Source organism: Anopheles gambiae, chromosome X (assembly GCF_943734735.2).
Source record: "Anopheles gambiae chromosome X, idAnoGambNW_F1_1, whole genome shotgun sequence".
Lineage (NCBI taxonomy): Eukaryota > Metazoa > Arthropoda > Insecta > Diptera > Culicidae > Anopheles > Anopheles gambiae.
Window position 1 is genome coordinate 18,107,730 of NC_064600.1, and position 72,089 is coordinate 18,179,818.

At 44.4% G+C, this 72,089-nt stretch overlaps 2 protein-coding genes across 5 annotated transcripts; both read left to right on the forward strand.

Moving 5' to 3' along the window:
- The first annotated feature begins 27,129 nt into the window (after positions 1-27,129).
- On the forward strand, positions 27,130-58,506 carry LOC4576094 (uncharacterized). 4 transcript variants are annotated; one of them, XM_061647109.1, is made up of 7 exons: positions 27,130-27,382; positions 29,619-30,220; positions 36,110-36,263; positions 36,370-36,584; positions 52,887-53,035; positions 53,137-53,395; positions 53,582-54,047. In XM_061647109.1, exons 2-7 carry the CDS (start codon positions 30,145-30,147, stop codon positions 53,665-53,667), a joined length of 939 nt encoding a protein of 312 aa, XP_061503093.1. In that variant the 5' UTR covers positions 27,130-27,382; positions 29,619-30,144; the 3' UTR covers positions 53,668-54,047. The 4 variants fall into 4 exon arrangements, with proteins under 4 accessions (XP_061503093.1, XP_061503098.1, XP_061503107.1 ...); XM_061647114.1 differs by having other exon boundaries at positions 27,130-27,299; XM_061647123.1 differs by lacking the exon at positions 53,582-54,047 and adding an exon at positions 54,070-58,506 and having other exon boundaries at positions 27,131-27,382.
- Positions 40,442-46,058, forward strand: LOC133391648 (uncharacterized). Its single transcript, XM_061647103.1, has one exon. The coding sequence runs from the start codon at positions 44,988-44,990 to the stop codon at positions 46,053-46,055; it is 1,068 nt and encodes a 355-aa protein (XP_061503087.1). The 5' UTR covers positions 40,442-44,987; the 3' UTR covers positions 46,056-46,058.
- Positions 58,507-72,089: the final 13,583 nt, after the last annotated feature.

A 72,089-nucleotide genomic window follows, 5' to 3' on the forward strand; every position in this document is an offset into this window, starting at 1 on the left:
GTAATGATGTTAGTAAGATTATAATCGAACTCAATCGGTATTGCATTTAGTGAAATGCAGCAAGAAAGGGCCGATCAGAATACATATTTAGGAGTTGTAAAATTTAAAAAAACTTACATATGATGACTATATCGATATTATTACGGCAAGAGAAAAAAAAGTAGTGTCAGAAGTATGATATTTACATTTATTTTTTTAATAAAATACAAAAAAGGTTTATGGATTTGTTTTACTGAGTTAAGTTTAGCTAATGAGGAACAAAAAAAATCATAAAATTTTGTGGATAATTTTTGGATTGAAACATTATACTCCTTCTCACATGATGTTTGAATTGTTTTAGTTTGCAGGTGGTGAAACAGCGTAATGTTTCCTAAACATTGTTTTTTATGCTTGGTTTGTGCATAGTATTCTGCCTCTAAATTTGGGAATTTTTAAGGAAGTTGATATTCGTAACAATAAAAGACAAAGGAATGTTTATTGACGATATCTGTGCACCGTTCAGAATCGTTTGTGATGTATACATAAATGCCAATCTTTAATGGTGCTAGTTATTGCTATGTTAACACTATGATCGTTATTTTTTGGGAAGCATTATTTTGGAATGAAGTGTGTATTAAGAACCGCTTCCTGGATTAGCATCATCTTCCCAGAACTCTTGCTGATGGCTTTACGGAGCGGCATCGGAATGCTGCGCGGTGTTTGTTAGCACTCCAGAGCAGCCATTTTGCTTTGGAGAGCCGTTACTGAAACCCTCAAGGCTCAAGGGTTATTAAGGTAAATTCATCTTCTGAGGTGGAAGAGGCAGATAGGATGTGTATTTCAACTGAGGTTATGACTGTATTTATTAGGTTTATGACGGAAGAAGAACCAGATGCACAATGTCTTTACCGCTGTACGTTTGTGGCCAACATGTTTATTGACGTCTATATCTGTTGCCATTGTGCAGAAGTGTGAAGTGTATGTGCAAAAAAAATACGTATATTCTCTTCGATTCGTTTTGTTCATAATTTACGGTGAAGATGTTATAGTATCGTACCTATAGCCAACTTTCCACACAGTTGCTCACCCCTGGCAAGCGTTTGAACGCTTAGTAATTGTATATGTGTGTTGGTGTGTATAGGTGCACGAGATCTGGTATGTACCCAGTTGAATCGTTTCACGCCGCCTGGTGTTCAAATAATGGGCAACAAACACATCCTACCCACAGCTGCACATGATATTCGCTGCGCGGCTTGCACCAAGCATGCACCGGCCGGAGTGTGCAATGGGTGATCGCGTGGGTGGTGAAGTGCTTGCCTAGTAAAAAGCGTGGAGCATTTTCCACCGGTCTCATCTCCTTTCGCTTTCGGCACTGGATCGGCATTGGCAGCAGCAAAAGCTCGAGAGATGAAGAGCAGTTTGGAATGGTCTCTTAAAATATGTATTACATGCTTTCGATAGTGCAGGCGGACGGCCAGAAGGGATCATTCTCGGAGAAGGGAAAGAGCGATGTATGTGTTGGCAGGCGAATTAAAAAAAAGCGAGGCAGATTTGGCACCACTTTCCAAAAGCAGTAGTAACACTGCATCAGCGTCGTCCATGCGTTCCCTACATCTTTCCTTTCTTCAAGATGACGCTCACATTGATGGCTGCTTTGGTGCTGCTTTGCACTTTTTGCGCTACGCCAGAATGTAATAGTTGTTCTGTTTTTTTTTGAAGGAAGGAAATGCTTCGAAACAGATTCCTTCGTGGCTGTATGCATGCTAGTGCTATTGCCAGGGATCCAATCTCGGTGGCCCGGTGCCAACTTGAGGGGGTGAGTATGGGTAATATTTCCTTACACGACAACTTCCGCGCGTGTATTATGCCAGCATTGGAGGGGGTGGAAGAAGGGTGGATACTGCCAGTACATGCTTTGTGGTTCTTTACTCACCCACCCCACCCTCTTAACTTGGGATCTTTGCTTGTTTTCATTTGAGGGAAGCTGAACCCGTAGCTAGGAGCTACCGAATTGGCTCCAACATACATGTACTCGTGAAGTCGGTCGATCAAGGAAATGTGTATGGTTGGCAGGCTGCTCGCCTGGCAGTCATTAAAATGATATAAATGAGGTTCATGAGCAGCAGGCATAAAGCATTATTATTGCATTAGCAAAAAAAGCCAAATTCCGAAGTGTCACCGACACACTCACACACATAGTAATTTCACCCACGTTCGGTGGCGTAGTAAAAATAGTTGACCATGAGGTGGAGCGCTCACCCATTTAGCGACCCGGCGGTCACGGTAATAAACGTAAAATGTGCAGCTTTGATTGCACCACACTGCTGTTGCCCGCTGCCAATTGTGGCATTTCAATGTCGTCACCAAACATTCCAGCAACGGCTAGTTTTACTGGTAGTTTAATCGGTTAAGGCAACGGCTTACCTTTGAAGTCCGTCAACCGGTCACTGTTGCGCTTTGGTGGTGATGAGCGATGAAGCCACAACCACGCGACATTTCGGTCGCGCTAATCAAAAGCGTGATCGAAGGAAGAAGTTAACCACATACACACATACACACACATACGCACACAGCTGTGACATATATTATTTCAGTTTAATTAAGTTGATACCGGTAGCGTGCGATCTGAGGGGTTTCGGAGCTTGCAATTAGCCGCCCAGCCTAAGCGCGCCGCCGTACGCCAAAATGCATTTGCATTCGCCAACGATTACGAATGAATGGTCCCATGAATGTTTAATTACGTTTGCGATGCACGAACAATGTTTGAGGCTAATAATAACGCCCACACCGCTCCCTCCTTTTCATTCCGGATGAGGATCTGTCCGTCGCTACGTGACGCACTTGGCCGAGCATGAAGCCTGACTTTCAATGTCTCCTGCTTGATGCGCTATGGCGATTAATCGTCAAGAAAAATTGCCAAAAGTGCCGAACAAATGAGTGGAAAATGCTACCTCCAACCTACCACCTGCTTCCTATACACACCACTCATTACATTCGCGCACGAGCGCTCGTTAGATTGGAATTTTAATCGTTTCACTTTTCCACTTTTACTTACGCTCGTTAGTTTTTTTGCCGATCGTGTGAGAGAGAAAGAGAAAGAAGAGGGAGAGAAAGAGATAGAGAGAGCGAGAGAGAGAGAGAGAGAGAGAGAGAGAGAAAGCGAGAACTTATTAGATAGTTCCTGGTTTGCGTATGAGATTTTTTGTTTTTGCTCACCATTTCGTCTTCTTCTCCAATTTCAATTTAATCCCTTTTTGTGCCAGGAAAAAAAACGGTCTGAAATACAGGATCGGCTACATTCCATTTGCCACGGGTTTTCTAATTTATTTCCACTCCCATCCAGTAATCAAGTAGCCCCGTGGTGTGTGAGCGTACCGGCGGAAAGGGAATCCACAACGGCACCGCCTCACTGTCCCGCCAAACAAGCGTAACCGAATTTTCCAACAAATGAAAATACCCCATTTCGCGCGATGCGACAGTTCCGGTTCCGTTTATCTTTTTTTGTGTGCAGCGACTGTGTGTGTGTGTGTGTGTGTGTGTGTGTGTGTGTGTGTGTGTGTGTGTGTGTGTGTGTGTGTGTGTGTGTGTGTGTGTGAATAGTAGAGGCTTCTCTCGTACCACTTTGATCGGTAATCGGTTCAAATCAATAGCCGATTCCGCCCAGGCATCGGTAGCCATCGGAAGCCTCATGGACGGCGCAAGGTTTTGGGATGCGATGCAGCGCATTCCTGGGGAGTGCTGGCAGAGGTGTATGACAACCACAGTCATTTACGGGACCGCGACTGAGAAATTGGCGGCCAAGGGGCGGACATAGCCGTTTGAAATCACTTTACCCCGGCCCATCCGCGTCATCGTCACCATCATTTGGTGAAGCAATCACAACCCTAGCGCGAGTGTGTGTGTGACGTGTGTGAGAGTAAGGACAGGCAGGGGAGCATCCAAACTTCAAACTCGGGAGCCAACGCAGCGCCAGCATCCGCTCCGCCATCCCCCCTCCCCAAACACCCACCAACCAACTGGTGTTTGGTTACTTTCGTGCGGTTTCGATTGGGTGTGGAAATTGACCGTAGGATGAATAAAACATCGACTCCACCTTTTCCGGATCTTGGCTAGCGCATCGGGAATTTCCAATCATCTGTCGGTTTTGGGTCAAACTGCTCGGTAGGTAGGTAAGGGGAGGGGGGGGGGGTTGGCAGGAGATCCGGGGAGGATGAGTGTTAGCGTCCGGCTTCTCATCATTTCCCTGTTCGGTTAGCTCTTTCCTACGCCGGAAACAGGCCAGGGTGGTTTGGGGCTCCCGTTCGCTTCTTTATCTCAATTTATGTTCCCATCTACCGACCAATTCGAACGCAGTGGGGTAATCTGTTTTATCTTCTCCCTCACCCCCTCTCGGTCTCGCTGTTGTTTCAATGTCGAAGTCGGTAAATTTGGAGGAAAAAAGGATTCCGAAACGCAGCACCACACGCCGTACCGGGAGGCGTAATGGAGGCGCGCGTTGATGAACTGAACGTAGTCTACAAGTCAATCGGTCTTTGTAAATGTGGTCGATCCTCGGCGTCTTTACGACACTATGCTACACACATTCACAGACACATGACACAGCACGTGTTTACCAGTCACAAAAGTGGAAGTCTTTAAAGGAGCCTAACAAATGCAGTGCCAAAAAGGAAGTTCGACACGAAGAGAGCTCATAGGTTCGTGTTCTAGCTTTACCTCGTGCAAGTTAACAGCAGCTTTCCGAATCAGGAGACTTAACTAATGATCCAATCCAGCGGCCCGGCGATAAGGAAGCGAACAAGAAAGGGCTTAAACCTTGGCTCCACGTTTCCCCCCGTCAACGCATGGAGTAGTCCTGGTCAGCAACGTTTCCACGTACCAAACTGTCGTCCGAATCGAGCTCGAGCCTTTCAGAATGGTGAAGTGTGCCAAACTTGTAAGGTGAGAGCAAAGGTTACTGTAGTTGCTAGAATGCTTGCCAAATTTTATACTTCCAATGCTTCGTTCACCATGGTCCACAGCCTGTTTGAGTCTGGTATGCTGGTGCCTAATGGGCAATACAATTCATTCTACCTACAGAACTTTCAAACCCACCCCATCCTCGTGGTGCAACCGAAAGTTCATTCATTTGTTCTCTCTTTTTCTGTCTCTCTCTCTCTCTCTCTCTCTCTTTCTCTGTCTCTCCATTTTTTCGTCCCGTCAAATCATCGCATTGGTTTTGCGCTCTTCTCGTTGATTTAAGCTGAAGTTTGTTCCCTCCCAGTACGGTGCACTCCTGGGTGCATTCCCGGCCCGTTGCGGGAAGTTATGTGGCCAATGCCGTGGAGACCCCTGTGTCTGTCTGCCTATCAATGGCGCTCTGTCTCTCTCTCTCTCTCTCTCTCTCTCTCTCTCGCGCGCCTGCCAAGCTCCCAATCTTACAACGGAGTTAGCAGATCATCGACTAGGTTTTTGGGAGGTTTTTTTATTGGAGTTGCTGCTGCCGCTGTTGGGTTGAGGTTTTTGCGCGCCCCGAAAATTTATATGTATGAATTGCATAACGCTTTGACCCGTTAATAATTTCAAATAAATTGCATTTCCCTTGCATGCCCCCCCCTGCGACCCTGCTTTCCCTAGATGGCGTCGTGCTGGTGTCGTGTTTTTCCCTTTTCCCGTGGGTTGCTGCCACTCCTGTTTTGAGGTCGCTTTTGCTGAGGTTGTTTTTTTGTATGTGTGGCTTTTACCGATATTTGCTTGCACTCTTGTGCTGCTGCTGCTTTTCCACCAACACTTTTGGGGGGGTTTTGTTGGTTGGTTTGGTCGTGTGTTCTGTGCTGACTTTGGTCCTTCTAGCCTGCAGTCGTGTGACTTTGAAATTCATTCACTCGAAGTTTTTGCAAGGTTTTATCGATGAGTAGAGGACTTAAGTGTCGTACAGTTGCACTCACCCACCCAGCCTCCACGGTGTGGTGCCGTACTGCAGCTATAGAATAGTTTTTTTGTTTTGCATTTGAATTCTACTTTTGTTTAGAAACGTTTCAATCCATGCTCGTCACGCTTAGCAAGGGAATTGATAGGTTTTAATAAAGGCATAGGAATGCTCGTTCTGTTCGATTGTGTTCTTTTGGCAAGCCTGCTTTGTGTCAATGGCCCATAAGGTCACTAAGGGGATACAAAAAAAACCGCAAAGTAATCCTCCTTTATTGGCGACGATCGTTTCCGGCAATTGTAGCACCGGAAACTAAAAGATCTTTTTTTGTCCCGTGTGCGTTGCAATGAACCGCTTTGTGTATGCGATTTGGTCGGAAGTAAAATATTTCGCCACCCCTCCCTCTCGGTCTTATTTATTTCTCCTTTCTCTCTCAATAATAAAAACGAGCAATGAACACAAATAAGCACCCGCCGGAATTGCCCTGCGATGAAAGCAGCTCTTAATCGTTTTATAAATAATTTCAGACTCTAATCGAACGCTTGCCGTCCAAGGTGTGTATGTGTGGTTCAACAATTGGATGGTTTGAGGAGAGAGAGCGAAAACATCAACGACCTGCCAGACTTTGGTGTAGCAATCCAGCGACTTTGTAGCTGTTTTGGACGATGGGATAAAAACATTACACAAAATTGCTTCAGCACCAAACCCAAAACCCCGATTGGAGGGTTTGCAAAACAAAATGGACCGAATAAAAAAAATCTTTTTTTTGGAGTTTATGTGAGATGTAATTCGAGATTCTAGAACATACATTGACACATACGCATACATACACACATAGCCACACACACATAACAGATTCTTGAATGATTCAAGCACCGAAACCAAGCAATAACGATAATCTATTAAATGAAATTGTTTCATTTGTTTCGGCGGAGGGCGGCGGAGAAGTGGTGTTTGTATGCAGGGGAGCGATCAAATGTTTCACACTTTCTCGTGTGGTTTTTTGGTTTAGTGTCACGGTCTATTTCTCTCTCTCTCTCTCTCTCTCTCTCTCTCTCTCTCTCTCTCTACCTCTCTATCTCTACCTCTTTTTTCTCTATCTATCGCTCTCTGCAGACAACGAATGTTCGTGACACGCCCGGCAAAGGGAACGCTAGTGCCTTCCGTCATATTCGGGTTCGGTTCGCTGACCTACGCGAATTCATAAAATCTGCAGATGCAAGAGTGGTGTCTTTCGCTCACAAAATGCTCAGAAAATATCCGTCCACCCGAGTCTCGATGAATAATAAACACCGGTTCAAGCGTCAAACGATACTGCCGTATTGCATCAGTTTCGTGTTGAGAATGGTGGTGGTGGTTTTGTCGTTCGGTCGTTGCTATACGTTGGACTCGATCGACACAACTGAACCTAGAGATGATTCGACCGGATATCGGTTTGAGCTGTTGTTTTGAGACCGACAGTTTGGGCTCTGACAAACGGGAACAAGTTTTGTCGGAAAAATTAAAATCATATTATAAGGAATAATGCTTTGTGATCGCCACGAAGAATGTCCTTCAGATAAAATAAACTAAATTCTGGGAGGAAAACGATCTTATTGCTCCAGTCACCCTGGTCACTGCTATAATATTCAATGCTGACTCTTCCTCCAGACCACTCTTTATCTCTCCCCCTTCCTACTAAAGGGTACGTGCCTGGACACAGGTGATGCTTCAGTCCGTGCAAGCATGTAATCCCATCATCATCCCCGTGGCCATCTTGCGAACCGCAGCAGCCTTCAGGCTATCGACCCGCTAACAAGCGTTCTGTCACACACACATACACATAATCCATCCCGGCCTATATGCGCCAACCGCAGAACGGTGTTCGGGTGCCGGCCCAACCCGGTATATATTTGATTTTATTACCGCTATAAAATTGACTGCATTTGCACAATGATTTTTATGCGCGCGCGAGAAAAAAAGGGAAAACGGCAGAAGAGGGAAAAAAATGGAACGCCTTTACGTGCAAACGTGCGTCCCTCGTGTTACAGGGCAACACGGTCCGAGAGCCGATTGCGTTCCTTTCCCTTGCCGGGCATCCCTTTGGAAATAGGTGACAATGATGAAAATCGAGCGGAAATTGACGGGTAGTAACAATTTTTCGGAAATTACACTGTCAAATGGCGATAAAAGCTTCCTCGAGGAGGGGTCTTCGTATTCACTCCTCTCTTTCTCTATCCTTCCCGGCTGGTAGTAAAATGTGCCGTTTTTTTCTTCCTTTGTCTTGTGACGGAAAGGACGAGATGGTTGTGATTTGATGGTAAAAGCGGAGAGAGGGGAAAAACACACTCACTTCGGCTCATTCGCAAGCAAGAAAATGCAAATAAAAATTTGATGAAAGAATGAAAATGACACACACACCTGGCGAGAAGGGTCTAGCAAGGGTACTGCGGCTCGGCACAAAATGTACAAAACGCTGATCGCTTATTGCTTTTAGTGGACGGAACAATAGGCGAAAATTTGACGATGATTTCGGTGCGATAATGTGTTCACTTGCGTCGGTTTTTGGGCAGATGGAAAGGCTTTTTTGTGAGGTTTCGATTGAAACTGTCGTTGCGCTGGAAGTACGCTATAAAATACATCACATTTTGATTGTTAACGTAAACCAAAGGATGACATCACTTGTATTAATGAGCATTTTCAGAGCTCTTTTGAAGATTTGTCACTTATAAATAGTGTGGATATTTTTTTACTTGAAAGGAATAAGAGGTCCCAAGCGGTCCGTTTAGTTTGCATAGTGATTGATGCGCGTTTAGCTGGAAGCAATCCCGCGTATATTACAAAGTTTCGAGTCATATAATAGAATAGTTGGATCGGTTGAGAGAGTGTATCAAACCGGTAGTGGAATCGTGCAAGCATTCTGTGGATATTTGCAATAATATAATGGAATGTTGAAACCGAATTGCGGAATTTTGCAAGCATACTGTGGAGCAGCTGTCAGACTATGGGTGCCATTTTGTAACGAAGTTTTGCCAAAGAAAAAGAGGACGAAAAAGCTTTTTCATCATCTGATGTTAGTTCTAATTCGCTAATGATGTCAGCGTAAGCAAAAATTCAAAATGATCGGATTTGTTCCGCTCCGCTTCAGCTATTCGTTTCAAGCAGTTTCTCCCACAAGCACTATTACTCTATAATTACCATTAGTGTTGGGTCAAGTAGCTCTTTTGCAAGAGCGGAGCGCACCGCTCTCGCTCTCTAAAGTGTGCGGTGCGCTTGAGGTAGCTCCGCACAGAGCGCTGCACACAGGAGCGATTGTGGATGCGCTCCCAGGAGCGAAGTTTCGCACCTCACGGAGTGCTGCACGCAGTAGCGATTGTGCGATGCGCCCGAGCGAAGGTTCGCAATTCACGGTTCGCGCTTTCAAGCGCACATCTTCTAGCTCATTGTTTTAACTAGTGTTGGGTAAAATAGCACAATTAAGTGTGCTGTTCGTACACGTACGCACATCTCAGTGTGTGGTGCACATTTCGCACTGTGCGCGCTCTCCGCACTGCGCGCGCACTCCGCACTGTGCGCGCACTTCGCACAGTGCGCGCACTTCGCACAGTGCGCGCACTTCGCACAGTGCGCGCACTTCGCACTTTTCGCACAGTGCGAGCACACTCCGCACGGTGCGTGCACTTTTCGCACAGTGCGTGCGCACTCCGCACTTTAAGGCCGGGCTACATTGACCGTACTCGCAGGTGTAATTTCGATTTTCACTAGCGCATCTGGCGGCGGCTGACCGAAGCATTTTGTCAAACAATTTGGGGATGCTCCAGAAAATACGTTATTTTTCCTTGTTTTTTACTTTAACTGGACTGGGAAAGCTTTGTAATTGATAGATAAATATGTTGTGCAAGTATTTCAGCCGTTTTCGCATCGAAAAACGGCGAAAAAACTAATTAATTTTGAGATCCGGCACGACCATTCCTCCGACGACCAAAAAAAGCTTCCACCAGCCGCCACCAGATGCGCTAGTGAAAATCGAAATTACACCTGCGAGTACGGTCAATGTAGCCCGGCCTTAAAGTGCGGAGTGCGCACGCACTGTGCGAAAAGTGCACGCACCGTGCGGAGTGTACACTGTGTGCCTTTACGCACACTTCGCACAGTGCGAGCACACTTCGCACAGTGCAAGCATATTTCGCAATTTTCGTGCAGTGCTTCACTTTGTACTGTGCGAGCACACTTCGTACCATGTTGTAGGAAGTCAGGTGGTGCAGCATATCTGCTATACAAAACTTATTATAATACACACTATCAGCTACAGTATCGGACATTAAGATAGGACCCTTTTTTTTCAATGCACCGTGCACTTGTTTTGCCACGTTACTTGTGTTTGTGTGTGTGTATGTGTGTATGTGTGTGTATGTGTGTGTGTGAGTGTGTGTGTGTGTATGTGTGTGTGTGCATGTGTGTGTGTGTAGTAGTAGAAAGAGAGTGTGCTTTTTAATGTGTATTTGCAAGTGCGCGGGTTTGTGTCTGAAAAACATAGCTTGCCATGATGTCATATTGCATTGAAATTATTCTTATTATGTGTGTTATCATGTGAAACATTGTGCGTTTACACTTGGATGAAAACTAAAGTTTGCATCGACAGCAGCGCTTGTTCCTCGGACGAAAACGCAGGTGTGCTGTTTCATGAATGTGAATGCGACACCGATGCGAAATGGACACGCGCACAATAGCAATGAACTCGGCATTCCCTCACAGGTGTTTCTCCAGTGCACGCCATAGAAATGCCTGCGTGCATCTCTGCGTTGCACGTTGTGTGCGAATGGTAAACTTTGTGCGTGCATTGAGCTGGCGCGCAGTTATTCTTTTCAATGGGCGTTTTGTTTCATGAGCGCGGCAGTATTCTTTTCTCGATTTTGAAGGGAAGACGCTTACTCGCGTACTCGTTGATAGTTTTATCCATGCGATGTTTTCGCTGCTCAAAAACGATGTAATTCATCGCGTATAGAAGTAGAACGCAGGCAGAGCACGGGATCAGCCGTGTCCAAGTTTTTAACCAGCGCGTTCTTGACGGTCCAAGCAAGCAATGTTAGTAACAATGGGTCGAGGTAAACGTTGTACCGATTATCAGCGCCATATGTAAAAGCGAATGGCTGCTGCTGGCATTAAGCGCAAAAAGATCGAGTTCGTAATGGAACGATCGCGCACTTTTGTGGCAAACGCGCTTCGGACAACCGAAACGTGCTTGGACAACTGAAACGCGCTTGGACAACCGAAACGCGCAAGTTAACCGGACGTCCTCAGAAGACCACGGCGAAAGAAGACCGTAACATTGTTAATATATCGAAAACACACTGATCGCGAGGGCGGTGGTCCTGCTTATCACACCAAAAACCTAACCCAAAACACAAAAAAAAACTACTTACAAATCTATCCGAAACGACCTACTTGTGAAACAAACACACACATCAATACACATTCAAACATTCATCCACACACACACACACACACACACACACACATGCACACACACATACACAAACACACACACACATACACACACATACACACACACACACACACACACACAAACACAAACACATACAAACCACACATAAACTTGGCCCAACGGGTGCACGGTGCGTTAAAAAACCAATGCCCTATCTTTCTGTCCGATACTGTATAGACACATTGTAACACACTTTGGAAAGCCAAAAAACACCATTGTAACACATTCATTATAACACATTCAGTAGATCAGATCATACCATAGCACCGCAACCGGAAGAGTTCAGGCCGTCCATTCAAACAAATAACAAGAACAGTATGTAACCCAAAGCAGGAACAGTATATGCATTAAATCCAAAACAGGAACTTAGTGACAAGAACCATCGTTCTTGTCAACAAAAGACAAACGTAACTTGCTGAGTAAAAACAATAACTTTCCAACATAAAACCCGGAACCAAATGTGCGAAACCCTTAACTTCATTTGAGTATAAATAAACCCAATTCCAACCATGGCAAGTCAGATTCGTTCGGACTGTCAAGATAGGACATTACGCTGCCCAAAAATCTTCGCCTTCCAACTTATTTCAAGAGTTTAGTTATGTCCCCCTTCCCAAGGTAAGGCTTCTAAACTCCAACGTTTCCAGTAAGGGAAACCTCCTAAAGGTTTCTATGATCGCCTGGACGATCAAGTGTCGAAAAGTCCGCTCGAACGAAGTTTTATTCCACCTCGACTCATGTCAGCGAAACACTGACCTACCGCGACGATACCCGAAGTACAGTTGTACGATCATCGCATTACATGGCGACCGTGACTATCGTCCGAACACATTACATGAGCATATTTTGACAAACCGCCTTTTAGCATTAGCATCAGTTAGCATTAGCATCAGTTAGCATTAGCGACTCCGATCCGTTGGTGCAACGAGTTCAAGTCGAGGCGAATCAAAGGTCCATAAATTGCTTGCACATATTCATACCACACACATGCCCATCGTCCCCCCCCTCTCGCCCTGTTCCCTTCTCTTTAGTTAATTACAAAATTTGACTAGGGCTCTGAGTGGAAATTATATTTTTTGCATTAAAACATGCCCTGCTATCGCAAGCCTGCGACGCGAATAGCAGTTTTCGCGTGAAACCAGCTGTCTGTTTTATTGCACAATCGCAAAGCAGTGGCTCCGAGTACAACACAGACACGTTTCATCTCAGCCAAATTCAAGAGAAACCTCAACCCACTGGAGCGTCGTTTACCTACGACCTTCACAGTTCATAGCTGTTTTAAAGAAACGCGTGCGTGATGATCAGCTGATTTTTCCTGATAATTTCTCCGGCTATGGACCGCTGTGTTGATATTGTGTTTCGGGGCCTTTAAATTTTTGTCTGGATGTGTTATATGCTTGTGGTTGTGTAACGGGTTTTCGATGATGGTCAAGCGCAGCGTTCTGTGCATTCGATTCTCGCAGAAAATGTCTCCGCACAGTTTCGGTGTGCTCGTGCACCGGCCATCCACACTGGCAAAGAATTATGTTACTTGCTCTACCCACTGCCTTGGACCAACGATGAGTAAATTGTATTGATTTCAGCTGTGCGCGTGTGTTTCAGCGTTCTGCGCTTTCGCCAAGCGTAAAAGGGTGGAAAAGAAGAGCGAGGAATGAAGTGCAGTCTCTCTCTCTCTCTCCCTCTCTATGTCTCTCTCTCTCTCTCTCTCTTTCCTTCCCTCTCTCTCGCTCTCTCTCCCTCTCTCTCTATCTATCTATCTCTCTCTCCCTCTCTCTCTCTCTCTCCCTCCCTCTCTCTTTCTCTCGAATGTTCTGTCATTGGTTGCTTTGTGTACGTTCGACATACATTTGACAACCTTGTATTGGGATTTTACGATTTGGAAATGAAGCTTACAGTTGAAGCTTTAGTTAGTTAGAGAAACCCCGTATTTTACAACCTGGTTTGAGCAAGTGTAGAGTGTGCTCGCACTGTGCGGAGTGTACCAAAAGTGCGCGCACCGTGTGGATTGTGCTCGCGCTGTGCGAAAAGTGCGGAGGGCGCGCACAGTGCGGAGTGCGCGCGCAGTGCGGAGAGCGCGCACAGTGCGAATTGTGCACCGCACACTGAGATGTGCGTGCGTGTACGCACAGCACACTTAATTGTGCTACTTTACCCAACACTAGCTTGCATAAATCATAAGAAAATATTTTCTTTCAAACAGGTGAGTAAAAATAATTGGCGCATTCCGCTCACATTCCGCAAGTTAAAGCCTGGATTTATGCAAGCCATCATTTTCTGTGCGAAGCTTTCAAGCGCACATCTTCTAGCTCCTGCGTGCAGCGCTCCGTGAGGTACGAAACTTCGCTCTTGGGAGCGTATCGCACAATCGCTCCTACGTGCAGCGCTCAGTAAAGTGCGAAATTTCGCTCCTGGGAGTGCATCGCACAATCGTTCCTGGGAGCGCATCGCACAATCGCTCCTGTGTGCATCGCTCCGTGCGGAGCTACCTGTTTTTCCTGTGGGCAGTGCGGGAGCGCGCACAATAAGAAGAGCGGAGCGATTGAGGTACCTCTTTCGCTCTTGACCCAACACTAATTACCATAGCCAGTAGGATGTAAGGATTTGTAATTAGGTAAATTCTTGCGATAAAATATCTTTATAGGTCTAACAGTAATACCTTCTGCATTGGTATGGTCCATCATACAGTCTAACTCAGTTATTTTTTCCCAATACTATGACATGTGGATGGGGGTATAAATCATACAAAAAAGATCATACAAAAAGATCTCTAAAATAGCATTATACCTATTACAATCACAACAATTAGAATACTTGATACGGTTTTTTCTTATTGGTTTGCAAACATACAGTGGCCGGCAAAATAAAGTGCCCATTACTTACTGATTTACATTTTTTACATTTTTTCCGTGAAAAATGAAGTTATTGTACTGCTTTATTTTTTGAATCATTGTTCGTGATATGCTTAAGAATGTGTAGTACCATAGCATGACAAAAATGAGAAGTTTGCTTCAAGAAAAAAATATGTTTTCCAAAATTGATCAAAATCACTGTGCCAAAATAAAGTGCCCACTTTATTCATTCTACAGAAAATATTTTTCTGAATAACTATAACACCAAATTTATAATTTATATAAAATCCTCTGTCATTCTTTGCATGTTCGAGGATTCGAGAATAGTGGGAGGCATGAATGAAAGTCGTCATATTTTACGACGATTAAAAAATACGAATACTGCTCGATTGGATCGATTAACAATCGCAGTATAAGAATAGAAACCCCAGTTGAATCGGGGTGTGTCTAGTGTGTAATTGTGAATTTATGAATACGTGTACATGTATTTGCATCTTTAAAACGAAATGAGCATGCCATAGGTTCAAGCCCCGAATGGACCGTGCTTCCATACGTAGTCCTATCCCCATACGGACTATCTTGATAAGGCTAAGAAATATGTCACTGAAAGACGAGCCAACTAGTGGTAGAGGCAGGGCTTGACCGACAACGATTGTTGTTCAAAGAAGAAGAAGAAGAAAAAAAAGAAAAACAAGAAAGAAAGAAAAAAAGAAGAAACGATTTTTGAATGAATCAAAGTTGTAACCGTTACGCAGTCACTTATCTGTAGCCTATGTGCCCGCTCCCTTCATCTGACGTGACAACTACTGTACGGTCTTGACTTGTTGCAGGAATGTTCAAAACTTGCAGAGACTCTACAGAAGTCGATGACTCGAGAATTAAGGCTAAATAAGGAATTTACTTATTATGATCCTACGCGATCCCTTAGTCTTGATCCGCCACACATCTCCGGGATTTTCTGCCAGCGACTTGGAGTCATTTGAATCGATCCGAAAAGCTCTGTAGGTGTAATAACGCATTAGCAACTCCGAAGTCAGGTCCAGCCAAAGTAAGTTCAAGGCTCGACCTGAACTCGTTATTCCAACAGGTCGAAATCACTTATGCTTTATTGCACCAACATAGCTAGCCCACCTGGTGAGCTTGATACGCTGCACGACAGTAAGGTCGCCATATATCTCGTATAGCCCGTCGTAATAGCGACTCCTATATTGTCCTTGCACACATACGGGGCCATGAGTCTATGTTTCAAAGGCGTATATGAGTACCGGTACTATATCGGTGCTATATAGTCCCAGCTTCGTCCGTCGCGGCAGGTTCTTTGAGGTGGACTGATTTTTCAGGCTGTACAATGACCGGTTGGCAGCCAGCATCTTTACGCGCAACTCAGCATTCTATTGTCGTTGCTGACCTCTAACCCAAGATAGGTGAATTGTGGTACGACTTCAAAAGTATGTTCATCTCTCTGTACATCATGCCTACGTAGGTTTGGATGTGTTGTTAGTAGCGGCGCTGATGTTGCCACCATCAGTTTGGTCTTTGCCTCGATTATCTGCTAACCGAGGTTTTCTGTTACCTGTTCGATCCCTTGGTAGGCTATTGCTATATAGGAGCGCCAAGTTGAATAGGAGACCGGAAAGCCCGTCTCCCTGGCGTAGACCTTTGGTGGTAGCAAAAGGTCCTGAGAGTTTTTCATCTACCTTCACCTGGCAAGTGTCGTTGGTCATAGTCATTCTAACTAACCTTATCAGTTTGGCCGGGATTCCAAAAGAGCTCATAGCGTTATACAGTTTTACCCTGGCTATGCTATCATATGTGGCTTTGAAGTATATGAAGAGATGGTATGTGTCGTGTCTGTATTCGGCCATCTTCTCCAAGATCTGCCGCATGGTGAAGATCTGATCAGTGGTTGATTTTTCGTTTCGGAATCCTTTTTGATAGTTTCCGACTATCTCTTCAACGTGCGGGACATGACAATCCTGAAGGTTCAGGGAGGTATCGGGACTAAATAAAATATATCTGGCGTTGAAAAGCAACACTGCTGTAACTCGCGGATCCCCACTATCAGTAATGTAAACCTATAAATGAAATGAATCATGAGAAGAAAACCAAGACCAGTATTATCCGTCTGAACTGATAGGGTCTAGAACTGATATAGGGTCTGCCCATGAGTATAGTTCTTCAAAAATATGAGTTATTTATATCGTTGTTGTATTTATTGAAACTGAATTGAAATTGGAAAACTAATTGTAACAAACAAATTCTTACAGAAAAGGGCACACATAAGGCCAAATCAAACATAAAAAAAAACACAACAAGATATAACGTCATGGGTTGAGAAGACAGGCATTTAAAGTAATCGTAACAAGCAAATTGAAATAATTTCGTTAATGAAATGATCCTTTGCTAATCCAGATGAACACAATCAATTCCTCAATTTCTGTTTCTCATATACACATTCAGTGATTCACCGTACCCAAAACGACCAACCAATCTTCATGGCAACGCAATGGAATTCCAAAGCCAGGAGCAGCTCAAGAGTTAGAGGGAGTTTTTGCACAGCAAAAACGTGCTCTGATGGTTTTGATTATTCCAATAAACTGCAATGATTGATATCTTTCAGAAATTAAATTGAGGGCAATAAATTAAATTATTTACCAAACATGCACAATCACGGAATGTTTCCCTTTGTTGAGTTTTCGCTCGGTATGGCTAGTACGGTATTGTACATATGTTCGGAAGCTGAACGTTGGATCGCTTCTTGCTGTGCGATCCATTGCACCCTGGGCAGAAGATAATTGATTTGTATTAATTCAAGCATTTGAAAGTGCGGGAGAAGGGGTCACCCAGCAACCGTACATTGTGGATTTGAACCTTCCGCTGGGACGTTTCGTTTCGAACCTTAGCGTTAATCATAAGCATGGTAGGAAGATGGCATAATACTAGGAATGATGTAACTTTTGACGTAAAGAGTGCGCTGTTTTCTCGTTTGAAGTTGCATTCGGTAGACATACAAGCAGCTTGTACGCAATTGGTTGACATACTTAATTGTGGTTATTTGTCGAGAAATGATTGCTAGATCGAACATCCACATTTGTGATTGGGAGGTGGAAATGGCATGGAAACAATATATTGCACCGTATCTCATCGATGGAAATGTGAAGATAGCGTCTTCTATTATTGAAGCCGCTTACCTGCGTAAAACCGCTAGCATGTTGCATGAATCCCAACTACGGGAAGGAGAGTTTTTTTGAGGGTGTGTGTGAGGGAGTAGGACCTCCCAGAACCATACGATTAAATTGTGGCCAACGTGGAGGCCATCGAACTGTGTGTATCCCATATTTCACACAAGCAAACAAAAATTGCCTGCTTGATTTGCACAAAACTTTCAGCACGAACGATTCATTACGCATACACGTGCAGCGGGCGAGTAATTTGATTTGTTGATAACAAATAAAAAACACAATCATACACGCAACCATCGATACAGGGTGGTGCAGTGACGCGTGCATGTGTACCGTCGGTTGCGGCTGTCCTACATTGCGAATTGGCTGGCATGGTAATGTAATTTTTGGCGATGGCGTGCATACGGCTCGCTTGGGTGGGCCAACGGAACGACGACGAAAACAGTCGGTGCATAATCTAATCGACACTTTTAGGTGGGAGAGGGGGATGTTGGTTGGTTAAATGAATTTGATTTCTTTTGTACAAATTGGTAAAGCGAAACGTTTTTCTTTGCATAGTAACAGAGCTACCAGCTCGAGCTGTTGGAAAGCGTACAACCCTAAACAAGATTGGATGTGAGCGTGTGTGAGAGAAAGAGATACAGGGAGAGAGAGAGAGACAGAGAGAGAGAGAGAGAGGGAGAGAGAGAGAGTAAAAAAGGGAGAGAAAGATGGCTAATGTTCGGTTTGCATGAATTCAATTCAATTAATGGATGATGGAGCTCGGTACCCGATTCAGTGAGCATTATTTCGTGATACGGTGAAGTGTTTCTCGAAATGTGTGAAGCTTTATGACACAAATCGGAAATGGAAAATACTTCCCTTAAAAACAAAACAGTACGGAAACAGTTTTGGAACCATCGCCTTCCCGCTGGGGTCCCAAGCGCATGCACAATGATGCCCAAGCCTCCATCTGTTGCACGGCATAGTAACGAAATCGCTTCGATGTGGTTCAAAATATTGAAATGTTTGTGAGTGTGTATGTGTCTACCACACAACTCCCTACCCACCGCTCAACTGTGAAACTTTTGTTTTTGGTTACTATTTGCTGTGCCATTTTACAGACGCATACTGCCAGGCGGGTTTCCCAAAATCTGTTGTGGAATGCACGGTGCACGAAGTGTCGAATCATAAAGCCGATTAATTTAAAGTTGGTACACTGTTAAATCATCCCCATTGGTCACCGAGATGTGGTAGGGGGAAAGAGGGCACTGGGCCAGGATAGTGCGTTTTTCTCAGCTTTTCAGCGCTGCTGCTGTCAACGGGCCAACTGCAATCGATCGTCCGTCCACGCAAAGGTTCCACCAGTGAACCAACCCGAAAATGTATCCCTGTGTCCGTGAGTGTGTATGTATCTAAACCCGGAATGAGACGGGCAGTGGCAGCCAAGCAGCAAATCCCATGCTGCCGCTCAACGAAACGTAAGAATTTAATAACGCATGAAAACCACAACCTGAAAGCATTGGCACCGGTGCAACGACAGGGAGGGAAGTGGGGGGAAATTTAAAAATATGGTACACAAACAATTTTCTCCCCCCCCCCCCACACACACACACATACTATCGCCCTTCTGATCGGGTGCCCAGTACTTCGGATGCAGCAGTTCGTGTGTATTTATGTTCCCTCTTGCCGTGTCTATTTCCCTTTTTGAGCTAGCCGTTACAGTATTTTATCTGTGAGCGCCTTCCCAAGACATTGTGCATCGCTTTGTGTATGTTTGTGTGTATGTGTGTGTGCAACTGATGCAAAGAACCGCGCCAAGAAGCGATTTTCCTCCCCGCCACCCTAATGAATGTCTTTTGCCCGGGAAAGCTAGGAAGCGGGGTGGAATATAAAGTTGGCTAGTTTATGAAGTTGTGCGGTGGTGCACGCTGCGGCGTAAATTGTTGCGTCTACGGGGACTGTGCAGCGGAAAGAGGAGCTGAGAAAGCAACAAGAGAAAGAGCGAGAGATTAAGGAAAAAATCTACAATGAGAGAAATGGAGCGGGAGGGAAATATGTTCTTTATAATGTGACGCGTTGTGTCTGGAACAATTGACCTTAATCGATGGCGTACTTTCCGACACAATCGTGAAACCACCCAACTGCTTTTTGAGGATGGTTAAAAATTTAAATCAATTTACCTCTCACATATCTTAGGGTGGAGGGTTCCAAACTCCAAATATCGCAGGAATAATTGACAAGCACCACTACCGAACAAGGCTGCTGCTCCTGAACATGCAGCTTTACCTCTGCTTGGGAAATCTAATGCTGTAATGCTGCTGCAAGACGTTTCGATCAAAGTGGAATAGTTGTTGGGCCCATTTTCTATCATTGGATTGAACTAGGACGAGAAAGAGAGAGAGAGAGAGAGAGAGAGAGAGAGAGAGAGAGAGAGATAAAGAGAGCAAAAAGAAAGAAAGAAAGAAGTGGGTCTCCTGTAGGCAATTTGCAGAAAACCCCATTTTATGTTCCAAATTGGTCGAAGCAGTGCTCACCGTCTTTGTATCTTTTTGTGCTAACTGCCATGGTTCCTGATAACAGGCATACTCATTCTCTGTCTCTCTATCCCTCTCTCTCTCTTTTTCACTCTATCACACACACACACATAGAGGCTCCAGGACGGTCATATTGTTAGCACTGCCAACGCATTCATGCACCGAGTGCCACCGGGACGATGGCTGCAGTGCCAGTGCCTAGGACGCTGGACATGAAGATTGCAAGTGCCCCCTGGAGGATGAGAGTAGCAAGAAAGGACAACAGTGAAAAAAAGCTTTCAAGTATCATCAGTTGATCAACGGTGCTGGATTTTTGCACCGTTCGGGGAGAGATTTTTTTTGCTTTGCCTTCCTTTTGGCTTTCCAACCGCTTGTGGGTGAAGTTAACCACCGCCCCAAGCCGGGCAACTTTGATGTCCTGCACACTGTCCCAGCGGATGCGATGGCTACGATGGTTTTCGGTATTTTGCTAGTGACTCTTTCCTGCAAGTGTTCCCTCTTCCCTCCTCAGGGTCGATTCGGTTTGGACGGTGAAAGTACCGAAGTACCGAGGGGCAAATACTTTCACTCGAGATCGAATGGGTGCCGCTTTGAAGCGTTTCCGTGGGATTGCTGGCTCGCAGGTCCGAGAACGAGCGCTATTTTTATTGAGCTGCGCTCGCTGTTAAAATTATTTTGCTTGGAACGGGAAACGGGTTTTGTGCCGCCTTTGGAGAGAAATATTTTGTTTTACAAGCGAGAAGTTTTCTTTCGAACGCTGAACTCGTTTGCATTACTTGAGTCACTAATAGAGATCATTCCGAGTGGACACTTTACTTGGGAACTCTAATTGATACACCTCTGACTGGACACGAAACGCATGGAGTCTCTATAAAAAAATAGGATCGATAGTACACACATGGGTTTGGTGTTTAAAATGCGCAGAAATAGTGATGATAGGTACTGCGCTCTTGGTACGGGAGCTGCAGAACACCTCCATCACCACCATTGTGCGATGCGGGCGACCCTGCGGAACGTGCTTTCGGTGTGATTTTGCTCTGGCGGCAGTGGTAGGAAGGAAGTTCGATAAGAAAATAACATAAATTTTCAATGCCAGTTGAGTTGTCTAATGCATTACGACATCCATACCTATTTTTTGAGCGAGCGAGCAGTCGGGGGCGTTTGTCTGCACCCGCGCGCTCCTCAGTTTTTGCTCCATTTCGGTTTGCCATTACTTCACCATCAACTACCCACTCCTTCCAGAAACATGGAGGTTTTACCTACCGATTTTGTAATCGGTTGGCAAATGCTTCAACCCGCGCCGTCCGTCGGTTGAAATTCAGCGGTTGTGGATTTTTTTTTTCGTCGCCGACAATGCGTCTTGGACCGGGGTGGGAGATGAGACACTTGCTTATCGTCTCCCCTGCCGTGCACGCTCACCTACATACATACGCAAACGTACTTAAAGTCATGTGTTAGCGCTGGTAGGAGGCGGGAAAAGGCTTCTTGTGCACGCTAAATACGAGCATCCGGGCACTGTCAGCATGTCTGGCGAACACTTATCAACGCAACATGTGCAGTGTGCCGGAGAGCGGGCTTTAGAATGGGGAGCGGTAGACAACTAGAACTCTACACGCCACGCTCAGTGTGTGTTGCATTCGGGCTTTGAGCAATATGAGCTGAGGCGGCCGCGTGACGGCTGTATCCGCTCAAAAAACCGAAGGAGAGCGAGAATGAGATTCTGCTGGTCCATTGCACTGGCGTAAAATTTATTGGCCGCAGGAAACGATCCGGAACAATTCACGCTGGACCCGGGTTCGGTATTCCGTGTCCATTTGCAACATATTAAAAAAAAAAAATGCTCTGCCACCTTGTCCGCTCTATCACCGCTCAGTTTGCACTAAAGCGTTGCATTAAAGTGTGTCCATGCGTGCTGCAGATAAGGAAATGGATGCCTGATAGAGGTTGGAACAAGGAGTGGTGGCGGAGGGCGGAGAGAGTAAGTTGCATCCGATGGCATTTCGAGGAATGTCTTTATCGGTTGGGAAGTATTTTTCTATCTCCAATTTTTCATGTTTAATGGTTGTTACAGCATTATCGCAGTGATGCATTTAGCAAGAAAAAGCACGCTAGTATTGTCTGCTTTTGTGCGAAAATAACGATGGGTATCGCGGAACCACCGAACGGTCCTGTTGATAAGTACACGGACGCAGGGAAATCCCGGACTGGCACAGAACCGCGAACAAATCCCCCCGAGGTGTTTTGAAAACTGATGCTTTATTAGAATTGCAGCTGGGTATCTCGTGCGTTGAGTTAGTAGGAAATATAAAAGATTGCAGTAAATCTTCGAGCCAGGAGGAAAACCAAGAAAAAGAAAAGGCTATATGCTCGTCTGAGTTTGCACGTGCCTCTGCATTCAGTAAATGCCGTTTTTGTTCTAGGTGTTCCTGTTGTTTTCTACTCAGGTTTTTTTTAAACTCCCTACCGTCAATAGTCTCTAGTTAGGTTGAAAGAGAAAAAAAAGTATGTGATCTCTGACCTTCCTTTCGCTTCCACCGTGCTTCCGCTCTTCATCATGAACCAGCCATCCGAGCTCAATTATTCGCTCGTAAAACGATGAGGAACCATCTTTTTTTCCTTCCCTCATAACACCGCCAAAAACATATTTATCTACATGCTGTTCACTACCCCTCTTACTCCTCTATTCAAACACCCTCCCACTCCCCTCTTCTACATACCTCAATCCATCGCAGCCACGAAGTGGGAAAACAAATGGGCCATCATAAATCCTGTTGAAAAATATTTAATTGGATGATGAAGTGGTACCAGCGCAACCTGAGGCAATGGCGTTAGGGTATGTGTGTGAGTGTGTGTGTGGGTGTGTGTTTATGTCAGCGGCACATTCCAACCCTATGCCCGGCGAAATATAGTGAACGTTTTGAGAGTGCTGCTGAGGTGTGGGTGGGTTTTTTCTTTTTGAAAGCTCACAAGGATGGCGCAAAGAGTGACAAAACAAAACAATGGTAGAATGGTGTTTTAAAGGTGTGCAGATCAACGTACCAGGCAGTGCTGTGAGGACACGAGTTTGTCCTTCAATTATTTGAATACGGGGTGCAGTGAAAAAAAAAAAAAACTATGGACCTATGTTCCATCTCCACGCGATTTGCTTTTTATCGAGTTAATCATTAGTTTAGCTTAGCCAGGTATCCATATTAGAATTGCTTAACCGTAATTAAAACCGAACGTCTCAATAGCACCACGAAATTCGCCTTGTATGTTCGTATTCACGACTACGTGCCGCCTGCTCCGTGTGTATCAATCATAAAGGGCCCTAAAGTGTAAAGTTTTACCATTACGTTGCGCTGCTTCCTGCTATCCGACTCAGAAAAAGTGACGGATGAATGGCTGATAGTGGGGCGATCCCTTTTTCTGACATTTGAAGGTCTGGTATCGGTAACGTGGGGCTCTACACTCCCTTACACCCCTAGCCATTCCTGGTGCGGGCTAATCGGATCTGCGTATCGATCTGCTGCGTTCGCACTCGACAATCGGCATCCGCGCGAGATGGTTCGGTACATTTCTTGCCCCCACCGCCATCGCGTTGTCTTCAGTGTCATCTGAAAAGAATGACGAACGACGAAAAGAAAAAAAAGCAACTAAAAATGCGTGGGACATTAAAAGTTTGCGCAAAATGCGCGATGAATAGGCCGACAGTGCCGGGGCAGGGCGCGGGCTGCGTTTTTGTCGCCTTAATTAAAATTGACTTATGACAAGGGTCAGGGTAATTAATTTTCCTCCACTTTAGGGCTTTTACCGGCACATCACACGCCGTCCCGGCTCGTGCTATCCTCTACCGTCCACCGTTGGGTAGTTCGTCCCGGGAGGCCGCACTGGACCCTCCCGGCGTTGATCATGTTCTGTCAAGTAGTTGTCGGTGTTGTGCAACTTTCTATTCTCACGCCCCGCGCCGTTTCCTCGCTGTCTCGCAGTATTTCGCTATCTCTCGTCCCCATGATTGGGAAGCAGAAAGCGCTCGTGCATGGGCATGTCTTTTATGTGCCATCCCTGGCATTGGTTCCAGTGCATGAGCGCTAGCTGCGACGGTGTGGGGTGAAAAGGAGAGCCTAGTTATTAATGTGCGTCGTTTCAGTTTAGTAGTTGCAAACCATTTTGCTTGATCGTGTGAGTGTTTGTGTGTGCTTGTGTAAGTTAGAGAGGTTGAAAGTTTGTCGCGGCTAGGGCTTAAGTTGCGGCGCGAATACTGCAGCGATCGAAGGAACTGAACCGTGTCAGCCACTCGCTAGACAAACTAGGTAAAAACCACCCCATGTTCCAAAGATATTTCCACTATGGCCATGGACTAACGCGAACTATATGTGTGACTATGAGTTTGTGTGCGTGTGTGTAGCGAGAGGATCATTATTACGATTATCAACTTTCACACCTCGCTGCACTTGGCAAGGGATTTGCTGGGCAATGGTGAACTTCTGTTTGTCGCTGCCACATATCTTAGACTGGGTGCTTGGCCCTTGTGTGTGTCTGTATGTGTGAATGTGTGTGTGCAGCGGGCGTCTGTTGCTGACGCCAAGGATCGAGCCTCGGCTGTGTGCATTATACCAGCCTGCCCTGGTCGAAAGGCATAGGCGGTGGCAGAAGATTTAGTCCGAGATTTCCGCGTTTCCGCGCCGATGGCCAACCGTGTCGGTAGTACTATCAGGCTAGCACTGGCAGGGGCCGTTTTTTCAATCTCTGCTTGGCTGCTGCTTGGCCCGGTAGCCCTGGAAGCGTTCCAAATGTGTGGATTCGTTCTGCGCCCCACCTTTCCCGGGTACACAACATCACTATCGGGAGTTGCGGGGGGGAAGGGGAAGCCTAGCCTGCCAGCCAAAAATGCGCCGAACCGGTCAACCGTGACGAATGGAGAAATTTACGATGCAAATAAATCGCATCGGGTTGGGCCGAAGCACGGTAAGCAACGGATGTTACGGACGGTGCGGGTTTAGGTCGCGCCGCGAATGGAAGAGCGCCCAGGATCGCCTTCAATAAAAAGCAGCCCTTTCCCTTCAACCGCTCAACCACTTCAGCCTGCTAAAGTAAGAAAAACAGGCAACTTGAAGCAAAAGTCGTAATCTTCACGGCTCTCCCGATGGCAACGCGCTCTTGCCCTCGCTTATTTACGATCCATTCCGAGCGAAAGGTGCAGACAAAACCAGGGCCAAGCATTTAATTGCAACCCGTCAATCGTCTTCAATGTGTGGAGGGAAGGCGGAGCTAGCAGATCGTCCCGAGCACGAGTGTGCAACCGTCAATCTCGGCTGCCATGAGAGGGGAAAAAAACAAACGCGGACTATTATATTTAAACTACTGTCCCGAGTCTAGGCAAAGAAAACGTGGCGAAAAGTTGATGTCCCGGTTTGTTTGTTTGTTCCGGGGCCAGTCCTTCAGGCAGGAGCTTACGAGCCCAGTTGGCTTTCTCCAGTCAAGCGCTCTCCAAACCTTCGACGACACTTTCAATTTACGACGCTGCCAGCGTACTTCTGTTTATTTCTCGACTGAATTAAAATGCAGTAAAACTTTTAGATAGTGATGGTGGAGGGCTCCGGGCGGGGGAAAGACTGATTTCATGAATTGACAAAGGAAGAAGGCAGGAGGAGAAGCGGGGAGGTGGGAGATCAAGCAATCCTTCATGCTGCGCTCTTTTACATGCCAATGGATTCCTCATCCATGGAGATAATGCCCAAGAAATGTGGCGTTCTTGGAGAAACGGTGATGGGCTATAAATTTATACCCTTTTGGGACTTGCTGCCTATCAACGGGGACGGGCATGTGGACGAATTATGCATTGCCGAAAGATGGCACAGGGTGCCAGAATTTTTGTCTTTAATTCAATGCATTTTAGGAGCTCCGTGGTACTTTGTAATCGGATTACAATTTCATTTCTTTTGGAAATGAAGGTGACACAATGGTCATCTCTTACTCAGAGCTTTTTCTAGTGCAAAGTTTTGACAGTCTGATATTTATCAGGAGTGATACATACCTGTTTTTAAGTTCTGGAAGTCCTTAGGTTCGCCTGGAAACCAATTCTTTCCCGTGCAAAAACTAAAATCGTACGTATTCGAATGGAAAAGTATAACATTGGAAAGTTTGTGCAAAATCATGCCTTTGTCCGGCTGTGAAGGGTTTCATCCACGGTCGCTTGACTCGGACTTCTAACACCATTCAGACACTTTGTCTGCTAGGGTGTGGTAGAACTGCAGGAGTTTGTTTTACCGGTACGTTTACTTCAACCTATCCCATGGCAGCGAGTGTTTAATGAAGCTATAATATTTATCAGCTCAACATAATAAATTTATAAGTGAAAACCTAAAGGACACACGATGGGAAGCTGCTCAACCGCTCTTTCTTGTCGGGATTAGTCTTACGTGATAGTGCAATTGTCGGCGCAACGAGCGGAAAGTGTACGCCGGAGTAGAGAAGTTCCGCCATTTCCAAAGAAACTGTTCCGGTACCGTTTGGTTTGATTCCAATTCCTCAGCACACTGCTAGCTAGGAGGGTGACATGGAGGGTTTGCGTTTTACAGAGCTGTCTGGGATGTTTACTATTAGCCCTGCTTTTGCATTATTTATCCCAACCTGTGCTCGGTTTCTCGTCTCGTTCGCTTGTAAAATCATTAGACACTGTATATGTGGTTACCCCTTCTGCCGGCCGGAAAGCAGTGTGCAGATTGATTCCGACGAAAGAGTGACACTGCAGTAACTTACTGCTCCGTGCCAGTCGGGGATGTACCGGTGGCGGGGTTTGAACGGTTGTACGCGACTTCTGGACAGACCGCTCCATGCCGCAGTTTCGTTAGCTTTTTTTACCCCGTACGTCGTTACGGTTACGGCTGGTCTGTTGTTGTTGGTAGTGTCGCAGAAACGCTAGCTTGTACCGATAGCGCTAACCTGCATCGAGGGAAGGAAGCGTACGCTCGTCATCGAAGTCACTCCCTTTTGTTCGATGACGGTTTTCGTTCGATGACGGTTGCTCCGTGAGCGAAATTGGCCGACCGAGTATTTTTCCGGCAAGGGCATCAGCATAGATGCGCTCTCCCGCTTTTCGGGCTTCGGGTTCGGCAAACCGTTCGGATGCTGTGCTTCGGGTTGCGTGCGCGCTCGGACAAACCGTTCGGGTCCCAACCCGTTTGGGTGTTGGAAGCTGCGGCCTGCGTGAAATCCCGAGCCCGTGTGTACCGCTGACGATGACTCGGTGTGGTCCGGCTTCAGTTTGCACCGAAGCCCGACCGCGTACGGACACACGCTGCACGCGTTGCGCGCTTTGCGTTTCATCCACAACGTTTTTCGTGGCGACCGTAGTCACAAGACGACGACAACGGTTACGTGGTTATTTGGGAGTGTGTCCAGCGAGTAAGAAATAAAAACTGGGTGGAGGCAGTTAGAAAAGGGAGTTTGGGCAGTACAGAAAGATTGTGTGGTGGAGGAGTGTTAAGGTGATTATTGTGGAGGGAGTGGCGAAGGTGAAAATGGTAGTCAGGAAAAGGATCACAGCCCATCCTTGGGCACCCTTCCATGGTGCAAAAGAGCATGGGAAGTCGTTCTGTTCATTACAGCGCTAGATCAAATCAATTAAAAAGACTCAACCCAAAACAAGCTAATGGATCTTGTTACAAAGTTTAAGGAAGGCACATCGCTTAACCTAAAGGCCCTCGAATTTTACGACAGATTCGTTTGAACACCATTGAGGAGTGTCGCAAATGTCACTATTCGCTGTTGTGCATAAAATAATTTCATTTGGTGGCAATCGTTTACCCATCTCAAACCGCTCCCAATAGCGGAACACATTAATATGTGCTGAAGCCCACTGGTCTCGCCTTAACGACCTCATCGTTCGTGTTAAAAAAGTATAAAAAAAGGAAAATGAATATCAAAAAAACCGACGCCGGAACCCGGAACCATTCCGCAAATAGCTACCGAGCGGTTTCAGGCATTAATGCTTCAATTTGTGCGGCTTTTTGTGTGCTGGTGGCTGGTTGGCGAGAAAGCACAACAGGAACGCAAACAAAAGCACAAACCATTATGTGTGAGCTGCAATTGTGGCGGTTAGCAGACACCGCCAGCTGCGTCCACGGGATGCAGATGATGAGACATTAAATAACAAAGCGGTAAAAAATTTAAAAAGAAAAATACAAAGCTGAAAACAGCAGGAAAAGGGCAGACCGGCTATAAAACAAATGAGCACAGTGTCCATGCTACTGGGTGGAGAGAAAGAGAAGAGAAAAAAAAGAAGAAGAAAAAACAACCCGCCGCACATAAAACCAACAACGCAATGAATGTCGTTGTCAGTGGCAGGATGACATTTTGTGAGCAAAAAAAAAAAAAACAAAACACATACATACATACAACCAAAAGTACACACAAGTTGAAAAGGAAACATTAAGCCGGAATTGTTTGGTCTCTGCAAGCGCTCTGTCTCTGTTTGTGTCTGCGTGTGTACGGTGGTGCTGAGCGTTTCAAAAACGCGTGCCAAAAGTGTCCTGGGCCTGAGGTGTGGCAAAACGATACATCAGAAAACAACACGGTTTGTGCAGCTTTCACCTTCCGAGCGGCACAGTATCAGGCACAAACACACAAAAACAAAGCCCAAAGAGCACTGTTTCTCATTTACCCCGTTTATCCGTGTGTGGGGCGTCGGAAATCGCCCTTGTTGCGGAAAAGTGGACCGAAGTTATCGGAAACATGTTGGACGTAGGTGAAGCCTCTGCAGTGCGATATCTGTCCCGGTTACAGCAGTCGCTGGTGGCACAACAAAACGGTGAGCGGTGGTGATAGCATGCAAAGCAGCCTATGGGTCGTTTGAGTGCAGATAGTAGAAAGGGGAGAGTGAACGCAACTACGGGGGACACTACAATCAACTGCGGAGTTGAAGTTGCTCCGTTTGGGAGCTTCCTGCGCTGAACGTACAAGCCTTTCCGGAAAAGCCGAGGGCTCGAAAGGTCGAGATTCCGGGACGGGCTGTCCAAATCTGGATGGGTAGCAGAGCCTTCCGGTGCTACCTGGAACAGGAGCAACTTGAGTCAACAGCAGTAGCAAATGTGACACGGGAAGCTGCTCTGGCCGTATCCGTGCTTCTTACGGCAACGCTATCGTCCATCAACCTCATGTGCTTCTTTTTAGCCTGGGAAAGGGTGCTTTGCAAGAATGTGGATCTTTAACGACAGCTAGAGTTCGGACCACCACCAGTTTTGGGTGATTCAAAATTGCTGGCAAGGCTAATTAGCAGAACAATGGAATCAAGTTTCCATAATTTCATAACTTCGAATGATGGTTTCGGGTTGCTTGCTGAGTACATCCTGCGTAGTGCATTTTGGGGAAGAAATTTTTCTAAAACACTACTTGTCACCAGCATCAAGTGGCCCAAATGATGAATGTTTCCGGTAGTAAAAGAACTTCCTGCTCTCAAACCAGATCTCCAGGTTTTATTATTTATTATTGTCGATTATGTATGGATGTGAAGTATGCACATCCTGGACATATGTGGAGAGTATATCTTGTCTAAGCTCTATTCCTTTTGCACCTGCTAGTTATTCGATCCCACAGACCGCACAGCACAAGACCGATGATTATATATGCCATGCAGTTAAAGTTATTCTCTCGACCATATTAAGCTGACAAAAATTGTGTCTAATCTTACACCTTCTCATACACCGTCTTGGTTTTTTTTTGCAGTATTCCTAATGCTAGCTACTTCCATTTGCCGTCCCATTCCCTAACACAAGCGGTTATTCTGTAGAAAGACAGCACTCGGGTGTAAGGTCAAGTGGCGGAAAAGTGAAGTTGAAGTTACCCATCGAATATCACCACCAGAACTCCACTAGGTCGTGGACGTCGAAGTACTAGGAGTGTGCTGATGTGCTGATTATGGTTTAATGTAGTGATACGGCTCGAGTGATACTTAGCAGAGACTTCTCGGCGAATACGAAAACCTTTAAGCCGTGTGTCTGTGTCTATGTGAATGTGTGTCTTTTTTGTGTACAAAAATGAGCAACCGGAGCAGGATTGTAGTAGCATCTAGTGGTACGCACTAGTGCTAGTGTGCGTGTAGGATAGTATTACCGAGAAATTGAGTGTGTGTGTGTGTGCTTAGTGCTCGCTGCTTAACCTTTTGCGCCCTGCTGAAACGACAAACCCTACCATTCCCCGTCGGGCGGTCAAGTGGCGTTACAGAAACACATACACACACGCTGAGGTACACATGAGCAGCTTTGCCGCGTTAGGCCGCACGATGCGCCTAAATGGTAGGCTAACCGCAGCCGTCCTATTACTGCAGGGTAAGCGCACCACCATATACACCGTATACCTTTCTTCCCTGCCACCTGCAATACCAAAACTGCTGCGTCCCTCTTCCTCATGTTCGTACTATCACTCCGCAAGGTGATTGATTGGAAATAAGCGATTTGATTGATATTGACGTTCCACTTGAGCAGGCTGGCGCGAACGCGCATGGTGAGAGATGCTGATTGTGCAAGCATTCAATTTAAGCTCGGCAAACAAACGGCCCATCCCATTGGCAATAATTGCATTTTGGTGCTTCCCACAGTGCTTGGGAGAATTGGGGGGGGGGGGGGGGGAGTGAATTAGGCCGGATTTTAGCTTAAGCTTACTGTAGCCATGGCGTCCAGGATGCATATGGTGAACAGGTGTTATAAATCCGGATGATTTTCTGTTCCATTAGAAGAACGCTCAAGTTCAAGCGTGTTTGGAGCCTGATTCGATTTTGTTCGACTCCCGATTGGGTCGTATGTCAAAAGCTAACCCATTTTACCTGTTAATGTCATACACTTTTCGCAAATTTTCTAGCTGTTCGCGTACTTCAACCGTCTACCGTTTAACTCCCGCGAACCGTACGATCTGCCCTAGTCCGTTGTAGGTAGTGCTTTCCAGCTGCGATAAGGCAGAATCATCCTTTACCAACATTGTGCGTACAGAAACATACCGAAGACAAATTTCACCTCTGCTGGTTATCGAAACGGCAACGGGACATTTAATATCCACGGCCAGCTCAGTGATGATACTCGCCGCTCGATCGCACCAAATGTTCTTAGCCCGCTTCCAACAACGTGGTGCGAAAGTTTTTAGTTCCCTCTCTCCACTTGTCGGGCTAAAGCTTGCGTGTTAGAAAGGTGGGAGGCAAATTACACTTTTACACGCCCGTTTCGGAAACTTCCACCACAGTTGGACTTCGCTACCGAAGCGAAAGCCTGAGAGTAAAGTGAAAAGATAACAGATCTTTCAGTCACAGTCTCGTACCTCAGGGCTCTGCTCGCGCTATTTACAACGGCCTGCGGCTCATTGCCGTCTTCCTTGCCTGCCTTCCAACGTTCTGTTTATTTATCTTTTTTTCTACTTCACTCTTCCCTCTCTCTCTCTCTCTCTCTCTCTCTCTCTCTCTCTCTCTCTCTCTCTTTCATCGTTATTTTGCTATCCAAATATGAGATGAGAAGACTACTTAGCTAGAAGGAATAATTTCCAGGCCCAACGTCTCCCCAGAGTCATCCTCTTGCGCCTTCGCGACCATTAGCGGTCGTTTTTTGTTTGTATCTTTATATGTGTTTGTGTGTTTAATTTATAAGGACTGACGGGAAAAGCAGGGTAGTGTACAGCATTGCTTTGCCTGTCTGCTTGAGTTTGCTTTTCTCATTGGTGGTATGATTTTTTCACGAGTAAGCAGACTCCCTGTGTTTCCTGTCTGCCATTTTTTCTGCTGTATTGTTGTGTGTGTGCGCGCGCTTATTCGTAGAATTTTAGTTTCACACCATTCTATTTTTTTTCTCACACACACGAGAATGCACACACAGTTGTACATATATTTAGGCATTCACACACAAACATACTCATGACTGTGTTGTTACCCTTGCCTCAAGGCAAGGTCGGGCTGTATTTTAGTCCCCGCTTGTGTGTTCCGCGTGCCGTGAAGCGACGCATCCGACATGCCATAAATCATGCTGACAAATTACTGAGTGACAGTTTTATTTTCTTGTCGCAATTAGTAAAAATATCTTGTGAGAGAGATCGGGAAAAAAGGTGACAGGAGCTGGAATGGTACGGGTAGCCAGGCTGCAGTAGCTTCCCGCTGTATGGCGAAGTGGGCTGTAATGTAGCGCGCCTTCCCGGGCAGCGCGTGCCCCTGCGGGAGTAAGTGATTTATCTTGACGGCACATGTGGAGTCGGTTTGGTGATTCCTTGGTTTGCTTTTTTTCTTTTTCGATGCATTCTTTTTCACCATAACCTATTGTCGTTTGAAATGATAATGATCGCAAGCAGAGCAGTGCTAGGAAATCTATAGCACATTATGTTTTGCAACCGTTTTCGAGCCCAAGGAAAGAATGTTAAACGCCTTTTGAACATACATAATTCAACTGTAAGTTCACATTTGACGTCCATCTGAAGTGTGGGTGCCCATCTGAACTTCGTTTAATTGCAGCTATACTATTTGCTTTCTCCAAAATTAACGTGCGTAGATATTAGTGCCTTACAACCTTTCGGTCGCTTTACCAACCATGTATATATGTAGGACTGATAGATTTTCACTAAACAGTCTAGCCTAGGAGCAGTCCATGACTTTTGTTTATTCAGTTTTACAAATTATAAGATTGACTATTTGGTTTTTTATACGCAGCATTGTTTCAGCTTCTTATTAAGTCTTAATTGTCTAATCACAGCTCTTAATATGTAACCCTCTACTTAACAACACCGCCTTTAATAACTCTAAAACATTATTATCATGACCAAACACAAAGATAATGAGTAAAACATTATCTTTTGTTGCCACCAATCAAAATGCCGCTTCGTGTGTCAACACTTCGCTGCCTTTCATTTTAAAATAAATAATTTGAACATTTTAGGGTTAGTAGGAGTATTTCGATTCTTCGAACGAGCACCACATGTCGTTTTGGATGCCTAATGCATTGCCATAAGTTGGTTTTAAGTGGTGTCTTTAGTTGGCAAAGCCGTTTCCACAAGATAATGCAAGGAATTGCTAATCAGAACGCACAACTTCAAGCATGTTTTTCTTAAGGACTGGAGATGCTGTAAATCATTTTGCAGGTTGATGAGCTTATTCTGGATGTAATAGGGAATTTTTGTACCGCAAGTTATAGATTCAAAAATCTTTTACAAAGTTCAGGTTCAGTAATGGATTAAGGAACCAATACCAGTACTGTTCAGCTTCGGTGGTACTTTTATTTTTAAGATAAGAATAATATAGTTATAACCCAATGCATTTTGCGTTATTGTGATAAAAAATCCCTCCCAAAATGTCAAATCATCAATTTGAGAAACTAAATAAATCCTGTCGCGGAGTCATAATTAAACACGAAAAATAAGTAAAATAAATGAAAATGTTTTAGGATGTTCGCAGCGGCACTCACAGTCTGATGAAAGCTCCACAGTATGCTTGCAAAATTCCACTAGTTGGTTACAACATTCCCTTTTATGATTGCAAATTTCCACAGTATGGTTGCAACATTTTCCAACCGATTTGCAACATTCTCCTAAGTGATTGAACTATTTTCCTATATGATTTGAAACTCCGTAATGAATATAGTGTTTATTTAAGAATCGATTTTTAAGGATTTACCAAAAAACTCTGATTAATATTGTTCGTGAAATTTACGATTGAAATTCTGATATACTTCAACAATGGAACAATGTTCAAAAGCAGCTTCTTCTTCTTCTTTGGCTCAACAACCGTTGCCGGTCAAGGCCTGCCTGTACCACATGTGGGCCTGGCTTTCAGTGACTAATTGATTTCCCCCCCTAGCAGGATAGTCAATCCTACGTATGGCGGCACGGTCTATTTGGGGATTGAACCCATGATGGGCATGTTGTTAAGTCGTACGAGTTGACGACTGTACTACGAGACCGGCTTAAGGCTTAAGCTCAAAAGCAGCTTAACATTGTTTAATTGGGCTTGAAAACGTTGTAGTATTAATCTGTTCAGGAAAGACAAGGTCGAATCATTTTTATTTGGATAAAGGAAGAAGATAAAAATTAATGACGCTTTGTGGTGTAAGCTATGAATAAAATAAAATTGCGTGATCTTAGCATGCCTATGAACTGATTGCGGACGCAACAACGTGGTTCCTAATTATGAATCACTTTATCGTTGCTTAAAATCATGGCGCAACCTTGTTTTATATATTGCTTTTAATTTTTTAAGAACATTTTAAAGCAACGAAAACAAAGCACCGTAGGTCGTGAGAATTAATTAAATTTTTCTTATCTTGCCCCACCCACGTACCCGTTCCTCGTTTCGCTGCCTTTCCTGCGCGGTTGTGAAAATGCGAACCACGCCATCGAAGCGAGTCAAACCCGAGAGAGGCGTCACACTTTTGCACCAACCAATCGTTTTCCATTTCCAACTTCGTTTGCTTCAAATTGCTTTCTATGAGCGTATGGAGTGTGCTTCAGCTTTTGACTTTTTTTTCGTTTTTGGTGCCTTCTCCAATTCTATCTAACACTATTTTATGCTAAATAAAAAAAGACAAAACAAAAAAGGCTAGAAAGCACTCCCGGGAGCACGAACTAGACAAAATGATCACCATCACGCGGGAATGTGTCGATGATTGATGGTTGGTTTTGGCGTGCAGTGGTGAGTGTTAGCAAAGTCGCGGTATGGTGGACACAAAGGCGGAAACGGGATGCGATGAGCGATCGGGACGCGAAGAGGGACGGAGAGGGGAAAAATAGGGTGAAAAAGCTATCAGCCCGCGCCTGGTGAGAACTTTTATGCTTCAAATCCTTTTAGCTGCTCCAGTTTGTGTGTAGTGAATGGGTGTGTTTTTGCTTTGTTTTTGGTTCACTCAATTTTCGGGTCAAGTTTGAAAATGGCAAACCCGGCATGGAGACGCCTGGTGGCTGTTAAACAAAACTATCACCCGATCGCACACCCGCCCGGGCCGGGCCGGTTGTATTTTCCCGACAAGCCGATTACCAGTAGGGCGGGTGCAGAAAATGTGCGACCGTTTTGTTTACCCATTTTAGCTCGGTGTCACGATTGCAATTCAAATTGCAAATTCTGTTGCTCGCAAAATCGAATGTTGATGGCCGATGTGGTGGCAAGAGATATAAAAAAAGAAACTAAGTAAACTTAAATTATTTTGGAAACTATATCAGAATAAGAATTTGAAGAAGAAGAAAAACTTGTTAGTGAATTAAAAAAAAAGTCAATGCAACCTTATGGTCAATGGGAAACATGACTTTTACCTTACAAGTATCGAATAAAATGTATACTTATACGATAAAGTATCAAAACAAACGACAAAACACCCACAATTGTACTGGTTCCTAGAGATGCTAGCAAACGCAGACAGAAAACATCACTCACACTGTCCAGCAACAATCTCAGCTCCATAAATACACATACACACACCTATGAAGGGTAGTATGTACAAGTTCAGCAGACTCATACCGATGCGGAGCAAATTGGATTAATATGTTTTCCAGTCTGTTGCACGCGCAAGCGAGAGGTTGTTGTTCGATTTCGATTTCTGTCTAGGATTATGTTGTATCACGAACGTTTTGGTGTATGGCTGCAATGCCGAGGGAAAGCGCTGCACAAACATACACAAAATCGCGAAGCGTGTCTTTTTTTGTTTGTTTTTCAGGTAAAGTTGGGCCACGCTGCATGCACGTGCTTCATGCTTTGGCCTTGGAGGTCTTGTTTAGTGTTACGGGTTTGGGGGTTTTGAGGATTCATACTATCTCCCGCCGAGGGAAAATTCCGCGACGGTGTTAAATTCAGAGCTTTCTATGCAAGTTGCACAGGTGTTGGAGCTTTATCGGCTGTTTGCCTGCAAAGATGAGTTTGTTTGCGTGATGCTTTCATGCGGTGGAGCAATTTGAGAGTGTTAAAATAGAAAGTGTTGTTGTATGCAAACCGGACAAGCTGCGTGGTGCAACTGATAGCGTGTGGGTTGATGAACACCAATACTGTGAGGTGTATCAAATCTGGAAGTCGATCAATCAAAAATCTCTTTTCTTCGCGATGATTTTATAAAACCCTGTTTGTGCTTTGTATTCACCAAATTTCCACCATCATTATATTCTAACTTCTGTGTGTGTGTGTGTGTGTGTGTGTGTGTGTGTGTGTGTGTGTGTGTGCTTATGTGTAAGATATAACCTCATTTTCATTACTCAATCCCCATCCTTCACGCTAGCGTTAACGCTTGCCAGATGTCTGCAGCTGACGGAAATTACTGTGCCGGATGTGGTGGATGTCCGGGAGACAGTTACACTCTCCTGCAGTTACGACATGGGCACGCATAAGCTGAACTCCGTCAAATGGTACAAAGACGAACGAGAGTTCTTCAGGTAAGCTATGTTTCCTTCGTCCGGAGTGTCTGCTGGAGCGAAACGAAGGCCCAAACGCTAGAGGAGAATGTGAATATTTTCAATACTCTTCCCGTTGCTACTCCAGGTACTCACCGCTAATGCCGAAGAGCTTGATGCTGTTCGATGTGGAGGGCGTGACGGTGCTGCAGAACTCGACTGGCCAGATCTGCAACCAGTTCATGTGTAGCATTCAGCTGCACCGGCTCAACATACGGTCGAGTGGATCGTACCGGTGCGAAATATCTGGCGACGCGCCAGAGTTCAAGCTGGCGCACGGTGTCGGCAACATGACGGTGGCCGGTAAGTGATTTTTGTAGTGGCCCGTTAATCTAAGTAACATTTTATTTCAGTATTTAAAACACCATACACAAAATCAGGGAACTCGAAAGCGTCATGCTTGGAGTATCGCGTTAGTATCTCTCTCCCCCTTTATCTCCTCCTTTCTCTCTCTATCTCTCTCTCTCTCTTCTCTCTCTCTCTCTCTCTCAAACACACAAAAATACACACACACATACTCACTAAACTCTGGTGTTATTACCGATATTACCGAGCAGTGTGGATTACAGGCTAAACAGTTTGTGATCGTTATGGGAAAATTTTTATTTGGGATACAAAAGGGGCATACGCGATGGTAAGGCCCTCGAGGGACCCCTGCTCAATCTCTCGCAAATCCCAGTAAAGCAATAGATTATCGCCTCAATGACATGTGTTGAGCCGCCGTTTTTCATGTGCCTCGCGGGAAAGAGCGTACGGCATTGCGTTGTGCTCGATATGTACACACTCACACACACAAACATGCTATTTACGAATGTTCAGGGACGCGTTGGGATTGGAAGCAAATCCCCAGTAGCGGAGATGCAGTATCCGGTTTTGGAAGCCGATGGAAAACTTTTTGGGAAAAGAATGCACGAAGAGCCCGTGCATTAGTTGTTTGGGCGTATGAGGGTAAGCAAATTATACGCAAGCAAATGCGGCACAACAGAATGCATACTCTGTTGAAGCGCTCAAGTTTAGATGAAGTGATGAGACTGATCAGTGGTTTACCACTTTGACCGCCGGCCTGACATCGCAGTGTTTAGGGGTGAACAAGAGAGCGATGAGAACGAAAATTTCTCGAGGGGCTGTTATCACTTTTTTGTTTCAATGCAATAAACGGCGTTCTCGTTCTTGCTTTCCTACCTCATTCGTTCGAAAAAGAATCGCTGAACCTTAGATACAAAACCGCTACTTAAGATTTTTCGGTTGTTTCTCGAATTTTTTAAATGCTTTCTTAATTTTTTTATCGTTTCCACGATTTATTGAGCATTTCACAGTATTTTTGGGTCTTTTGTATTGATTTGCTATGGTATGATACCAATAAATCGTAAGAACAATCCAAAAATCCCCGAGATACGGTTACAGAATCGTGAGGTGAACGGGAACGGGAAAAATCACGGGAATCAACCAATAAATTATGAGAAACCCTGTATAGGCAAGGATAAATTTGCCTAAGTATGAAAGCGTTAACATAATAAGCGATCCTTTCATGCTATGATTAAGCTGTATAGGTGTGTGTGTGTGTGTGTGTGTGTGTGTGTGTGTGTGTGTGTGTGTGTGTGTGTGTGTCGAGTTAAAAATTAACAAGCTTGGAAAACACACCCAGGGAAAAGAAGATGAATAGAGTAAGCATTAATTATTAAAAATGATACGGTGAAACCATTTTGGTGCAAACAAAAAAGAGAATAAAAAATACGCACGCATCTGGTACAAATTCTTCGCGATCCATTTCGGTTTTCGGTGGTAGCAAATAATACACCCAACCTGGCTTCCAGGAAAGCGCCGTGCGGTTTATGGGTAGGGCAGTTGCTGAATGATACTGCCGGGAAACGCCCGGGCAAACGACCCATGGTTCCGAACAGAAAGTATTTGTTGTTGTGAAAAAAGCAGCAATTCAAGCTGACAGAAAAGTAAAGAAATGATACGAAGAACAGGAAGACTAGTACACGCGCCACTCAGCATGGGGCATAGCCTGGTGGCTCGTGGTGATATCCTAGTAATAAAGAAAGTAAAAAAAAAACGCACGGAAAATATCATTTATCCACCATTTAGAGCAGCAACGTGCAGTCTACTAAAATCCTTTTTTTGTTGTGTGTGTGACAGAAAAGAAGCGCTTCTTGATGTACGTTGTGAATGTTCAACTGATTTATCCCTGATTTGCATCAAACCAATAGAATGAACACATTCAAACTGCTCGGTAACTACTGCAAATGAGACAGTTTACCCTTTCCCTGCTTTTGCGAGTGTGTTACATTCCAAATTGGTAGCATTTTGAAATGCGAAACATTGTTGAGTGCATTCTCGAATCAATTGATCGTGCCGAAACCTCAATACAACTCGGGTCGGCACAAGAAACCCATCAATAGAATGCAAAGGAAGTAAAACATACGACTGTGTTTCTGGTTGGCTGCGAGGAGTGCAGGAAAGGTGGAAACATTGGGAAAGAGATTCCTTCGAAGGCTCAAGCATTATACTTGACACATACAACAACATCGTCAAAGTCATGGATAGATAAAAAAGAAGGAGAGAGAAAGAGAGAGATAGAGAGAAGAGAGTAGTGTAACCAATTCGAAATTGGCTGGTAAACGGTGTCACGAGTGGACCTCACAATCGACGATAACTTTAGCATAGTGTATTGGAAACACTATATTCCTTTCGGGCTATTTACCAGCAACAAAAGCAAAACAGTATAGAAAAAAGAGTACAACAACAACTCTGCAACTGTTAAGAAATCATTTGTGCTGCATGTGTGTGAACTAGTGATGGGTAAAATTGGCAAAAATCCGGAGTCGCCTTCCAACTACTAGAAGAACTCCAACTACTAACGACTTCGGGCGTCGGGAGGACTCCGGGCGATTCCGGAAGACTCTCGACGACGCCAGACAACTCCAGACGAATCCGAACGATTCCAGAAGACTCCAGACGATTCCGGGCAAAGCTAGTGGTTTCGGTTTTGCTGGAGTTGGAATCGGACTAACAATAGCCGGAATAGGATCGGAATCGTGAGTGCGCTCCAGAGAGCACATCACTAGTGTGAACAATTTCTGATCTTTGTACAAGTGTTGTCGCTCCTCTCACTCCTCTCTGCCTCTCTATGGATCTCCTGCCTGTTTAGGTCGGATGCAAGAAGAAGGTATGCAACACCGCGGTTTGAAACTGGACGAGCAATAAAAAAAACCCACTTCTCACTCTCTCAACCCGTAGTTTGGGTGGGAAGCCCGGAGGGCTAAACGACCGAGCGAAAAAAACTACAATATGCAGAAAACGTCGTAAAATATGCTTTAGGATTTCAGGTCCATTTCTTTCAGCACGCGCTGTGTGCAAACAAGGCAGGCTGCGGAAAAGTGGCAGAAAGAAATAGAGAACACACACACACGCACACATACACTAAATTGGGCGATTGCAAAAATTGCGGCGAATTGTTCGAAATCGTTCGAGGTAGCAAACAAAGTAACAGATAAAGAGCGCCATCCGCACGCGGTCCCGTGTGCGAGCAGAAGGAATGGAGAAAAAGAGGAAGGGCGCAACTGGCAAGCGATGCAAAACCATTTAGAGTAAGCAGGAAAGAAGAGAGAGAGAGAAAACGGCAGATAAACCCCATTTTGGTTCCCTCGCCCTTAGACCCCGGGCCCCGCTTAATGCTGTGTCGGTGTGTGCGGTGCGGATAAGACCGATGGGGGTGAAAGCGAGAAACTCTGGGTGGTTTTTCAATGGGAATCTTTTGAAAACCCCGCAGTCCAGGATGCCGCTGCAAATGGATCTTGGGTTGTGTGTGTTTCTTTCTCTTTGCTTTGCTCCGCTTGGAAATGGTAGGTGTTTTTTTTTGTTCGTCTCCATTTATAAGGATGGGTGGAGGATAATTTTAAATCTTCGAATTATTCCATAACACTCGCCAGCGCACAGCATCGCGCGCCGGTCGCTTTTGTGGGTTGATGTTGCTGGGAAGTGAAAAAAAAAGAAGTGCACAAGGAGGACGCACACAAACGATGTCCTTGCGAAGAATCGACAGCGAATGCTGGCGAGCGATGCCCGCCGGCACCCTCTCACTTCTCCCTCACCACCCGCGTGGAGCTTTTGCTCCAGTTTCGGGCTGCTGGAACGATGACAGCTAACAATGGGGTGGGAAAGGGGAAGGAGCAGGGAGGCTGCGTGCGTGCGTTTCGGGGCATGTCTGTGTGGCATGTCGTTTGGATGGTCGTTGAATAAAAGAGCAAGGCTTTTTAGCATTTGATGATCCCCTGCGCGCGCGCGCTCGCTCTCGCCCGCCCCTGGACAGTGATGGTGGGTGGGGATGGAGAGGGGGAAAGGATGAGATTTGATTATTATTATCACATTCTCGTGACCCACCGAGAACCAGATTGGAACCAGATTTCCTGCATTCTCACGACTGTCAGATTGGATGTGTGTGTGTGTGTCTCAAGGCGGCGTACTTTTCTTCACAAATCGTGGCAGAGAGGGAGAGAGTGAAAGGTATGGAGGAAAAATATGTCTGCCAAGAGGGGGAGAGGCGGGTTTGCATTGGCATGGTTGGAAACATTAAGGCCACACAATAGGGGGCTTCCCGGGCACCCATTTCCTTTGGGCGCTTTTCCGAAACGATTCACTCGTGTGCCATGCACGCGGTTCAGCGCAGGGTGGGGTTCCCCCGATGATGGAGCCTCTGTTCACGATTCTCTTGTTCAGTTCCCCTCCCCCCTACTTCTCCTTCTCCCCATCCCGTTACTCTGCCTTTATCTTCGGTTGAATTCTTTTATCATTCGAAAGCTTAATGTAGTGGAAAATTTATTGTTTCTTTACGGTGACAAGGCAGATTTTGGATTTGGCAGGCAGAATCACTTTTTCCTCGGTTAATTTCATTTTCGCTACGCCAATCGTTTCATTTAAGCCGCTTGCCGCCGTTGCTTGCGCCTTCCCTTGCCCTTTTGTGTGTGTGTGTGTGTGTGTGTGTGTGTGTGTGTGTGTGTGTGTGTGTGTGTGTGTGTGTGTGTGTGCAGCACCAATATCATGAATTTTTGGGATTTTGTTTCGCGGCTGCCCAGCCTTTTCCCATGCTTTCCTTCGAAAAACACCTGCCAAGAGGCGCGGAATAATCGTGCGTATCAATGCTGGCAAAATACTATCTCGCGTGCTCTACGCGTGCGGGGCCATGCACGAATTCGTCGATTTGTTTTCTGTTTTTGTGCGGGGCTATTTTTCTCTCTCTCTCTCTCTCTCTCTCTCTCTCTCTCTCTCTTTCTTGATTCGCTGTTCGCAGCAACTGATAACCAATTCTCATCTTTCAATCGACATCAATCTATCACTGAGCGCTGTCGTGATGGGTTTTTTTTTCTTTTTTTATCTTCTTTTTCTCGTTTGTTATTCACCTGACCATACTGAAGACATGACAGTTGTTTTGCCGAAAATTTTGTTGTTTTTTTGATGCAATTCGGCTTGAACGTACGCAGAGTAGCACGTGATGTGATTTTCGCAAAGGGTGAAGTTCCCTGTTGGCGGGAAAATGGGAAGAAAGGTATCGAGAGTTGGATGCGTGGAATTAATTAACCATAAATGGCATCATGGAAGCATGCCATTTTAATAAGGAACAAGGCAGCAAAGGTTGATTGATGATGGGATTATTCAGCACAAATTACAGATGAATAGTAGAAACTTGTTTGCTTCAACATGATCGCGAGTCTTTGCAAGCTTGATTAGAGTCGTTTATTGTTTCTTCACAATATCTGTTCTATTTGTCTAGCCAACACAATGGGAGGAAAACAAAAATACCATCTTACTTTTTACTATTACCACGTGACGTCGTTTGCAGATATCATTTGTGATGTAACATACCAAAACCGGCCAGCAAAAGTGCTCGGAAAATGTGCGTCATCGCGCCGGGTATATGGTTGCGCACTGTTTGCGCACAGTACGCCTTGGTCGCTAACTTTATTCCGCCAGTTACACGTCCGTTCGCATACATTTGAGCTTTCGAAAAGTAAAACAAGCACTCCTATTTCGTCGTCGGCTTTGAAACAGTCCACCCCATTTTTGGAATGCCATTTGCAAACCACTTTCCAATCACTATCAGGCCTTACCCTTTGCGGCCGTCAACCCAGAAAATGTAAAACCAGCTGTAACTGGGACGCGTACCTGCTTCCCTTCGCTTGAAATCCAGCACTCTTCGACACAGATCGAGTGGGGTTCGTGCTCGATGGGGCTGTCAAATCGCTCGAAGGATTTGAGCCTCACTCCGTGCGCCACAATCGCATTGGAGAGGGTTGAAGATTCCACCAGGCAGGGGTCTGTTTTTGCCGCTCTCAAAGCAAAGAAAACAAAAAAAAATGGATAGGTTGTTAGGGAAAAATCCCAATCGATTTTGCAAAACCACCAAAGTGTGGGGCTGGGGTTGTTGGGCGGTCGTCGTGTCACTTTCACTCTCGCTTGCACGGTGCCTTCAGCTGGGGTGCTGGGGTGCTACACACACTGGCGGTGATTTATCGACGTGTGAAACCGATTCCAAGAGGCGTTTGCAGAGGGGGAGACACGTTCACTTCACCTTCTCCTTCGTGTCGTTCGGGGTGAACCACATCCGTTCGGGCTTCGGATTGATTTGCCAGCCTGATCGTGCTCGCGGGAATAAGGCCGGCCGATTTCCGACACAGCCCATACATCACTCGCGTGGGATGGAGGGTCGTGAGTGAGCGAGTGTGTCGACATATGTATGCTGCTGAAGCACGGTTGTCGGATGATCGTGAGCAGCTTTAAACCACGTTTGCCAATTTGACAATGACAGTATTATTTCTCTCTCTCTCTCTATCTCTATCTCTCTTTCTCTCTCTATCACTCTCTCCAACTCCCGAAATGAACAAAATGGTTGTTATGGTAGGGATTGATTTGAAAGGAAATTTGAACAATTGATCACATATGGGTACGGTTTTGATAATTTTTTGCACATGACAAGTGAGAGTATCGCGCTACTAAAATACACACACACACATATACATCTATTGAACAGCGAATAAAAAAAAACGGAAAAACCAGTCGTTAATAAATTAACACGAAACGATCTACTCCTGGCTGAAATGAAATTAACTGCCCTGCTTTTTTTATGTACAGTTTGCATGTGTTTCTATTTATTGAACATTATCTACCCCTATGCATGGAATCGAATTTGAATTAATTAGTATGCGGTAACCGCACCCAAACACACTTTTCTAGCAACAAAATAAATTGGTCGACGAGCAAGAGGAAAAGGAAGCAAACAGGGTGTGTAATTTATTGGAGATAAACACATTTTCAAACTAGCGAGTCGCAAACAATAAGGGAAACGCTTTAGTAATTTATACTGTGTGTGTTCGTGTGTATATGAGTGAGTGTGCTTTTTTTTAAATCAATTATTTTGTGCAAACTCACCAAACTATGTAGCGAATCGTGCTAGTTTTGATGTTTGTCACGTAGTCAGGGAAATATAAATTAATGGTAATTAAGTGGCAACCGACGCACCTTGACAATCTGTCAGCGCGGCAATGCATGCACCGGGATCGCGCAGAACTATGCTGATCATTGGATCTTATTGTATGATGATTCTCACAAAATGTATCGATTGAAAACAAATCGTTGACAGGGCATAGCTCAAAAAAATGCTCACAGTTTTTTTTAACAGAAATATACACAATTCTACCATCGAATGAAGAATTGTGACTTGTTAATTTTTTTACTTGCCTTTGCACTAGGAAACAACATCATAGGATTAATCGGACGTTGGATGGATGTCACCTTCAGAACCCCTGCCCCCTCCCTCCATTTCATTGCTCCACTTCCCTTAAAATACAGCCTGAAACATCAAGTTCCAGTTGTCGAGAACATACAGTGTCGGACAAATCAATAGGACCACTTATCAATTTATTATTCACTTATCATATTTCATGACTTAAAGTGAATCAATCTTTACCAAACTTACTATTAGAATGTTTGCTTTAAGAATGTTTTTAAAGTTTGGTAAAAAGTTAAGATACAAAAAAGTTATGATAAGAAATGTAAACATTATCCAAAAATCATGCGCCAAAATAATAGGACCAGTTCAGAAAATTTGAAAATAATTATCATTTATTATTATTAAATAACATTTTTCGATGTTATTGAGTTTTCGGATAATTTAACTTAAATTAGTGAACAAAGGCGTGTACATTTTTTTTGTAGAAACGCTTAGCGCAGTGGCAATTTGCTGTGTCTTTAATTAACATACTCTAATTTACTAATGCGAGAATATTACGGCACTCGCTTGAGGGTTTTGAGCTCCCTTTGCACTGAGAGACGAAATAGTGGTGAGTACCTTCGTCTATGGGTCGCGCGAGTACCTTCGTGTCACAGCGCTGGATCGCTTACACTGTGTTCTTACATTCGACTTGTGACAGCTGAAGTGTGCGGACGTATTTCTTAAACCTCCTGCTCTGTAGTCTGTGATTTGTTACCCGTTATTTTTCCTCTTTGTTTCGTGTGCGACCTTGCTGTGAAGTGTTACTTTTAGACGTTCAATGCAGTCCTTTTCAGGACTGGTTTTACGTGGTTAGGGATAATATATGTATCACTGTGAAGTGTTTGTTGGTGTGGTGATTCTGTGATTTAAACAGTGATTTGAAATTGAAATAAACAGTTGTTTTAAAAGAGATATTTTTACATTGGGCTGACACCATGTTAGACCCTCCCCCCTTAGGGGGGAATTTTCCCCCTACCGGGACCACTCGTAGAGTGAGACCTATGCCCCCGTGGATGGACAAAGACAATGAGAATGGTGAATTAAAGTATTTGGTGCTTCAAATGGCAAATGATTCTGCCTTGCCCGTAAACCCATTCATCGTAGGTAAAACCATCAAGGACGCCGTTGGCAGTGATCTTAGTGAGTTTGGCCGTAAAATCGACAGTGGAAAGAAGCTTTTGCTGAAAACTAGGAACCAAAGCCAGTTTGAGAAGCTACAAAAAATTACAAAGTTAATCGATGGAACCCTTGTGAAAGTTGCTCCTCATGTGACCCTCAATAATGTTCAGTGTGTAATTTTTGCCCCGGATCTAAAAGGATTAAGTGATGAAGATATTTTGGAGAACTTGAGTGACCAAAAAGTAATGAATGTTTGGCTTTTTACGCGTAAAGTGAATGGTGAAATTGTGCCAACAAACATTTTTCTGCTTCGAATCAATGCTACCTTCATTCCGGAGTTTATTCGCCTTGGTGCTTTACAAGTAAAAACAAGAGCTTATTACCCAAAACCAATGCAGTGTTTTAACTGTGGACAGTTTGGACATACACAGATTCACTGTAAACTGTCGCCTACCTGCACTAACTGTGGTACCCCTGCGCATGGAGAGTGCACCGTAGATCCCGTGTGCATCAACTGCAAGGACAACCACAGCACCACGTCTCGTACCTGTCCCCGCTACCTCCAAGAAGAACAGGTCATCAATTATAAGATCGACAACAACTGTTCTTACGGTGAGGCACGTAAAGCTCTGCTTAATGTTACCCAATCCACAAATTCTAGTCCCATTCAAAACCGCATCACATACGCACAACAGACACACACAGTAGATGAAAAAGACACCCAAATTAAAGAACTCAAAAAAAAGAATGAATCTCTAGAAAAAATGATAATTTTGCTTACACAAACAGTAACTAATCTAACAACAAAAATCGAAGATCAGGATAAAACTATGAAAAGAATGTGCAAGAATTTTGAAAAGAGTTTAGAAAAAAAAAGAAAATAGAATCTCAAATGGAAATTGAAGAGGATGAAAGTGAAGAAGAATTAGACGATTTTAGCACGGAAGAAAGCACGGAAGAAAGCACTGAAGAAGAAACTGAAGAAGATAATGAAGACAAAAAAGTAGAAAAAGTAAAATATGTAAAACAAAATGATGTAGATGAACAAAATAACACCACTAACAAACGGAAACGTTCTCACCAAAAGAACAGCCCCTCCTCGGAAGAGGAATCCCAACCCCGAAAAATCATCCCCATCTCTCCCTCATCCCAATCCCCCAACCCTCCCACATCCAATCCTTCTCTCTCTATCGCCTCTAAAAAAACTCTTAGATCTAACACGAAATCTGTAGATTAATTTATAATTTTAATATTAACAATATCCTTCTGATTATAAGCATTAACTTTTATCCATTTTTCCTTTACTACATAATTCAATTCATCATATCAATCTAATAACTATTCATCCATATTTGCATTATCCTGGAATATCAGAAGCATGAACCAAAATATAGAAGAACTAAAACTACTAATCAATAGACACGATCCAACAATAATCACCCTTCAAGAAGTAATGTCAGTTCCCTCTCTCCTTAGCTCTCCTCTTAATAGATACAATTGGTACCCTAACATACACCCAACCATACCTCATCATAGTGTAGCTGTAGGCATTTTAAAACACATTCCATCAAATAGAATAGCTATATCCACTATTCTTCCCGCAGTAGCTGTAGAAATTTCTTCTCCCGTGCAATGCTCCATAGTATGTTTATATCTTTCTCATTCAATCAACCCTTTTACAATGATTTCCGATCTCACTAGTACGTTTCAGCAAATTAATAATAATGTAATTGTTTTAGGGGATTTTAATGCCCAACATACCACCTGGGGTTGCTCGACCTCATGTAACAGAGGGAACAGCATTGCTTGTGTTTTTGAAACAATTGGTCTGGAAGTAATTTCAAACCAATCCGCTACACGTATTTCTCCCATAAACGGCAAAGGCTCCATACTTGACTACTGCGCTGTGTCATCTTCTATGGCACACCAGTTCACAGTTACAGTTTCTAATGACACTCGTGGTAGTGATCATTTTCCACTTTTAATCCACAGTAGTTTAAATCCCCAGCGGCCACTTCTCCGCCCCAGGTGGAAATATGAGGAGGCCAAATGGGCAGCATATCAAAGAGAAATAATGTTCAATCCTTCACTTGATGAAAATCCCCCTCTTTCTCGCTTTACTGCATGCATTGAATACGCCGATTCTCGGAGTATTCCCCGTACAACTGGAAAACCTGGAAAAAGATGTGAACCTTGGTGGAACGCAACAGTTGCTGCAGCTATTAAAGCTCGCAGAGCTGCTTTGCGCAAATTCCGCCGAGCTAGCAAAAATCCGGATAATTTTTTCACACCCATTTTTGCTGAGGAATATCGTACAGCCAATCGACTTGCCAAGGAAGCAGTTCGTCTTGCCAAAAAGAATAACTGGGATAATTTCATTAATGAAATTAATCCTCAGTTATCTAGCAAGGAAGTGTGGAGGCAAGTCGGTTGTTTGAATGGTAAAAATCAACAAAGCTCCACAATAGTTCTCAAAACCCAAGACACTATCATTGCCCCTGCTGAAGTACCTGAAGCCTTTGCCATCCACTTTTCTGATGTTTCTGCCACACACAATTATCCGAGTAATTTTCAAACCCATAAACTTAACACTGAATCTGTTCCAATTTTTTCCCTGATGCCACTGAACATAGATACAATAGTCTTTTCACAATAACTGAACTCCATTGGGCACTAAGGAAATGTAAAGGTAGATCTGCTGGTCCCGATAACACAGGATATCCCTTACTGCAAAACCTCCTGTAGAATCTAAATCCACCCTTCTTAACATTTACAATAGTATTTGGTCTTCCGGTAATATTCCTATTGATTGGAAAAGTAGTTTAACTATCCCCATACCCAAACCTAACAAACCTAACCAAAACGTTGATAGCTACCGTCCAATCTCCCTCCTTAGCTGCATGGGAAAAGTTTTAGAACGCATGATAAATCGCCGCCTCTCGCAAGAATTAGAAGACAGAAACCTGCTTAGCTCTGACCAACACGCTTTTCGGAGCGGGTTGGGCACGGAAACATATTTTGCCAAATTAGACGATACTATTCAAAAATCAATAGACCAGGATCATCACATAGACTTTGCCATCATAGATATTTCCAAAGCTTTTGATCGCACTTGGCGCCATTCCATTCTTTCTCAACTTGCTTTTTGGGGCTTTGGTGGCCGGCTCACTAATTTCATTGACAATTTTTTTACAGACAGATCATTTAGAGTCCTAATCGGTAATAGTGTTTCTAATCCATATCCTCTAGAAAACGGTGTACCTCAGGGCGCCATCCTTTCTCCTACACTTTTCCTTATCAGTATAGAATCTCTGTTTTGCTCCATTCCATATGAAATCAAACCTTTTGTCTATGCTGATGATATCATTCTGGTCTCTTCATTGAGATCTGTTAACACATCTCGTCAGCTTCTCCAAAAAGGAGTTGACAAGATAAGGCAATGGTCTCGGTCATGAAATATCCCATTCCAAATCTCAAATCCTCCATATCTGCAAAATGGGCTTCCATCGCAAACTACCTATCAAACTTCACGACCACATCATACCAAATGTAAACTCAGCGAAAATATTAGGTGTTACATTTGACACAAAACTTACTTTCATTCCCCACTCCAATCGGATAAGAAAAGAAGCAAAAACCAGACTGAGCCTCTTTAGGATGTTAGGAGCTGGACAACATCGTGCATCACGTCAAACACTTCTGCAGATCCTCAATAGCTGGCTGCTTCCCAAACTTCTCTACGGTATTGAGATTGTCTCTCGCCAACGAGAAAACTTTGAGAAGCGTATTGCTCCCATATACCATACAGCCATCCGCCTTTCAACTGGAGCCTTCTGCACCAGTCCAATCCTCTCTCTACTTTGTGAGAGTGGACTTCTTCCTTTTGATTACATTATCACCAACAGATTAACAGCAGCAGCAGGACGCATCCTAGAGAAGGATATCAAAGCCGAATCATTTATCAACAGAGTCAATGCACAATTTCATACCCTTACCAACAACCAGCTTTCCCATATCAGCAAGCTTACCGGACGCGGAGGACGCCCTTGGTATCTTCAACCGCCTACAATAGACTGGTCTTTAAAAGATAAACTACGTGCAGGAAATTGCAGCCATATCGCCGGCCATCATTTTACCAGTCTCATCCAAAGCAAATACCAGAATCACCATCATATCTTTACCGACGGCTCTGTCCTCAATGAATCCGCCGGTTTCGGTATTTTCTCCTCCAACAACAGTTGTGCCATCAAACTACCAGACCATATATCTATATTCTCAGCTGAAGCAATAGCCATGATAGTCGCCGCGCAAGAAGGTATTTGCCTTAATAAACCAAATATTATTTTCACCGACAGTGCCAGTGTTCTAGCCGCCCTAGAACACGGTAACATCCGAGATCCGCACATCCAACTATTAGATCAACTAGATAACTCCCCGGTTATAACATTCTGCTGGATACCTGGTAACTCAGGTATCAGCGGAAACGAGAAAGCTGACCAACTTGCAAACCAGGGTCGGCTCCTTCCTCCAGAAAACAACACAACCATAGCCCGCAGAGACTTCAACAAATGGAGCAAAACAATAGTTGACGAAAAATGGAACCTCACCTGGCACCGGAAACAAAATTCTGTTCTTCGAACCATCAAACCATCATCAACAGCCTGGAAAGACACTTGATAAATTAATAAATTGATCTTCCTTTTAGTTTTAAGCTTAGTTTTAAGGAAACCGAGCAAACCCGGATTAAGGTTTACACAGGGAGGAAATGCCCTGGGTAAGAAGATTGTTAGGTTTAAGTAGTTTAAGAAGAGGCAAATGAAGCCGAAAGGCTCAAAGTCTCTATAAAAATCAATTAAAAAAAAACTGTGTTCTTAGCCGTTGCCTAGAACACTTCACACGTTCAATTAGCTCGTGTATTTTTGAGTGCACTACTTCAAGCGCTTGATTGAAGGAATTCCAACGATGGGCCGTAGTGCACACTCCACACAACAACAACGTTTAGATATCAAACGTTTGTCCGCTGCTGGGTACTCCCTGCGAAAAATCGCGGAAATACTTGGCCGATCCAAAACATTCGTGTATGACGCGCTGCATAGCACGGGCACGAAAATACCAACGGGTCGGCCACGCAAGACATCCGCTAGGTATGATGCTCGGATGACGCGATTGTGCCACGTTCAAGCCCGGTTGCAGTTTGCTCGAAAGCACTACGACTGGGCAGGTGAAAACCTGAACAAGTGGCGAAATGTACTGTGGTCGGACGAGTCCAAAGTGAACTTGGTAGGTTCGGATGGGAAACGCTTTGTGCGTCGTCCAAAGAATACCGCCTACCGGCCACAGTACACTTTAAAAACCGTGAGCACGGCGGAGGCAACATAATGGTTTGGGCATGTTTCTCTTGGTACGCTGCCGGCCATTTCTTTTGGATAAAAGATATCATGGACCAACACCGATACTTAAACATCATCCAAACTGTCATGTTGCCTCATGCAGAGTGGGAGATGCCATTGAAATGGCAATTTATGCATAACAACGATCCAAAACATACTGCAAAAGCGGTTAAAAATGGTTTGTTGATCAAAAAATTGACGTCATGAATTGGCCTGCACAATCGCCTGACCTGAATCCGATCGAGAACCTGTGGAAGATTGTTAAAGCTAAGCTTCCACCGGCAGGTTCTCGAACTAAAGAGAAACTGTGGGAGCATATAGAGAATGCTTGGTACAGCATTCCGCCATCAACTTGCAAAGATTTGGTGGAATCCATGCCTAAAAGGATGTGAGCTGTCATCCGGAACAATGGGCATGCTACCAAATATTAAATGCTGCCAAGTTAGCCCAGGATAAGGCTGTTTTGTTATTTTCTTTAGTTTTTCAAATGAATGTGCTGGCCACATTGCGAAATAAAAGCCGGAGCTGTTATGTAATAATGATAAATGGTTAAAATAATAAAATTTTCTTTGCTGGTCTTATTATTTTGTCGCATGATTTTTGGGTTTTTTTAACAATTCTTATCATAACTTTTTTGTTTGTTAACTTATCAACAAACTTTAAAAGCAGACTTTAAGCCAACATCCGAAAAGTGCTTTCATGCAAATTTGATAAATATTGATTCACTTTAGGTAATGAAATATGATAAGTGAATAAAACATTATTAAGTGGTCCTATTGATTTGTCCGACACTGTAAGCGGTAGACGAGTAATCGAATCTCACGCACGCCCGCACGTACGCTCACGGAGCCGTGGACCGGTAAAGTCACGTGCCTGGTTTCCGTGACCGGGCAGATTTTTGTTTTGTTTTGTATTTTGTTTTACACAGCCACAGTTGGCCTGCAGGCAGTAGCAGGGAGCAAAATTAGTCATCGTTCCGAGTGTTTCATTATCCTTTATGCGAGAGCGGGGAAAACGCACGTGGCCAAACGTGTTGCCGGGAATGTAGCTGTATCAGTTTGCATGGTAGCATCCCTCCCTTCCAATACCTATTGATTGCATTAACCCACAAACGCACACCGTGAAACTTTGTGTATCATAAAGATGAAATAAATGGAAAGAGAACGAGAGGAAGTAAGCGAAAGTCGTTGGAAAAATGGGAACAAAAGTTTGTTCGGCATTTTTCTGTCCTTGACTGGGGTTTGCAAACGGAAGAAAACGCAACCTGATCAACTAGCCCCACCAGCTCCGCGATCCACCATTTGCAAATCCTGTTTGACTTTCCCTGTTTCTGCCCCTGAGTCGTATCCGCCGGCACGCGAGGCAAGACTCAAAGCCCATGCACCCGTTCGCTTTCTCGTTACAAGCCATCACCAGTGCATCTCTTTCGGCGCGCTGCTCGTGACTGTGGGTGTGTGTAAGTGCTAAATTGGGCAGCTTGGCGTGTCGGCACGGGCATGAGATAATTATGAAAAATTAGAAAGTTTCCGGCGGTATTCTTAATTACGCCAAAAGCAACATTAATTAGCCATCAATTTGCACTTTTATCGTGTAAGCGCCGGCGCTCTGCTCAGCTGTGATAGTGGTGCGCTACTAGTTCGAGGAGCGCCTGTGTGTGTATGTGTGTATGAGAGCCCTCGAGAGCACGCTTATAGTTGTAGCTGAATCGCTTTAGATACGACTAATTGTGGAACTTAAGCGGCGAACGCGGGGCATTGAGGCAAGAGCCCGGTCACGTACGCGCCCCGCCTGATCAAGTGGTTCGGGGCTAACGGGGCGAGCTTAATTCGATCCATTACCAACGCCAAGGTGCGGACCACCACATGCAGCCTGATATCTTGGTGTATCTCTGTGTGTGAGTGTGTGCGTGTGTGTGTGCTTGTTTGTCCAGCAGCTGCGCGGGAAATGGGGGTAAGATTAATTGGGCGAGCAGCTGAGGACCTACCGCGGATTGCGTGGTTTAGTGTTTGGAAGGCGAAACCACGTCCTGCTCGGGATGGCTTGCTCGTTCCTGGGCGCAAAACTCAAAGCACTTGGTGGCTAAAGTTTTGAGCATTCCATGCCTGGTTTCCGTGTTGATTGATCCGGGAACTCGGGAGCCCCATTAGCCAGCACGCCCGGCAGAAGCGCAGCTTCGCGGCCATTAATTAATAATCGTAATGAATTTGCGCTCGAACAGGGCCTAGGGAGGGGGGTGGGGGACTGATGGAAGAATTCCTTCACGCTGCCAAAGTACCGCCTTGACTAACGATGGCTCATTCTTCATCTCGCCCTTCCACCGCACAGTCTATCCGCAGTTTGATCCCATCATCAACGGGTTACAGCACAACGGGGTGCAGCACAACTACGCGCTCGGCGACTTTGTCGTCGCGAACTGCTCGTCGGATATGTCAAGCCCACCGGCCCGGCTCTACTGGTACATCAATGATCGCAATGTGAGTATGGGCTGGTACGCGAACTCCCCGCTCGTAGCGAGATGTTGACCCCCCACTTCGACCATGTTTTTTTTTCTTTTATTTCGTTTTTATCCCAAAAGGTTCCGTCAGATTACCTGCAGCCGCAGCACGAGTCGACGGTCGAGAACGATGGATTCCAGCTGCGCCAGCGGACGCTCGAGATCCGGTTCTACATCGACGAGAAGCGGCTCGGCAAGCTGAAGGGCAAGCTGGTGCTCAAGTGTCTCGCCCGAATCGACGCCATCCCGCAGGCGACGCGCGAATCGACGCAGATCATTTACATCCCGACGACGGACGAGCTGCGCAACCAGAAGCTGATCAACTGGCGTGGCTCGGACGGTAAGTGGAAATGGAGGGTGTGTAAGTAGGGGGTGGCGAATGGGAGGTTTGTTATTGTGTTTTGGGGAAACAATGATGTAAGAGTGGCAGACGAGAGCGGGAGGGAGAGTTATTGGGCGTTGCAGACAGCGAGAACCAGCTACAAGACGCTTTGACGAGCCTTTTTGATCGTTTCTGTACTTTCAGCCGCTTACCACACAATCAACCCACCGTCCGTCAATGCAACGCTCGATGGCGAATGGTCCGTGGACGAAGATGCTCTGCTCCCGTGACGGAAGCATGTCTACGCGAGCGGGACGGGATTGTTGTGGTGACTGGCAGTGCTGGCTGAGGGTTTGATGATGAAAGGAGCAGGACGATGATAATTTTGCATTGAAAAATATCATCGCCTTGGGACGATTGCAACAGTCCTTGAGAAAAAGTTGTTGTTTAATGGCAATTGTGCAAATTAAAATAGCTGTTTCTGCGCATATATCTCAATAGTCGAAGTCAGTAAAACCGGCAATAAATACTCATTCATGTCATTCGAAATTCACAAGCTTTTATATAAAATTGTCTGTTAGGTCATTTGTTTATTGATTGATTTGTTTGAATTGATTTGGTGTGAAATACTTTCTTGGGAAACAAACATCCTCACTATTTGAGATTAAATGAATGAAATTTTGTCTTTACAGCTTCCTCGTTACAGTACGCTACGCTCGCCCGGTTGTCTGTACTCTTCACCGTCACGCTTGGTAGTTTCAGGTGGTTCGTGTAATTACAAACATGCGTATATGAAGTAAATCACATCACACACACATCACATTCCGTTCGTTGCTGGAGAGAAGCAGAAGAATCAGCAGAAGCATTAGCAGCAGCAGCAGCAGCAGCAAAGTAAGTACATCCAGTATACAAACTAGCGCATGCAAGTTGTAGTTGAAGAACTATAAGTAGAAAAAAAAAACAGAAAAGTTCAGCTGGGCGCGTATCACGAGCAAAATAGCAATGCAAGCAAGCAGTCGAGAATTGTGTGGATAAACCATGATTCACGCAAACACGCATGAGAAGAAGTAAAAAGAAAGTAAATCAAAATTGAGATTTCTTATCCTTGTTAGTACCGTACCAGTTTATGCTCGGTTGTTGAGTGATCTCGTTGAGTTTCGGACTAAGTTGCGCCAACACTTTTACCAATTTACCCTGTTGCATTTAACGCGAACGTTTACGCATACTATTAAGAGTAAGGATTGGAGGACAATGTAAAACAAGCATGGAAGATGGCAAACAATACGAGAAAAATTAAGTAAACAAAGAAAATAAGAAAAAAAAGGTAACCAACACGGATCGATAAACGCATCAAAATGATGACCAGTAGCAGGAGAAAGTAGGTGACAGAGTTGAGAAAATGAACACAACATTGTCAAATTGAAGGGAAAAAGCAGTAAAATGTAAATAATTAATCACTTGGCCCACATCAGAGCAAGGACTGGCATGCTTAGAGAACGAGGAGAGACAGTGGAAATAATGCAAAATGAAAAAATGGTATCCTGGTGCGCTCGAAGTCTCAAAATAATGACAACCAAATTGAAATCGGTTTGGTTGACGCGACTTGGAAACAATAACATGTTGCTGTTTGAAAATGGCACTCAGTGTGGAAAAAATATGAAAAAGAAGCAACCGCATCCTATCGCCTGTCGCCTGAGTGTAAAAATAGCAGACACAAAGAAAAGGAAAACAGGCGATTTCCAAGCAGCGTTTTAGAGAGCCCTAACGAGCGTACGGGGAAATCCTGCAGCAATGGTGGCAGTTGAAAAACTAAATGCTAGAACAAAACTGATCAAATATACGAAGCCGGAGTTAGATAGTTTCATAGGATATTTTTCTACAGTTTAGTTAATGACAAATGTTGATGGGTTTTGTTACGGCGAACGTGTTGATTTGTGGCTCGCGCGTATGTGTGTGTGTGAGAGTATGTGCGCTTGGTGAAACAAAAACAAACAACTCAGAATAAAAAAAAACAGAAAGTGCTGCTGAGTTGAATGCAGCACAAGCCAAAATCAGAATACTTGGAGCTATATGCATGCGTATGTGTGTGTGTGTGTGTGTTTGTGTGTGCGTGTGTTACCATCATAGCCCGATGTGGTGCAGTTGGTAGATCTGGTGCAGTTGATGTGTTGATCCAGGAATGGTGGAAAGCAACAACAACAAAAACACGCTTTCAAGTTTAGAAGTTTCTAACACAAAAAAGTGCTAACACAAAGCATGTTGATTTCTCTCGCTCAATCTCTCACTTCCTGGCCTGCCTGTGCCCCTTGTCAGTGCCCCCTGCCTTCCTTTGGGAGTTGGAACAGGGATTGTAGATTACTCGGCGAGTGTACGACGCGTGAAATATGGGCCCCTTTCGGCCATGATGGATGAATAATGTCCAGGATCTTGCCCACCCTCGCCACGTGTGGAGTGGTTTTATTTAGTGATGCAGCTCAACATCAGCGCAAAATATGCCAGGGAAGAAAGTACCTGCGAAAGAGAGAGAGAGAGAAAGAGAGAGAGAGAGAGAGAGAGTAAAGAGAGAGAGAGAAAGAGGGGGAGTAAGAGATAGAGAGAGAGAGAGAGAGAAGACGAAGAAGAAGAAGAAGAAAACGGAAAAACGCACTATTACGCACTCCTCCTTTTTCTGTGTGAGTGTGGCTTAGCTAGTCGGGATGATGGAATCACTCTTGCCCATTTCTATATAGAGCGTTGCTGCTTCATACTGACGCTAAATGATCTATTGCTTTGCAGTTAACTTTTTTCGGATCGAGTGGACAGCCGTGTTAGGGCGAGTTGCATTCCGTACTTCCTTGCAAATGGTTCCAAATGCAGAGAGGCAGAGAAAGAGTGAGAGAGAAAGCGAGAGAAATGCCGTTCGTGTATGCGCGCGTGAGAAAGATAGAGACAGCTGTGCGAAGCTTGACCGTACTTCAATGATTTCAACCCGCCATCGCTCTTTTTGAGGCAAGTGCGGAAGCGCGTTGTTGCGAGTACCCAGTACCTTTAGCGACCTTTTCCGGCTGCATATCTGTACGTCGGAGTGTATTTATGTGTGTGTGTCTGTTTGTAAAAAAGATCGATCAACAGCAGTGGCAGCAGTTACGCAAGCGGCCGGAGGGCTTGTTCGGTGGGTTGCTGAACATTTTCGAGCACGAAACAGCACGAAATGTCACTGGCAGAGAATCCCCCAAACGGTTTCCAGAGCTTGTCGGCAGCTGTCAACGTGTCAAAGCGTTTTCGTCCGTTCAGTTTAAAGGACGGGTAGGCGAAAGGCAACAGCAGCAGCAGCAGCAGCAGCAGTGTCAGCTTAAAATGAGTTTTGAGGTCTGCTGGTCCGCTGGCTCGGTCTGATTGTTGAGTGGGGGGAGGGGACACATTGTGCCGTCTCTAATGGTTCGTCCGTTGCTGGGAAAAACCGTTGTGCCGTCCCAATCGCTTTGACAAGTGGAAACCCGGAAACTGGTCGTCGCCTCCTAGGCGCCATTTTTGAGTAGTAATGAAGTAGTGCGGGGGTTGTATGAAAGTAGTGAGCTATATGCACGCAACCATAGTTTCGAGACGCCTTCCAAGCGGACTCTATTGCTAACCGTAACACGCACAATCACGCACACAGAGACACCAAGAGACTAATGATCGTCTTCAAGATGGCCGGCCTGGTGGTGCAAGCGCTGTGAGCATGAATGACGGCGTCCCTCAGCAACATAACTGGCTATCGTATGTGATACGATAATTGTCTGCCTATCCGATTTGATAGCCATGTTATACAGAGGACTTAAAAAGCACACTCCAAGTGTTTTTGGGGAACCACTAAACAGAGAAAACAAATCAAAAGTTCCACATTACCAAGCGACATTACATGACTCGCGTGCACTGGTTAGCACGTTCGCAAATGCTCCATTTAGGAAACCGAAACCGGCAGCGGGTTGAACCAACCGGCGGGAACTACCTGGTGGTGGTTCAGGTAGTGGGAATACGAGGCCTTATAATTTGTATATTTAGTACATGTGGCATATGGAAGCACCAAAACAAAACAAAAAATAACACACACTCCAACACACTTCTAACATACACACTCTATGTGGAATAGGTTACACAACGTGCTAAGGCGAGCCTTCAGAACTAGCAAAACGCTTGCAAGAATAGCTTTGCAGTTGAAGGCCGCTTGCGTTGGTTTAGTTGTTTGTTTTAACACCTTTTTGTCTTTTGAACAAGTTTTTGCACACAGATTGATGTGTGGCATACGTCAGCATGTATAAATCGATAGGTGTAAAGGTGTCTGTAACACCGATTGAAGGTGTAATACAAAAAAACTTCCACTTTGAAAATACGTAAAAAGATGGAAGTCTTAGAGCGGGACAACACCAAAGGATAAAAAAAGTGGGGTGAAATTTTGAGAAGAAAAAAAAAGCAAATATACAAACAACCAAACCACAAAACATACTACACTCGTTCGTGCAGAAAAAAAAACAAAAAAAAACAAACGTAAGTCAAATTAACAAACTTTCATTGCTAAGTATCTACCGCTGTTTGTAATTGAAATGCTACGATTTATGTGTATGTGTGTGTATGCGTGTGAATGTGGAGAAGGGAGCGAGTGTGATCAATACCGGACCGGCGGAAGGGTTCATTTGGAGGATGTTTTCTTATACCTAAAATAAGCAATGCTACCTTATCAGATATTTATTAACAAAACAAGAGAAAGAGAGCGGGAAAAGAAAACTAAGCGCGCTACTGGCACAAAAAGAAAACGTTACTACATAAAAGAATAGGCATACAAAACCCTCACAAAAAAAAATCAAGACAGAAAGCAATGAAGAAAAGTTTGCATAACAGAGAACACATGTAAACGAAATAAGAGATATAGCCAAAACAGTAACAGAAAAAAGAGCGAATAAAAATGAGCAAAACAGAAACGGCGAGCAGCAACAAGCATTATAAGAAAAAGGGAAAACATTATTGCACAATATATAATGATTTTTTTTTGTAATATAGTGTTATGACGCCACAACACAAAAATACATCCCACACAGAAACACACACACACACACACACACACACACACACACACACACACACACACACACACACACACACACACACACACACACACACACACACACACACACACACACACACACACACACACACACACACACACACACACACACACACACACACACACACACACACACACACACACACACACACACACACACACACACACACACACACACACACACACACACACACACACACACACACACACACACACACACACACACACACACACACACACACACACACACACACACACTCACAGTCTTATTAATTCACACGTACAAGAACATACAGAAATGACAAATATACACTAAAACACAGAAATTCTCGAAACGAAAAGAAAATTGTAAACATAAACAGTGAAAAACAGTCAACGTGTTATCATCTACTGAGTAAGTAAGCAGCTGAATGTAAATCTTAACGTATCTTAAATGATCAAGGTGAAACATTATACATGAGTACCGAAGACAGAATGCAGAAGAGGGTGGAAGCAAACGAGTGAGTTAACTGATGATTTATTATTTGTATATTATGGGAGGATTTATTTGTGCGCCACACCCACTGCGTGACTGAATGATACTGCGAGTTTGTAGAATTACGCCTGTTCTCACTTCATTTCGAATCCGGTTGCTGTGGATCGCAATCCATGAGCATGTATGGTTGTCAGCTGAATACGGTTGTCGTGGTCAACTACATTTGGATCTTTTTCAACTGCGTATGAATTGCGTTCAGTTACGTTTGGATTTAACAGTTGCTCGACATTTTCCATTGCAGTCCACCGTTTACTCAATGAACGCGCCACACATTTGGCCTTATGCATTTATTTTCTGATAGGAGAATACTTTCTTACTGTTTTGATTGCGGAACATGTTATAATGTCATACACAACTAAAAATGTACGCAAGGAAAAAGGTTTTCGTGTCGTTAATTCTATTGTGTATGATCTGAAGCTTTTACTTTAAAATGTTCATGATGTATAGGAACAGTATTTTTAAAAATCATAGGAAGCTTTCTTTACCTTTTATTAATTCTTATGTTATTGACCACATGTGCCGAACAAATTTCCACACTCTTTTTCTTTATGGACTCGGTCGTTAGCTGGTAATTAAATTCTGTTAATTGTTCTTAATACTTACTAGATTTATTGTACCGCGCAATTAGATAGTCCGTCCTTGGTAAGGGAGGACGGTCTGGTTGGAAATTAATTCCAGTGTGTAGAAGTCGACGCATCTATCGAATTCACCACAGGTGCACCTTCACAATCGTCCATGGCTCAATGCATCCATTAAATGTTATTCATCGTTCAAATATGAGGTTTCACTTGCTAAACTTGTTCTCAATTAGCTTGCTAAACTTGTTCTCAACAACATGAAATTGTTACAAATTGTCTGTTATGTAGTGAATGTCGTGGGGAGCGCCGATCAGTCGTTGATTAAACGGTTCGCTGCAATGAAAAATGAGGAGATACTGCTAAATCGCAACGTAGTTGATAGCGATTGAGACGTTGTAGACAACGATCCATTCTCATGGATTGCCATTTATAGTAATCGCATAAAGCAGGGAAGAAAAGTGAAAACAGGTATAATACATTCAACCGTGCATAACACAAATAAACAACAAATAAGTAGACGTAGCAGAAAACCACACCGACATTATTCGCCCGAAATTGCGCTTAATGTGATGAGTAAATTTAGTTGCTGTGCTGTATCGTAGGATCAGCGACAGGGGTTTTTTTCTTTCAGTGGTTGATGGAGAAGATAGTGGAGTGCGTATATTCGGCAAAGTGGCTACGTGTGCAGGAGTGTGTGTGTGTGTGTAAATGTGTCACACACAACCTTATGGTACGGAATGGTCAGGAGAAGTGAAACAAAAGCTATATTATCTGTAAATGTAATTAAACATATCACTGGTCGCCTCGTCCTAGAGAAAAAGATCGAAGACCGGCGTCGTTTAACAAACTAGGAAAAGAGTGGGAAGGAAGGAGAAGGATAAATAGGTGGAAAAAGAGAACATACGCGCTCCATCAACTACTCATCCACACCACGCTGTCAATTGGTTTGGACATGTTGTGTTTGCGATTATTTTCCGTTTTAGTTTATTTTGTTTTGTTTGGCAGGCTTTCCCCATTTCATGTTTCCACTGTTTCCCACCATTCATCAAACTGTTCCGCGAGCATATTAAACGTCCACTTTGTTTGTATGCTTGATGGCTTTACCAGGCCATAGTTCACTACTCGCACTCTGGTTCAGTTTTGAAGGCAGGTAAAAATGAAAGCATGGGAAAAGTGAGGTAAATTGGAAAATCATTTCCGTCACATGTCCTGTCCCCAAAATGCACTCATTTTCTGAAACCGCCTTCACGTGCGTTTTTATTCCTCATAGTTTGTGCTGCTCCACATCAAGCACCATTTCTTCCACTGGACTATACTCAAACCCTTCAATCTCTTCACAATACCTTCCAATGGGAATTGGGATCGATTTAAAAGCGCGACAGTATGACATGACTGGAAGCGAAAGATCGTAGCAATCTCTCTCTTTCTCTCTTTCTTTCTCTTTCTTTCTCTCTCTCTCTTTCTATCGCTTTATCTCTCTGTACATCTCTCTGCATCGCTCTATACCTCTCTCTATATGAGTAACTTTGAATTATGGGCACGCCAATTTTCCCGATCTGTTTTTCCGATACACATTTCATATCCCAACATGGGTTGGATGGCTTTTTAGTCCAAGAGAGGCTTTGTATTTTTTTTTCATTTCTCTTTTGCCCTTTTATGCTCATTTTTTTTTTATTTATCATACCATTTAGCGTAGTTCCAATCAGATGTTTAGTGAGTGAGTTTTAATTTAATCATTCGATGTTCAAAATAAATGTCAGTGTGATGGTGTACGATTTTCAGATACATGTTGAACGGGGTTTCCTGTGTTTTTACTCAACTGAATCTCACATTTTTTTTAAGCTAAACAAAACATCCAATAAAACTGATTTCATATAATGTTTGAAATGGAAGGGAATGAGGTTAATTATTAAACCTGTTTTACTTACGTCACCAATCTTCCTGTTGTTTTTTTAAAGTATTTTATACTTTAAAGTTATCTCCAGAGTGTCCTTTTACAACTTCTTTTCATTTACTAAATTTTTCGGTTGTAACTCGTTGCACACCTGCAAATGTTTACAGTTAATAAGACAAACTAATTTAGAATAAAACAGTAAAGGTATTACACAAAAAAGCTGAAAAGTGGCATGATGTGTGCTTGGGAGAAATAAACGTAAACAGCAGGCCACTAAACTACTGATGGTAAAGGAGGACACCAACAAATAAAACGAAAAAGACGAAAAAGCAAATTTAACGGTTTTATGAGAAAGTAAAGAGGAACGAGAAAGAAAACGAAAAACAAACATCAGTAAAAAGACGCACGAAGCAAGTCAAAGAAAGACGCTAAACATAACCCAAAACAAAACATTCAAACGCAAAAAAGAACAGAGGAACGCACATCTCCAAAGACAGAAAAATAAATCAAGAACAAAAAAAAATAAATAAAGCAAAACAACAGTTGCTAAAAGCACAAATAAAACACGCACTAAACTTCACCCAAACATCTACAAGCTACGATAAAAAAACCAAAAATTGAAATTACAAAGAAAAACCAGAAAGCTCGAATGCGGGAGCGTTACTAAATAATAAATCATGATAATTAAAAATAATTGTAATAAAACAGATATATTTTACAGTGAACACTCTGCCTTGTGTAACGTTTATTTTTAATGAGTGGTTTTTCCCTTCATATTTGTTCCCGGAAGTTATCTTTTAAATTGTGTTGTGTTTTTGCAGTAAGCTCCACTTCGATGCTGAGATTTTGTGTGTCTGATTTTCACACCGTGCAATTTTTGCATTGAAACATGAAAAGGAAAAACAAAACATTTGCAAAGAAAGAGCAGGAAAAAAAAGGATTATCCTGCCAGGTTTTTGGCCGCACTGATGGGCCATGAATATGTGCCGGTGAAATAAAACGATTAATTTAAAATCATTATGCGAACGGAGCACTGAACTCACATGCAGCGATGGCAAGCTCGATGTTGGTTTCCCGTGGTTCGCGCTCGTTTAAAGAGTAATCATGTTAATTTCTGCGTTTATCCGGCCAGCTTGATTGATGGTGAATGGTGCCGGCAGGATAATGGGTTAACGTTGTCGTGTTTTTGTAGTGTTCGTGTGCAGTTTGGTGGTTTTCTTGCGAAAAACACGAGCAGTAGGTCATTTATTTTTCATACCCGTATCTGTGTGTGTGTGTGAGAGAAAGAGCAATGGATTTATGTGCCTGGATTAATGCTATCAAATGTTGCATCAATACATTGCTTGAACGGGTTAATGTTTAAGGACAGAGCGAAAGTTATTGTTGTTTGCTTGAAATGTCTACCTCCGGTTGCTAGTTTGTAGCAACTGCTGCTTCCATTCACTGCTCATAACGCTTCAGTACGTGCTCGTTACGCAGCAACTTCTTGACACGGATTCATTTGACTTTCCTACATCGCACGACTTGTCACTCGACTAATGAATCCATGATAAATTAAGTTTCACCGAGCTCTAGCTAGCTCTAAACTGAAAGTTTGCTGTTTGCATCCCGGGCCCACGCAAAACCTAGGGACGATGCAAATGGCAAGCATGATTCAACAAACAGCAACGGAGCAGCCGTCCGCAATATCAGACGGATCAAGTCAGTTTCCGACGATGGTCCCGTAGGACTGGCGAGGTTGTTTAAATTTGATAAAATTTTCATCCACTGATGTCCAGAGCGTCCATTTTGGGATCTTTTTTTTAATTGCGTATGTATGAGTGGGTCTGTGAGAAGTGGTACAAATTTTCAACATGAGTGTCTAAAGAGAGGACTAACAGATCCTATCAGGTGGCAAATTAAAGAGTAAGATTACAGCGGCTTACCAACAAACAAAAACCCGCCCTAAAATGTCGAGAGGGAAGTTGAAAAATCTTTCTTTGGCAAGTAGGTTTGGTGCAGTTAAAAATAATGTCCCGGGAACTGGGAGCGTTTCTGATTGTTTGTTTGTTGCTGTCCCTATATACTTGAAGTGGAAATGGTAGCCGACGGCTAACAGAAGTGGCGAGTGCGCCCCAACGAGAAGCTTGAGATGGGCTCGCGTGTGAGGTTCTGTAGCATCCCGGGAGTGTACTGAGTCCACGGGTACACAGTCAGACCCAGGAAGTATTATATCGCTGCACTGAGTGACTCTTCTCGATCTCATGCGGCGTACAGGAGAAAGAACAAAATCAAAAAGATCACAGAGGTGCCTCCCGGTCAACATTCGACATTCGTGCTGAACGGTGGCATTATTGCATTCAGGTCCAGTTGACCCATAGGAAAGAGAAGCATGCTGCAGCTTCGTAGGGAAACTGCATGCGAGCTGACCGTTGTGTACGGCCACTGTTTCGTGAAGCAAATTAAAACAAGTTTTCCCGGGACAAAGAGCCGCACGCTGTAGGCGCCGCACGGCTTGTACCTCGTTCGAGGCTGTTTTTTTAATGTGTTGTGAATTTTTCAAAGCGCCTTAACTTTGGCTTCCTGTGTGTGTTTCGTCATTTTGCGCATTTAAGTTTCGTCGTTTGCAACCCAAGCTGCAACGCGGTTTTGCGTTGTGTGCAGTTACTATTTGAACCTCGCTTAATATTGGCAGCGGGTGCTGGCGGTGAAGGTAAAAATGCATGCATACCTCAGCTCCCGCCCTTGCCGTGAAATGGGCCACTGGGCGTGAGATGGGAAGGTTGGCAGTGTAATCTCTCCACTGATCCTCTTGGCCAGTCCAATAAAGTTGGTCGTGCGTCGGGGTGTCAGGGCCACAGATTTACAGGAGGGATTTTCGCTGCAAAGTTTCACTCTGGGTTTAATATCCGGGACCATGCTCGGCAAAAAGGGATCTCCGTAACATCCGTGTCTGGGCGGGCGAGTGTCACAAATGGTGTTATAACGGCAGCACCGAGCACCGACACTATCAACGCCCCAGGGAAACGAAGCATGTAGTATACGTGTGTGTGTGAGTGTGTGACTAAAGCCAGCTCACGCAGTAAGTCTTTTCCAGTGAAAAGCGCCCCCTGGTTTGGATCGTTGCTTTTTTGTTGTTGTCATTGCCAGTACTGGGGAGATGTTGGTGTAGTTTGTAGTATTTTTGATTTGGATTTCCTTTCGTTTGCCGCTGAGCGCAGCTGACTGTTGAGCCGACTCGGTGTGTACCTTTCCGATCGACCTGGACACGGATACGCGTTTCTGGCTTAAAGTAAGTCAAACTGCAGTTGGATTTTGATGGTCCGCTAGATTCAACACACACATACACGTGCGCACACACCACCAGGCATTATATCAGGGTAGCGCTAGCTGCAACAAAATCGCCCCCGAAGGCACTGGAAGTTGGCCTTATGTTACCTGCCCGAATTCATTCCAGGCTATGACTGTCGTACGAGACTTCGTTGGTGTTTTTTTTTCTCATGAAGGCTTGGGATGTTTTTTTGTGTTTGTTTATTTTGCTGTTGTATTGCAAACTAGCACCAGTTCGCTGTCTATCCATTGCTCTCTCGCTTCCTCGGATAAGGAAATGTGTTAAAGCTTTCGCTTTAGTTGCCGCAGAAGCGAACCGTTTCCGGCAAAATTGTGCTGTAAGGTAAGGCACGGCCTGTTGTGGGATGAGCTGTCACAGTTCAAATGACCCAATTGCAACGAAAAGAAAGCAAACTCACATATATACCCAAAAGCGAAGTAATGAACTCGTCAACTCGTGTTGTGACAGTGCCGCCGGTCTATTTGTCGGAGTTGTTCCGAAATTCGCTCGGCATCCCCACAACCACTGTGCAGTGTCAACGCGTGGTGTTATCATGCGCTCGCAGGGACACCAATAGGTCCTGTCGTACATGTGCAACGTCAAAAGGTGTGATCACAAAAAAGTGTAGAAAAAATACAGACAAATTCACGCCAGCACATCGGGAAGATTTAGCAACCTTGGGGGCACTCGCCTGAGCGCCCCGTACCATGCTGAAGCTACTTAGCATCTTGAGCAAACGTTTGCTCCGTTTCTGCGTGCAGCCTACGGAACCGCGCACATACACGGGGTGAAAGAGGCGAACGCTCTAACCTCGGTACGTGACTTGATGCAGTTAGAAAAATTTAAATTTTATGCAAATACTCGACTTCCGACGATTACTCTAGGCACGAATATGGGAAAAGCAGGCGGGTGTGTGTGTGTATGAGAAACGATTTGCGGTGTTCGTTTCGGTTGCTGCTACGACGTCATAGGGAAGCGTAAAAAGAGGTTCAAAGTAAGAAAGGAGGGATTGATGGGGGGGGGGGGGGGGGGGATTGTGGATGAAGCCACGAAACACAAACCGCATTCGCAAACTTTTTCTTTCACAAACGGTTGCTCTGCACCCATCACGACGGCAGTAGCAAACATTCGTCGCGGAGGTGACGGTAAAAATCTGTCCCTTTTTTTGGTGCTGGGAAGTTGGGTCAGATTCGAAACACGGATGACGCGAGAGCAAAGTGTGATGCGAGTGGTTCTCAGATGGGGGTCTTCCATCACTCACGAATCCCTTCCAAGCGCCACGGTGTTTGGGTCGGTGTGTGCTGCAGGAGCGCTCATCGATCGTGCCAACTACGCCCAGCAGCAGCCCGAGATGCCGGAAATGTTCCAGGGAGATTGGGAGAAGCGGGAGAAGAGGCAGGAAAGGAAATGAGGGAGCGCACCCCAAATGCCAGCGCCCAAACGCACAAGACGTCCGCTCCGGATAGTGATAGTGATTTATGGATTTTAATCTGCACGATATTGCTCGAAGGTGCTGCTGTGCTTGAATAATTTATTCTTTGTAAATAGTTGCGGCACCGGGGCACGTTGCGGCTAAATAGGGGGAAGCCGATGGCCCGCCCCGTTTCGGACCGGAGTATCTCTCCTGGGGGCACAGAGGAGAGTGTGAGAGCAAGGAAAAGGCTCGGCTCGAAGAAAGAAGTGAGAAGGAGAGAACGCACGCCGAAGCAAGAGGAGAAGATGGCTTTCTTCTCGGGCATCTTCTATCATCCCCTATCCCGTTTTCCACAGAGAAAGCACCACCACCACTGCCATCGCCAAAGTGAAGGCACGGGAAGATGGTCGCCTTGGCGCGTTGGGTGATTATTATTACGATTATTATGCTAGCAAATGGCTCACAGGTATATCCGATGGATGAGCGCTGAATTCAAATGAAGCAGACAGCAGCGTGTGACTCAGGAGGGCGCGGAGCGTTCTCCCGGGTGATTTAAGCGAGTGAGAGAAAGCAGGCGGAGGTGCTAGGAGATCTCCTCCGTTCACTCTAACCTCGCTTCATCTGGCGCTTGTGCTTCTACAATAATCTAATGCGTTAGATAGTTTGTAAATCTTTGATGCGCCATCCCCCTATTTGTGTGTGGTTTGAGCGTACCGGCAAATGGGAATAAATGCAAAGGATTGTGTGTGTGTGTGTTTGTGTGTGTATGTGTGTGTGTGTGTGTGTGTGTGTGTGTGTGTGTGTGTGTGTGTGTGTGTGTGTGTGTGTGTGTGTGTGTGTGTGTGTGTGTGTGTGTGTGTGTGTGTGTGTGTGTGTGTGTGTGTGTGTGTGTGTGTGTGTGTGTGTGTGTGTGTGTGTGTGTGTGTGTGTGTGTGTGTGTGTGTGTGTGTGTGTGTGTGTGTGTGTGTGTGTGAGTGAGTGAGAAATAACTTACCACATGTGCGGAAAAACTTACCAAATGATCATCGCAGTACCGTTGTATTCCGTTACTGCAACGACCACTGTGTCACGCATTCGATTGCACAGCCACGCAGTATAATACTTGATTTGGTGATGATACATATATCCAGTGCCGGAAAATTTCATGAGCATTCCGAGATGTTCACCCACAAAAACAATTAACATATCCGTTGTAGCGTGATGCTCATTGCTGATACTCAATGAAAGTGCGTAATGACATGCCGAACATGACATCCGAGTGCTTCAGTCAACCACGATACTCTGGCTCACAAGCTAAGCTGAATGCCGTCACAAGCATAATCATTCTGGCTGTGAACAGTGCTGTCAACTGCTGCTGTGTCAGTCACCAACACTCATGAATGAAACGGAGCTCAAATCAGCTCGCGTACACAACTGAGATGATAAAGCCGCATGTTAGTGTTTGTGACGCATTTTTATTCCGCTTTTACACGTAGCGTTCCCGGTTTCTAGATTAAAGTGATCGCGCACCACGCAAAATACAGTTTGAGACATTTTAAATAATCGCACGCGTTACAATATCTAAAGCCGAAGAAATATTTCTAGAAAGATGGACCTATTTATGAGGATTCGATTATTAAAATTTTTTTAATTTGATTGCTATTGGGGACAACTGTGCTTTATGTTTAATGTGATATGATTTGGACGTGTTTTTTTTCAAAAAAAAAAAATGAATCGTAATTAAATAAGATATTTGAAAGGGAAAGGGAGGGAGTGAGGGTTCTTTCAACGTTAAAATTTGTTAGGGGCCATAAGGCTTTCTCAAGCCGAGAAAGCATTCTCAAGCACATAACAAGCATTTAAATTTATCAAGCTCTCAAAACTTGTTCTCAGACGCGAACCCATAGCTGTAGTCAGTTTTTTTTTCACTCTGAGAAACTGATATCGCCACTCAAGCTTTAATTGGAGCTTGAAATAGAAAATAGGTTATTGATCGCATATGTTTTAATACTTTTCCAATCATGAATATTGAAGACAATTTCCAATGTAATTACCGATAAACGAATAGCACAATTGCTCATATTTCAAATAGCTGATCGCTGCATTGCAACGTCAACTATCGTAAAGATTCTCAAAAGATTTTCAAACCGATTTTTTGCCGTTTCAACAAACGTTGAGAACGTAGCTTTCTCAAAACCCCAACCCATGGCTGAGAGGGGGACAGGGTAAAAACTTTGCAATTTTTGCGTTATGTCAATTATGGATGGTGTCTTATGCGGCTTTAATTGTATCTTAGTCGTAAATCTTCCCAGCTATATATTAAGTTATGGTATGAAAAGTGGTGAAAAACCATCCATCTTAGCTTTGAACATGTTTTGCTCAGAGGATGAGCTGCATTTTAGGCTCGCTTATGATTGAACCATAGAGTTCAACCGATTGATTTAACCGATTAAGTTATATTAACCGTTCGATTCTGTCCACCGCCGTTATGGCTCCATACGAATTCAAAGAAGCAGAGCCATCATGTTTTATTTCTCTCTATTTCGAAGCAAATAGCGACAAACAATAGAACATTAAAAACATCTTCTCGGTCGTTTTTTTATACAAAGAACCATTCAAAACACAGCCACCAATTCACCTCAAATCCGTATTACTTATGCCACGCGTAAGGCCAAGCCAACTCAGCACCTAGCAGCTGGCAGAATACGCACACGCTGAGGTAAGCATCGTTGGCGAATCGAGGGTTACAATATTTTATGTTAATTAACTAACACCGGCTGGTTTCCTTTGAGACACACTCCCTACACTCACATGACTCGGTTGAGTGGAGCGAGAGAGAGAGAGAGAGAGAGAGAGAGAAAGAGAGGCAAGAACAACACACAAAACCACCAGGTATCATAATAAACAGATGATTGGGCCCTGGGTTTCCAAACGTGGGCATGATATATGACTCGTTGCAGCTGAGCCTGCTCAGACTGGGTCTGTGAACACAGCGTGGGAAACCCGCACTACAACATGCAAGGATAGAGAGAGAGAGGGAGCAAAAGAGAAACCAAAAGTCGCAACCCAGCATTTCTTTCCTCCCCTCACATCGTTTTTTTGTCATACGTTTTATTGGACCAGTAAGATATATTGTTCGTTGCTTCCGATTGCCGGCCACATACGGTATCTCAGTCTCCACACCCCCTCCTGCTGCTCGTTTAACTAGCGAGGGAACATCTGTGCTGTAAGCTTAAACGCTTTGTCTTTCATCGTTTTGCTAATGTTTTGTCGGAAGCACATGAGTACCAGCACCACACACACAGGCACACACATACATACATACACATACAGAAACGCAAAATTTTAAAAGAAACGAACTCACATTTACCCAGTCTACACCTACTCTTTCTCTCTCTCCCGCGCCTCTCCTCTATACGCACAAGAAGCGGGAAGATAGCGCGGGAAAAGCATGTTCAGCGCCACGCGAGAGTTTCCAACATTCCCACCCTACAGAATGAAAGCGCGTCCTGGAGTCAGTGTTGGTCCCGGTGAGCAAACTCCTACTCCTACCGTGCAGGCTGGCTTCGTTCTCACTATCCTTCCCTGCCCTAGCGTACCGGATATTCCGCTTGCGTGTGAATCCATTTCATTGGTGGCGTTTGTGTGTGTTTTTTGACTGTTCGTGCTGTGTGTTGGTTTTCTTTCACTGATGGCGCGCGCCCGTTTTTTTGTATGTATGTCCGCACAACTTATCAGCTTCGGGGTTTGGGGTGTCGTTTGCTGTGATGTGTGAAATTTAATAATCAGATAATACCCGCCACACACATGTATCGTTCCACGAGCGAGTAACCATGCCGGGTGTTTTTTTTTCTTCTTCTTCTTATTGCTGTGCCTTTCTTCCTCCTTCTTTCACACACAATCGTACAGACAGTGCGTCAACTTGTATTCCACCCCAGCACAACTTTTCACAGGCTCAACCCACTGCCAGCGCCGTTGCGTGTGAAAGGCCGCTTTGTTAAAACGGAAATTGGGTACGATATAAATTTAAGCCAATTTGCTTCAAAACATCTAATGATTCTCAACGCTGGATCCTGGCGATTCAGAGAGAGGGAGAGAGAGAGAGAGAGAGAGAGAGAAAGCGAGAAAGAGAGAGAGATAGATAGAATGAGAGGGAGAGATGCAAGACATAAGAAAAAGCACACATAATCGCAGGTGAGTTTTTGGGAAAAAGGACACGGCATGGGAGGAGTTTCCCGTACATGGCTTGGACAGAAATTAGATTTATCCCAATATAAATCACATCTCACACACCCCTGAAGAGGTTTGTCAGGTAGTGTCGGCTGTGTCGGTTGTGTATATGTGTGTGTGTGTATTTGTCCTCGACATACCGCACTAGGGGTGCATACGGATGAGGTTTGAAGAATTACGAGGGGCGTGTGAACAATGACCAACCACTTAGTGGGCTGTCTAGTGCGACTGTCCCGTCTTCTTGAGTGCACTCTGTGTCGAGGCGCCTTTTTCAATGAGTTTTCGGAACGATTTAAAGACCCGTACTAGGGCACACGCAGGCCAAGAGAAGGAAAACACGGCACACCTTAAAGCGGATGCTTTGTATCTACGCCCTGTACAGGGCGTTTTCTTCTCTTGTCTTAGTAGGAAAACAAAATCTGTTAACGTTGGCAAACGCGCGATGAAACCATTCGTCGGGCCCCATTCCCTTTTGCACTCGGAAGGACGGGATAAAAAATTGAAAATCATGAAATGAAACATTAGTCAGCGGGGTGAGCATAATTTGTCAAACACGGTAACGAGGCCTCAAATCGGTGGCGGTGCGTGTCGTGCGTGTGTCACCGAGCCGAGGATGACGAGCCGCAATCTCGTTACACCGTTGCGCACGAAGGTCACAAATTTGAGTCAGGCTGCTGTTTTTACGCAGTATAACAAAGCCGAGCCAAAAAAAACGACAAAAAAACGGTTGGCTAACTAAAGAGGCCAATCGCGTCGGCGAAGGTTTACAGGCGCCCTTGGAGGCGTGGAAATTACCCGGGCAAAATACTCTCTGGATGATAAATAACCCTCCTGAGCAGCAGGAGCGTTTCTTCATTTTTGTCAATCTTACGCCGATGTGAGCTAAAAGGTGTAAACCAGGGGTGTCAAACTCATTTGACCCCGCGGGTGCTGCTGAAAATTGTAGTACGAGCCGAGTCGAGTTTTTATATAATATTATATGATACAAAAATCAGATCGTTAAAAATTATGTTTATATCATTGTGGGGTAACGGTTACGTTACAATAGTTAAAATATTGATGTTAATTTAAGAGAATAAAATTAATTATATCAGATAATTTTCAAACGACCATACACTTCTGTTATTTCCAAAATATGTATACACAGAAAACTGTTTTTACTGAAGTTTTTGAGCTAAAGATACAGTAATTGTTACGAACCGAGCTTCTCCGGCAGGCCACGCGAAGGTTTGGCCCTCAGCAAGAGTTGCAGGGTTGTAACGGAGGAGAAACAAACAGCAGCAGAGTGGACAGAGTATTTAATACTTCGCCTACTAACCAGTCCTTCCCGCTAGTTGCTTCTGATCCAAGGTTGGGAAGCCTATGCAGACGGAAGGGGGTGTTTGGCTCGGAAATCCAGGGGCTCTGTCCTATTTCGGATATTTAGAATTAAACCTCTTTACTCCAAGAGCTTCTGCGTTTGAATCCTGCTTTATTTAAAATATGGCCTGCTTTTATACTAAATTTATCCTCACAAGTTTACCCGAATATCCGTTCGGACGGGATAATTCGTGTTTCTAGAAACGTCTTATTTTCACGTGGAAGGATAAATAATGGTTACTATGATCAGATTGGTAAAAAAAAGAAATTTAGAATCGCGTGTGTAACAGTAATCCTTTCGGTAAAAATAGTGTTAATTGTATCATTCAGTAA

Coding starts and splice junctions, on each gene's coding strand:
- LOC133391648 (XM_061647103.1), top strand. CDS start 44,988: ATGTTAGACCCTCCCCCCTTAGGGGGGAATTTTCCCCCTACCGGGACC.
- LOC4576094 (XM_061647109.1), top strand. CDS start 30,145: ATGAGCAGCTTTGCCGCGTTAGGCCGCACGATGCGCCTAAATGGTAGG. Junction 30,221..36,109: donor AGCCGTCCTATTACTGCAGG/GTAAGCGCACCA, acceptor CCTTCACGCTAG/CGTTAACGCTTGCCAGATGT. Junction 53,036..53,136: donor GGTACATCAATGATCGCAAT/GTGAGTATGGGC, acceptor TTATCCCAAAAG/GTTCCGTCAGATTACCTGCA.